Source organism: Osmerus mordax, chromosome 1 (assembly GCF_038355195.1).
Source record: "Osmerus mordax isolate fOsmMor3 chromosome 1, fOsmMor3.pri, whole genome shotgun sequence".
NCBI classification, from domain to species: Eukaryota; Metazoa; Chordata; class Actinopteri; order Osmeriformes; family Osmeridae; genus Osmerus; species Osmerus mordax.
Genome location: NC_090050.1, coordinates 16,662,864 through 16,730,764, shown reverse-complemented (window position 1 = coordinate 16,730,764; position 67,901 = coordinate 16,662,864). Strand labels below are relative to the sequence as shown.

The 67,901-nt window shown below is 42.3% G+C and overlaps 9 protein-coding genes and 1 long non-coding RNA gene across 12 annotated transcripts; 8 read left to right on the top strand and 2 right to left on the bottom strand.

Moving 5' to 3' along the window:
- The first annotated feature begins 2,050 nt into the window (after positions 1 to 2,050).
- On the top strand, positions 2,051 to 17,012 carry erbb3a (erb-b2 receptor tyrosine kinase 3a). 2 transcript variants are annotated; one of them, XM_067255085.1, is made up of 29 exons: positions 2,051 to 2,350; positions 6,270 to 6,427; positions 6,823 to 7,009; positions 7,741 to 7,866; positions 8,042 to 8,104; positions 8,222 to 8,340; positions 8,611 to 8,752; positions 8,911 to 9,024; positions 9,142 to 9,259; positions 9,388 to 9,461; positions 9,572 to 9,662; positions 10,437 to 10,454; positions 10,925 to 11,142; positions 11,298 to 11,430; positions 11,686 to 11,779; positions 12,143 to 12,297; positions 12,388 to 12,441; positions 12,564 to 12,705; positions 12,794 to 12,913; positions 13,109 to 13,207; positions 13,306 to 13,491; positions 13,606 to 13,761; positions 14,052 to 14,127; positions 14,212 to 14,358; positions 14,518 to 14,615; positions 14,729 to 14,914; positions 15,050 to 15,109; positions 15,218 to 15,488; positions 15,738 to 17,012. In XM_067255085.1, exons 1-29 carry the CDS (start codon positions 2,269 to 2,271, stop codon positions 16,598 to 16,600), a joined length of 4,350 nt encoding a protein of 1,449 aa, XP_067111186.1. In that variant the 5' UTR covers positions 2,051 to 2,268; the 3' UTR covers positions 16,601 to 17,012. The 2 variants fall into 2 exon arrangements, with proteins under 2 accessions (XP_067111186.1, XP_067111193.1); XM_067255092.1 differs by lacking the exon at positions 10,437 to 10,454.
- A 358-nt stretch (positions 17,013 to 17,370) lies between these two features.
- pa2g4a (proliferation-associated 2G4, a) lies at positions 17,371 to 22,226 on the top strand. Its single transcript, XM_067242699.1, has 13 exons — positions 17,371 to 17,543; positions 18,504 to 18,632; positions 18,926 to 19,031; positions 19,796 to 19,865; positions 19,984 to 20,076; positions 20,214 to 20,277; positions 20,402 to 20,480; positions 20,590 to 20,668; positions 20,784 to 20,917; positions 21,026 to 21,120; positions 21,214 to 21,341; positions 21,506 to 21,559; positions 21,680 to 22,226. The coding sequence occupies exons 1-13, from the start codon at positions 17,462 to 17,464 to the stop codon at positions 21,740 to 21,742; spliced, it is 1,176 nt and encodes a 391-aa protein (XP_067098800.1). The 5' UTR covers positions 17,371 to 17,461; the 3' UTR covers positions 21,743 to 22,226.
- An 860-nt stretch (positions 22,227 to 23,086) lies between these two features.
- On the top strand, positions 23,087 to 24,120 carry LOC136946235 (uncharacterized). Its single transcript, XR_010876875.1, has 4 exons — positions 23,087 to 23,142; positions 23,245 to 23,271; positions 23,755 to 23,777; positions 23,864 to 24,120. It is a non-coding gene; the product is annotated as an uncharacterized lncRNA (long non-coding RNA).
- Positions 24,121 to 24,646: 526 nt separating this feature from the next.
- crbn (cereblon) lies at positions 24,647 to 34,534 on the top strand. Its single transcript, XM_067236997.1, has 11 exons — positions 24,647 to 24,716; positions 25,288 to 25,394; positions 25,516 to 25,718; positions 25,886 to 26,035; positions 26,912 to 27,074; positions 28,008 to 28,070; positions 28,232 to 28,316; positions 28,469 to 28,584; positions 30,398 to 30,462; positions 31,640 to 31,771; positions 32,810 to 34,534. Exons 1-11 carry the CDS (start codon positions 24,650 to 24,652, stop codon positions 32,991 to 32,993), a joined length of 1,335 nt encoding a protein of 444 aa, XP_067093098.1. The 5' UTR covers positions 24,647 to 24,649; the 3' UTR covers positions 32,994 to 34,534.
- Positions 34,535 to 41,176: 6,642 nt separating this feature from the next.
- LOC136940743 (vasopressin V2 receptor-like) lies at positions 41,177 to 42,420 on the bottom strand. Its single transcript, XM_067233027.1, has 2 exons — positions 41,565 to 42,420; positions 41,177 to 41,385 (listed from the first exon to the last, which is right to left on the bottom strand). The coding sequence occupies exons 1-2, from the start codon at positions 42,418 to 42,420 to the stop codon at positions 41,177 to 41,179; spliced, it is 1,065 nt and encodes a 354-aa protein (XP_067089128.1).
- Positions 42,421 to 43,516: 1,096 nt separating this feature from the next.
- vhl (von Hippel-Lindau tumor suppressor) lies at positions 43,517 to 45,067 on the top strand. The gene is made up of 3 exons (XM_067233039.1): positions 43,517 to 43,901; positions 44,144 to 44,269; positions 44,496 to 45,067. The coding sequence occupies exons 1-3, from the start codon at positions 43,706 to 43,708 to the stop codon at positions 44,714 to 44,716; spliced, it is 543 nt and encodes a 180-aa protein (XP_067089140.1). The 5' UTR covers positions 43,517 to 43,705; the 3' UTR covers positions 44,717 to 45,067.
- A 3,191-nt stretch (positions 45,068 to 48,258) lies between these two features.
- tatdn2 (TatD DNase domain containing 2) lies at positions 48,259 to 52,556 on the top strand. The gene is given in 8 exon segments (XM_067233016.1): positions 48,259 to 48,332; positions 49,023 to 49,130; positions 49,213 to 49,531; positions 49,612 to 50,019; positions 50,160 to 51,212; positions 51,375 to 51,502; positions 51,831 to 52,014; positions 52,359 to 52,556. Coding segments are annotated over 8 exon segments (2,415 nt in total). The 3' UTR covers positions 52,500 to 52,556.
- Positions 52,557 to 53,574: 1,018 nt separating this feature from the next.
- Positions 53,575 to 54,208, bottom strand: ghrl (ghrelin/obestatin prepropeptide). The gene is made up of 3 exons (XM_067240962.1): positions 54,095 to 54,208; positions 53,879 to 53,971; positions 53,575 to 53,783 (listed from the first exon to the last, which is right to left on the bottom strand). The coding sequence occupies exons 1-3, from the start codon at positions 54,206 to 54,208 to the stop codon at positions 53,661 to 53,663; spliced, it is 330 nt and encodes a 109-aa protein (XP_067097063.1). The 3' UTR covers positions 53,575 to 53,660.
- An 851-nt stretch (positions 54,209 to 55,059) lies between these two features.
- ccdc174 (coiled-coil domain containing 174) lies at positions 55,060 to 59,006 on the top strand. Of its 2 annotated transcripts, none has more exons than XM_067240310.1 (11): positions 55,060 to 55,152; positions 55,541 to 55,642; positions 55,737 to 55,837; positions 55,939 to 55,997; positions 56,156 to 56,309; positions 56,412 to 56,507; positions 56,619 to 56,755; positions 56,894 to 56,988; positions 57,133 to 57,280; positions 57,491 to 57,634; positions 57,889 to 59,006. In XM_067240310.1, the coding sequence occupies exons 1-11, from the start codon at positions 55,111 to 55,113 to the stop codon at positions 58,770 to 58,772; spliced, it is 1,962 nt and encodes a 653-aa protein (XP_067096411.1). In that variant the 5' UTR covers positions 55,060 to 55,110; the 3' UTR covers positions 58,773 to 59,006. The 2 variants fall into 2 exon arrangements, with proteins under 2 accessions (XP_067096411.1, XP_067096403.1); XM_067240302.1 differs by having other exon boundaries at positions 57,488 to 57,634.
- Positions 59,007 to 60,039: 1,033 nt separating this feature from the next.
- On the top strand, positions 60,040 to 63,677 carry LOC136963172 (uncharacterized protein C3orf20 homolog). Its single transcript, XM_067257610.1, has 11 exons — positions 60,040 to 60,406; positions 60,656 to 60,742; positions 60,883 to 60,964; positions 61,167 to 61,379; positions 61,587 to 61,764; positions 61,974 to 62,078; positions 62,257 to 62,392; positions 62,477 to 62,690; positions 62,780 to 63,107; positions 63,286 to 63,402; positions 63,648 to 63,677. Exons 1-11 carry the CDS (start codon positions 60,040 to 60,042, stop codon positions 63,675 to 63,677), a joined length of 1,857 nt encoding a protein of 618 aa, XP_067113711.1.
- The last annotated feature ends 4,224 nt before the right edge of the window (positions 63,678 to 67,901 follow it).

The following is a 67,901-nucleotide window of genomic DNA, read 5'->3' as shown; positions in this document are numbered from 1 at the left end:
AGGTCAGCCAAGTTTATGAAAATTCAAGTTTTTTGTAAATGTTTCTTCTCTATCTTGTCTTTCTCTATGCCCTTCTTTAGAAAATTGTATTTTTGCTCCACAGTGAAAAATACTTATTTTGGGTCCTGGGTTTGATGAGCGTTATTGCTAAGTTTTCATCCAGTATACGTATTGGGGTCAAAGTCTTTAATGGTTTAGACTGTGTATGCGAACTAAAACGATAATCAATGCAAGACAACATACCATTAATGAATCATATATGAACTTATCTGTACCAGTGTGTTGTCTAACTAAAAAGGGTGATGACCTCACTCAGTGGTCCATGCTGTCATTGGCAACACATTAAGTCTGTGTGACATAAGGAAATGAAACAGGATGAACCTGCTGTGTTGACAATAAAACCACTTTTCAGTATGGCCTGTTCATTTGGCTTTGTGTGAATATTATTATAAAATGACCGAAATTAATGTTTAGTTTCTTATCAACTGTGTAAACTTACTCAGAATTTTTCTGTTCTGATGGCAGTATTTGCTGACCAGAAGAGGTCAGTCTTCACCTTCTCAAAACATATGCTCCCTCTCTCAGGAGATCCAGGAGATAGATACTTCCTTGTTTAACCTTTAGTTATTATATTTTATTGGTATTGATACTTTTTTTATGATATATATAAGGTATATAAAGGATGTATAATCATATATATTATAATGCTATGTATTAGTCAGTGTCAAGGTTCAAGTTTTTTTTGCCAGGAAATGCATTTTGTGTAGGTGAATCAGTCAGGGCAAGCTGTTTGTCAAATCTGAAATAACTTTTACTCTGTTTTATCAGCACCTGTCTGTTCCTCTATCACACACATTCACACACAGGTTTACACACACATACTGAAAAAGACACACTTATGCACAAACACACATACACAGACAGGAAGTACAGGAAGAGCAAGTTCCAAGGAAGCCTTCTGGTTGGCTTACTCACCCATAAAGACTGTTTGCATAAGCTCAAGGTACAAGACAACAAGGGGAGATGTTGTTCTTTGTCTTGCCAAACTACAAATTAGTCTCAACTCAAACAATGTACTTCTTGTCCTGCTTCCATGCTCTACCACAGTTAATTTCTCTTTTTGATTTTTCTGGACTGTAGAACTATAAGTAAACAAGGAAAATCAAGTGTCAAAATATGATTCTCATTGGATTGTGAATTTTGTAATATATATATAACTTTTTTTCAAAGGATAGTTTATTACACTTCTGTTCATCACAAGAGATTTATTTTGACGTGGATTAAATAATGATCCATTATATTATCATTGCGTATTCATACAACAATAACATGTTATATGAAATTTGAGTATAGCTTTCAGTGACGCAAATTAGAGAATGCTTTTTTGTTTGCCCCCTCTGTACGCGCGTTTGTAGGGGTTGAAAAGTCAAATTGACCAGTGGACAATGTGGCCATTGTGATTTCTCTGGTCCAGCACCCTTCAAAGAAAGAGTGATTAAAACCAGTTGCTGATACCGGGGTACAATACGGCCCTTCATGGTGAACTGCGGCGCTTGTCAGCTATGTAGGCTCAAACCGGCAGATTGTCAATGGTGGTCCGACAGCTTTCTCCTCCAGACAAGGACTCTGCACGGAGTTAGGAAGCCAAAACCATGTCGAAGCTGTTGATTACATAGACAGTTAGCCTATACAGCTTATTGATTGTAGCATGTTGAAACAAATATCCAGTAATTAAGCTATTCAGATGAACATTACAAAGATCTAATGATTTTAGTGTTGTCTACCATGTAACATGCACGATATATTACAGAATGGTTAATTGTCACATTGACAAATCAACTTGCTCCTATTATTTAATATCTACATCCATCTGATCAAATCTGTTATTTAAATGTAATTCATGCAACTCAAGGAAACCAGTCGCTTCTGCCTCTGATTGGTTACACATCTCGCCAATCAGTGACTATGGTTTTACTCATCGAAGAAGTTGTGAGATTCCATAGCTTGTGACAAGCCTACTCGTAACCATTTACATTTGCGTAGAAGCATATGCTCGTTACACTCAAGAGACTGCACTTTCGTAAAAAAATTTTTGTTGCGAATAGTTGAAACGCCTCTGTTGTTGAGATATGAGGACATATACTTAGTGATAGTTCAATTGATTTATTTTAATAAATGAACTAACTGAACAAACAAGAAGAAAAAGGTCCTCCGGTATTTTCTTCAGTTCGTTATGTTTGCTAAACAGGACCAGTGTTTGGAATAAGGATGCTTGTACTCCGGCAGGTGCTCACCCTATGCGTCGCGCTACCATTGTTTCTCCGGTCTTCCGGTGCTCAGACCCAGGAAGGTAGGTCCAGAAGTGTTTAGATAATTGATTTATTTCAATGTATATGACCAGTGTACTTATGCTGAAAACTGGGCAATATGTATAGGTCAACCTGAGAAACGAGATAATTTCCGATAAAACAACAACCCCCCACCTCATATCAAAGAAATAAATTACCCCCTGGATCCAGATTTAACTAAACTCAGATCTAACAGTCCTTAAAGTGTTCCATTTTGAAGAATAGTATGGACAAATGGACTTAAACCCCAAATGAATGACTAGCATTGAAGTTGCGGATAAAATAAATGTGTAAACGGTTACTGTCACTGTTTAATTCATAATTAATGTGTTAGTTAAGTGGCATCTGTTTTGTAAAGTGGAAAACAACTTCAAAAGGCTTTTACATTCTCTCTCACAATGAAATCAGGGGTGCTGTCATTCAGACCCTAGAGACAGAACCAGTTTGATTGGTGGAAAACCTGTTTTCAGTGACTCAACTGCCTCTCTCAGTACTCTGCCTGCTTCTTGGCTATGTTTGTCTCAATTGTCTGTGATTCTATTGTGTCCACACTTACTATGCTCACTGCTATAACTAGCAAACAAAAAAGGAGTTCCTTCCTAGAACATGCTGAGACATAGTTTGAGGGTTTTTGTGCCTTTTTTGCTCTTAATGCACTTGAATTGGTCTCCAGTCTATTGGCAGTTGCAATCTCTGCAGCAAATCCCAAATGAATCAGTGTGTGTGTATTTATGTGTGTAGAGGGATTGAGATGTTGTGCTTGGAATCTGTCTGGGTGGTGAACACAAGCTGAACTTTGGCTCCATGAAGGCTGCATTGTCTGGCAGTAGGTAAATAAGGTGGTGCATTTCACTACAGGTAAACAATGTCAGAAACCGGTCAGGGAGGGGGCAGACCTTAGGCGACAGAGCCCTTGGCATCAGTTCAGGGAAATACACTGAGGTAAATAGATTCAGCGTCCGAACCTATGAACTCATAGCAGAACAATGATTTGGGATTTTGATCCATCACATATACTGCACAATTTTAATGCCCCCTGGTTCAGAACTATTCAGCATTTACGTTTTAGGTATTTACAAAATAATACCTAAAACATGCTCAGAAATAGTTGTCACAAGGTGTTATGGTTTATTATTACATTTACGTTTTAGGTATTTACAAAATAATACCTAAAACATGCTCAGAAATAGTTGTCACAAGGTGTTATAGTTTATTTCAATGATGGGTTTCTGACCTAATTTCTTTTATAAGTAATACTCTTTACTCCTGCCCTCTGTACTCATGTAGTCATCTCTGTTGGTGGCCTTGCAGTCTGTTTAGAATTAGGGACAGGGCACAGGGTTGGTTGTATCTAGATTGCAAGACCAGTGTTATTACACCATGAGGTTGAGAGATAAGGACAATTGGTACGACATAAAAGATTACCTTATCTCACACTTGGCTTAGTTACACTATATCTCCGTCTCCTTAAAATGTTATATCTTCTTAAACTCTTTCTCTCTTTCTCTCTTTCTCTCATTTCAATTATTCACTGTGAAGGGTATGTCCTATTCAACCAGATTTTCTTACGTAGAAAATATAATTCAGACCTTAGGCATGCTCTGATTTGAGGACCCTTCAAACTAGTCCCTATACATCTGGATGATGATTGAACATGAAGGACTTTGATTGGGTTGTTTTTCACTTCTACAAAGAACTAATGTACAATGCGGTCATTTCCAGAGACAATTTTGTGGTGTTTACTATTTGTTCTTTACTACTTTACAACTCTTGTGTAACTCCTGTTTCCCATTGTTGAAATACCTTGTCTTTCCATTTGGTGAAGCAGGTATTGTAGCGTTGTAAACATCCAAACATTTCTGTGCAACAAGATTAAACTTTTATGTTGTAATGTATAGATGTTATACAGAGGTGTCAGTGTGCATATATCTCTGCATATCTCTGTGTGTTTGTTTGTGTTTGTGTGTGTGTGTGTGTGTGTGTGTGTGTGTGTGTGTGTGTGTGTGTGTGTGTGTGTGTGTGTGTGTGTGAAAGAGAGTTAGAGAGGTATGCAGTAATCTCTTGGTGTACTGTGCCAAGTTTCAGTTTACCTCACTCTCCACTGCTATGGCTTTATTGAGCTTGTTTATATCCTCCCTCTTTTCTTCTTTTACCCTCTCTTTTCTTATCCCTTCTCTTTTTTGAGTCTGGAAACCTTGGAAACAGCTGAATAAAATGACAGCTAAACCTGACCTTGGTCCTCTGGCACTGCTAAATGTTTTAATGTGTTTTAGGTTACGCCCTATTGCATTTGAAGCTGTGACTTCATATACACGACACAAAACGAGACACTCAGATGGAGAAAGAACAAAGAGTGATGATGAGTCAGATTGAAACAAATCTGAGATTTAAACAAATGAGAATTAAGTCAGTCTGTGTACAGTATCGGTTTGAGATTTTGAGAGAGAAATAAATGAGAGAGAAAAGAAGAGAGGGCGGGCTTGGACAGGAATCTTGATGTACTACAAGACTTGTTTTAGCGCCCCTTTCAAAATGGGGCCATTGTGCGTGTGTGTATGTGTGTGACTTTGTATGTGAGAGTGCATTATATGAACTCCACCCCTTTCTCTCCCCCTGTGTTATCCATCTGCAAACACTGAAAGTACCTCTTTGAGAGGGGGAACCCACTCATCCTATTGAGATTCTTAACTTCTGCAGCTGCAGTGTTGTATGTTACTCATGTATTTAGCTGTGTCTCTGTGTGTCGGGTATGTGTGTGTGTGTGTGTGTGTGGGGGGGGGGGGGGTTGGGGGGTTGGGGTGTCTTCTTCATAATGCAGAATGTGCCCATTCCTTTGGGGATGTTTTGAAAATGTAACATTGCCTTGGATCTTGTCTGTGCAACCATTGTGTTTGCAACACATTTTCATCTATTGGAGTATACCTTATACAGGTACAAATGTCCAGGACTAAGGGCACCTCAAGACATTTACTGTCAACAGCTTCAGCCATCCACTGATAGCTGGCTGCGCCCAGTACTTAGCCTAGGTTGGGCTGTGATAAAAAACGTATTGGTCAATGTACAGTACACTTCAGAGCACAATTGCTTTGTAACATGCCTGATCATGGATAAGAGCACCAATATCTTCTCATGCAAGCCAGTGGAAGCCAACAAGTGCTCAGGAATGTACCATGAGCTCTGACACATAGCCAAAGCCCTGAGATGTGGGTGAGGATCAATGTCGAGGTTCACATTCTTCAGTGTGGAGCTAACAACACCTGTGACCCTATCTCCTGCCTCACAAATACAATAAAGTGGCTGCTATCTGGACTTTATGGCATTTTCACCTGCTCATTGAACTGTTATCATGCACAGCCATGCTCTCTGGAGAATCACCTGCTCCGGTTTCACTGATTGTTTTTCCTGACCAACTGACTTCCTTGTGACAAACACACACTTAACATTTAAAATGGATTATAAAACAGATTCTCCTTCTTCCTCTCCATCTCTCTCTCTCTCTCTCTCTCTCTCTCTCTCTCTCTCTCTCTCTCTCTCTCTCTCTCTCTCTCTCTCTCTCTCTCTCTCTCTCTCTCTTTCTCTGTCTCCCTGTTGACATCTGGTTGAGATTTGAATAGCAAAGCAGTCTCTGTTTAAGTGACATTGAATGACTGAACTCTGTAAATGTCTGTAAACAAGGCCTAGTATGTTCGCAGCAGAGAAAGGCCTACCCTGTACTCTATCACTGGATATAACATAAATCACATAATTTGCCTCAGTACTGACTAGTAGTCCAAGCAATTAAGAACAAGACACAACGATTAGCAATGAAACTGGCAGCAATGTTAGTTTTGTTCAGAAATGCCACAGGGAATTTAACATTGACATTGGTCTTGGAATTATAGATTAATTTGATAACAAAATCACTGTATTTTTTCTCCTTAGTGGTGATATGTACTGGCACCAAAAATTCCCTGAGTGTGACAGGAGATTCTGAAACGCAATACAAACTAATGAAGGAGATGTACACTGGTTGCGAGATTGTCATGGGTAACCTGGAGATCACCATGATGGAACACTGGCGAGATATCTCTTTTCTGAAGGTGAGTTGCGTGTGTGCAAGAAATAGCTGTGCAGTAATGGCTACCTATGCAGTACCAACCTCTCTCAGACCAACTGTTTCAGGCCCAAGTTGGTGGACCAAAACAGGCCTGTTATTACTGTTTCTAGAGAGTGATGTCACTGACTAGTGTGCACAAGTCCCTCATCCCACCACATTGTTGCACTGCCATAGTGCACTGCCATGACTAAACCAAGGTGTAAACCAACTGTGGCTGAGTAGCTAGCTTATCATACACAATACTGGTAACAAGCGTTTCGATACATTATTTAAAATTATTGAGCTCTGCTGACATACAAAAATAACAGACTTGTCTTAGTGTAATCTTCTATATCTCTATATACTCACTCTTAATTATTCCTCCCAACTCCCCCACAGTCTATCAGGGAAGTGACAGGCTACATTCTGATAGGTATTAACCAATTCCGCCGGCTGCCCTTGGACCAGCTGAGAGTCATCAGAGGTACCACTCTGTATGAGGGGCGCTTTGCCCTCGCAGTCCTTGTCAATTACCAGAAGGACGGCCAGTACGGGCTTCAGGAACTGGGGCTCACACACCTCACAGGTAAACACACTTTAAAGGAACATAAAAACACACACACATTAAAACAACAAGCAATTGTTGTTATGACATGATCAACAGTATGTTACTAAAGGCTTCCCACTCTGACTTGACTGGCAGTATGTTAGTCATAGTGTGTACGTGCTTGCAACTTATATTTTATTTTATTGTATATTTTATTGAATTCTAATTCCACTTAGCACTGCTAGTTTATGTAACCTTAGTATAGATAGTCCACATATTTAAATTTTAGGTCCCTATATGTTTATTGTATGCACCTTCCTGCCAAAGCAAATTCATTGTCTGTGCAAACTTTCATGGCGAATAAATCCCATTCTGATTCTGATTCTTGTGTGTGGGAGGCTGGACAGAATGAGAGCCTGCCAGGCCAGTTGGATGTTAACTGTTGGCACTCCCACACCCACATAGCTAAACACACCCTCTAAGAAGCTGTTAGTTTGTAGAAGAGCACATACATGAGTGCGTCAGGTGTGAGCAAATTCCTAATGGGAAGTCCTTGCAATGTTCCATAACATGTATCAACTGTCAGTTAAAATATAAGCAGAAGGCCTTTATTCACACCAGATTTTGATCTGTTATCCATACACATGTTCTGCCATGTTTTAGTGATTATCACTATCACTTTTAACTGTAGTACATATGTATGTCTTGTGTCTGTGTGTGTGTGTGTTGGTGTTTGTGGTTGTGATTGTATGTGTTTGTTACCTCCACAGAAATACTGGAGGGAGGCGTCCAGATCATCCATAATAAATTCCTTAGCTACTCCCCTCAGGTGAACTGGCTGGACATAGTGAAGGATGGAGCTTCAGAGGTCATAATTAATGATAATGGACCCATAGGTGAGGACAGTAGTTAATGCTGGCTAGACCTGGGACTCAATGTTTTTTAATGAACATCTAGAGTAAAGTTTCTTTTGAAGAATTTTTACCTTTATTGAAACTTTAGTGAAGGAGACCAGCTTAATTAGTACAAATTATTTCTAACTTGGTTTTGGTAATGTGTCTTCTATTTCAGCATCTTGTGATGAGGAGTGTGGGGGCACTTGCTGGGGGTCCAGCAATGAAACCTGCCAAATATGTAAGTCTCTCATAATGCTCTCAGAACAACACCTTCCTGATGTGAGTTAAAGTACTGTACTTACACTTTATCGTGAGTTTTAAGTGCAACTGTTTTAACTGGCATCTTTTTTTTCAGTGACCAAGACAGTGTGTGCCCCCCAATGTAACGGCCGCTGTTTTGGTAAAAGCCCCAGTGAGTGCTGTCATATGGAGTGTGCAGGAGGATGCACTGGACCCCTTGATACAGATTGCTTTGTGAGTCTGCTATGGTGCATTATACAAACACACACACACACATACAGATACACGCACACACACACACAAACACATCTAAATATGTGAGCTACTGTATGTTATCAATACAATTCACAATGTATGCTTCATGTTTTGGCTACCCGCAATGTTTGGGGCTATCTCGTTGTTATGATCAGTGACCTATGCACTTTTGTTAAGCTCTCTCTTGGAAGTCGCTTTGGATAAAAGCGTCTGCTAATTGAATAAATGTAAATGTAAATTCTCTCCCAGGCTTGTAGAAACTTCAACAACTCCGGCTCCTGTGTACCCCAGTGTCCCCAGACCCTTATCTACAACAAGCACACCTTTAAAGTGGAGGACAACCCTAATGCCAAGTATCAATACGGCTCCATATGTGTGGCCCAGTGTCCCCGTAAGTTCTCAGACAAACTACTTCACCCACTACACACCATCACAACTCGTATCTCAAACATCAAGTTTATAAGCCTTTTGTTCTCTATTTCACTGTAGCTTTAATTTGTTATCTAAAGAGTTCTTATTCTTTTCACTCATTCTCTGTTTTCCTCACAGCCAACTTTGTGGTAGATGGGAGCTCTTGTGTCAGCAGCTGCCCCCTTAATAAGATGGAGGTGGAGAAGAAAGGAGTGAAGAGATGTGAGCCTTGTGGAGGCCTCTGTCCTAAAGGTATCTTACACATACTCCTATGTAACAATTCCTCACTCATTGGCCCCAATAGCAATCCTATTGACAGATATATTGTTCTCTCCTCTCCTCCCCCTGCCCTCTCCACTTTTCCTTTAGCTTGTATTGGTACAGGCACAGACAAAAGACAGACAGTGGACTCTAGGAATATTGACAGCTTCATTAACTGCACCAAGATTCAGGGAAGCCTACATTTCCTGGTTACCGGAATAAAAGGGTAAGAAACTGTAGTGACAGAATCAAAGTTGTAAATTGGCTACCTCCAAAGGTACTATATTACTGTATATTACTGTTCTTGTCATTCAAATATTACTCCCTGTCCAAAATATCTTTTTTTTTGTAAAGTGATCCTTACGAAAACATCGCAGCTCTGGATCCAGAGAAACTGAAAATATTTAAAACAGTGAGAGAGATCACAGGTATGTGTGAGTCTGTTTGCATGTGTGGCTCGTTGGAAAGTCTTTATTCCAGTAAGTTCCAAGATGTTTATGCCCTTCTTTGAATCTTATATCATATCTCCAATTCCCAGATATTTTGAGTATTCAGTCATGGCCTGAAAGTATGTCTGATCTGTCTGTGTTCTCCAACCTGTCAACCATACAAGGAAGAAAGCTCTACAGGTAACCAATCATTTGACTTCTATCCTTATTATTTAGAACTGAAGTTTTTCCTATTGCACAATGTCACCTGGACCAATAACGTAGCCTTTTGTTTTGCGTTGCATTTTGCGTTGCATTGTAGACTAAACCTTGACATGTATGTCCTGTGCCTTATTGTCATGTTGTATCACTCCATACATATCACATCTCCATGAAATGCATGTCCTGTGTCTTATTGTCATGTTGTATCACTCCATACATATCACATCTCCATGAAATGCATGTCCTGTGTCTTATTGTCATGTTGTATCACTCCATACTTATCACATCTCCATGAAATGCATGTCCTGTGTCTTATTGGCATGTTGTATGACTCCATACATATCACATCTCCTTGACATGCATGTCCTGTGCCTTATTGTCATGTTGTATCACTCCATACATATCACATCTCCATGAAATGCATGTCCTGTGTCTTATTGTCATGTTGTATCACTCCATACATATCACATCTCCATGAAATGCATGTCCTGTGTCTTATTGTCATGTTGTATCACTCCATACTTATCACATCTCCATGAAATGCATGTCCTGTGTCTTATTGGCATGTTGTATGACTCCATACATATCACATCTCCTTGACATGCATGTCCTGTGTCTTATTGTCGATGTTGTATGACTCCATACATATCACATCTCCATGACATGCATGTCCTGTGTCTTATTGTCATGTTGTGTCATCTCCTGTACCCCCTCTCATGGCTCCCTATGTCTTCCCCCTGTTGGCTACATTAGAGGAGTGAGCTCTAAAAGGTACAGTAGTGTGTCATGTGTTGCACTGGGCTTCCTGGTTCCTCTTATTGATAATCACAAGACCTTTTAACCAAAACAAGCTATTGCTGACCTTTTACTAATATAACATATTCCTTTAAAGAAACATCCAAGACACGACAAATCAATTGGTGGTGGTGGGATATTTACTCATTTCTTTTTATATGTCTATTGCTCTTAATATGGTCATTATATAGGCCAATGAGGGAGTATGGGATGGTTGTGAAGCAGCTGGACTGTGTGTACACTCTCATCGCATTATGAATGAACAAATCCAATGATTTCATTTTGGTGACTGATTCTGTCAATTGTTTTCTTTTCCATCATAATTGTGCGTGTCTGAATCCTTTGACCTTTGTTTGATTTGGCTGTTTCCTGACCCCTCTGGCCCCTCTTTATTCCTGCCGTCACGTTGCCATGGTAACCCCTACCCTACTCCTCTTCGTGCTCAGGGGTTACTCACTGCTGGTGATGAGGATCCCTACCCTGACCTCCCTGGGTCTGCGCTCGCTACACAGGATCAACGACGGCGGTGTCTACATCACAGGAAACAGCCAGCTGTGTTACCATGACACAGTCAACTGGACACGCCTCTTCAACAGTAGCTCTCGGCCCATGCGCCGCCACAAGAACATCGACATCAAGGAAAACCAACCACAGATCCACTGTGGTAATGAAAGGGGAAGGGACAGTGTGTGTGTGTGTGTCATGTATAAAACGTATGAAATGTGTCATGCAGTATGTATTATTGTTTTTATTGATACATTAAATGTTTACATAATGTTCACAGCCTGTCATCATGTTTTCTGTATTCCATGTGTGTAGTTGCAGAGGGCCACGTGTGTGACGCCTTGTGTTCTTCTGAGGGATGTTGGGGTCCTGGGCCCAACCAGTGTCTCTCCTGTAAGAACTACAGCCGAGGAGGCACATGCGTCCCAATGTGCAAATTTCTATCAGGGTCAGTAGTGTACTCATCCCTTCATCAAGCAGAATGTACATAATATATACATTAAATGTGTCCAAATATATACAGCAAATGTGTCCAGGGAAGTCAGGTGGCTGAGCGGTTAGGGAGTCGGGCTAGTAATTTGAAGGTTACCGGTTCGATTCCCAGCTGTGCCAATGATGTTGTGTCCTTAGGCAAGGCACTTCACCCCACCCAATGACTAAATGTGTGTGTTTTTGTGTTGTAAACTTTTCTCTGTCTTCCCAGAGATGGACGTGAGTTTGCTAGTCAAGAAGGCGAGTGCATATCCTGTCACTCTGAGTGTGAGGTCCAGACAGGACAACCCACCTGTACAGGCCCGGTATGTCCTCCACCACCAACCTTGTCTTTTCAAAATGTCTACAAGACAAGGACATAGGTTTCATGAAACATGTTATGTATGTACACTTTTTGAAAATGGCAAATCTGCACCCTACTTTTTATGAAGACAATTTTATTTCACACCCGCATCCGCAGTTATAAAAAAAAGCTGTCCCACCCACATTTGAAAACAAACCTATGCCCTTGTTATAAGACAAGTCACACTTCCACGACTTCCGTCCATTCAGCTCTTTGTACACTACTGCCACCAAGTGGTGTCACCAAATTGTGACTTACATTTTAAAATATGTTGTAGACATTCTGTGCATTACTGTATGTTTTTTTCTCCCCCCTCTTTCTTCAGGGTGCAGATGAGTGTGTTGTGTGTGCCAGTCTGAAGGACGGTCCTCACTGTGTGTCCATGTGTCCTGAGGGGGTGATGTCAGAGAAGGGGCTCATCTTTAAGTACCCAAACTATCAACGCCAATGTGAACCCTGCCACCTCAACTGTACCCTGGGGTGAGAGATTATGTCATTATGCTTGTGTGTGTGTGTGTTTGTCTTTCTGACTGTGTGTGTGTTAAACTATTCTGCGCTCTGTACATCTAGGTGCTTAGGCCCAGGCATTGAGGACTGTCTGGAGCCTGACAGATCCACCTCTAGGTGAGGGTTTGTGCAAGATTATCAATATCTCTTCCTTTGTAATAAAAGGAGAACCCAGGAACCAAAACCTTTCATGTTAAAAACTCATAGACTGACATTTCTCCCATTGTGTCTCCATCCAGCCGAGCCACGACAGGAATCGTTTTGGGGGTGATATTAGCGTGCTTTGTTGGCACCTCAATCTTCATCATGAGTGTTTTGTACCGCCGCAGCCTTGCTATCCGCCGCAAGAGGGCTATGAGGAGATACATGGCAAGTGGAGAGGTGAGTCAGAGAAAAGAGTGGGTGTGAGCTTAGTACTGTAACAGTGCACATGCGCTAACATGTTTTCTGGGTGTGTGTGTGTGTTCAGAGTTTCGAGCCATTAGATCCCAGTGATAAAGGAGTCAAAGTTCATGCTCGTATCCTGAAGATCACAGAGCTCCGTAAAATCAAGCTGCTGGGAACTGGAGTGTTTGGCTCTGTCCACAAGGTAGGACATAAGCAAACTGGGACTATGTTAGTGATCTGTCTCCCGATTTTTTATGCAAACCTATTCAATATCCTCACTACTATTAATCTCCAGTGTTGAATGTAGAGGTATGAGACCTTTGGCTCACTCCTTTGTCACTACAGTATATGCTTATCCCTCTCTCTTCTTCTCTGTCGGTTTCTCCACCTCTCTCAGGGGGTATGGATGCCAGAGGGAGACTCAGTGAAGCTCCCAGTTGCCATCAAGACTATTCATGATCGCACGGGCCGACAGGCCTTCCATGAAATCACTGATGTGAGAGAACCAACACATTATACCAGATATATTTTCACACATATTGTGTACACACATCAGTAAATGTGTTTACTGATGATCCCTTGTAACACCTGCAGCATATGTTGGCAATGGGCAGTCTAGACCATGCTCATGTGGTCCGGCTCCTGGGCATCTGTCCAGGTGCCAGTATGCAGCTTGTCACCCAGCTCAGCACACAGGGATCCTTATTGGAGCACATCAGGCATCAAAAAGACAGCCTTAACCCTCAGAGATTACTCAATTGGTGTGTGCAGATTGCCAAGGTGAGACATGTTCTGTGTGTATCTGTATGTCTTTGAATTCATGTGTGTATATGAATGGTATTTGTGTGTATATGAATGGTATTTGTGACGTGTCATCTATCTCTCCCCCTACAGGGTATGTATTACCTGGAAGAACACAGGATGGTCCATAGGAACCTGGCAGCCAGGAACGTGCTTCTGAAGAATGACTTCATCGTCCAGATCTCTGACTACGGCATCGCAGACTTGCTCTACCCTGACGACAAGAAGTACTTTTACAATGAGTCCAAGGTTTGTATTGAAATGGCTACTCCCTGTAGGGAAACATACTGTTACCAGAGAGTCCTCATTGATGTTAGCCGTGCTCAAATGACACCGTTGATGATTCTGGTCCTGAGTGGTACCTTCCACAAGGAAAACCTTATTGTCCTATCAGTAACTTTATCAGTTACGTTTATATAATATGTGGTGATCGGTTCTCATCAGTGGTTCAAAATGCCCCCCTTTTTTCTCAAAAAACATGGACTTTTCTGTCTTCTCTAAAAGAGAGCATACTTACATACTTTCTTCTCTGACCACAGGCACCTATCAAGTGGATGGCTCTGGAAAGCATCTTATTCCGCAGATACACACATCAGAGTGATGTCTGGAGCTATGGTGAGTCTAAATGCATGACAGTTGAACTATCATGATTACAACTTAAAAAAGAACACACTTCATGTCAACATTTCTTCCTTGCAGGTGTGACCGTGTGGGAGATGATGTCCTATGGGGCTGAGCCCTACACGACAATGCGTCCACAGGAAGTACCGGATCTGCTGGAGAAGGGCGAACGTCTGTCCCAGCCCCAAATCTGCACCATAGACGTCTATATGGTCATGGTCAAGTGTAAGCAACCATACTCCCTCATCCTCAATTCCTCTGTCCAGCACTCAGACTAGCATTCTAGCATTCGAGAATTATAGAATACATCTACACTCATTAATGTTCAATAACTGGTATTTATACATTCTCACGTTGTCCTTGGTCTCTTTTTCTTCTTCTTAGGTTGGATGATTGATGAGAATGTCCGTCCAACCTTTAAGGAGTTGGCCAATGAATTCACCAGAATGGCAAGAGACCCACCCCGTTACCTGGTAATCAAGGTAGGTTTAAGAATGAGGAGAAATAAAACTAAATTGGGGATTGTCTCATTTACCTGGTAATGGATGTGTTACTTCTACATGAGCCATTTGTGGTTGCTATTTATCACCACCAGGGGGACTGCAGCTTGTCAGACTCAGGTCTGGATGAGGCACAGCAGCGGGGACCAGAGCTGGGCGACCTACATGGAGAGCTACAAGGATTGGATGAGGAGGGGCTGGAATCTGGCATGGCCACGCCTCCTCACTACATGTCACAGTCCAAGAGTCTCCCTCGCCTCTCCAGAATGGATAGCCACAGGGTGGGTGAAGGGCCATTATATCACTTCATCACATTCTATCTATACAATATGTATATAGATACATATGGGGTATGTTATAGACAGATTACCAGATATTCATGTCCCTAATCCATCCCATTCTGTTTTATTCTTAAGGGGATTTCCAGCATGGCAGGGTACCTGCCCATGACCCCAGGTGTTGAAAATCCAGGACAGGTTGGTCTCTCATCTTCATCTGTTATCCACCCTGTATCCTATTGATGTATTACTGACAAATGTCTATCATTACATACACATAAGTATCTTTTCTATTCTTGTATACAGTACATGTGGCCATCGCGTTCTCGCCTTAACTCTGCTCGCACCGTGTCTGAGAGCTCTGAGGGCCGGGGCACCGTGGTGGAGCTCGAGATGAGCGAGGACGTCTCATTAGCTGGCAGCCTCAGGAGGAAGCGACATCGAGAAGACAGTGCCTACATGTCTCAGAGAGACAGCATGTCAGGGGGGCCGCCAGAGACATTCTCCCCAGATACAGGGGGGGAGGAGGACCACAATGGATATGTGCTCCCTGGTCTAGGAGACAGCCTCGAGAGAGGTACTTACAGAGCCCACACATGGTTTTCCTAAAGATAAATGGGTGTATAATATATGTATTGTAAATAATAATACAAATATATATATTTTATATATATATATATACAGTATGTCTCAATTATTCTGAGCCAGTGTAACTAACTTGCTTACAAGTACACCAATATAATATGAGTGTAGATGGCAAGTATGTGAAAAAATGTAATGTTCCTTTTCATATAACTCATCCAAATCTCTGTAATTATTATTCCAGAAAGCCTACTACTCTCCACCTCTCAAGTCACCCTGCCTCACGAGAGAACATTGTCCAAGTTACCCCAGCGCTCCTCAGGACTATTAGAGGACCCAGACAGTGCCAGTGAAGAATATGAGTATATGAACAAACAGGCATGCATGATATCTCTCCAGACAACCAGACAACATCCTAGTCACCCTAAAGATGGCGCACAGTGGTTAAAGATGAATAAGAGATCAGGCTCCTCATTAACACCACTAGGCACAGAGTGCACAGGTAACCGTACATCTGGTTGTCAGGGCAGTGATGGCCAAACCAAAAATTATGACAACCAGAATACAGAAGACAGTTATGATTCAGACAACATCGAAGAGCAGGGTTCTGGTGAGGTTGAATATGAGTACATGGACATTAGAAGTGTTGAAACAGAAACCAACGACCCCCCAAGTCCAGATGTCCCTAAACCCAGTGAAACTGCAGAGGTGCGTCTGAAAGTTAGACGTAAAGTTAAGAAAGAGGCTGTAGAAAATGAATATGTAGAGAATGACTATCAGTACACTAACAGCCAGCCCAGACTGCATCAGGCTCTTCGTGGCAGGGATGGATTGAGGCTGCAAGGAGAGGATGAGGAGGAGGAGTATGCGTATGAGGAGATGGACTCCATGGCGGTCCTTGGAGCTGGGAACTCAGTCGAGTACCAAAACATGCAGGGAGAAGATGAGGGTGCCTTTGGTAGGCAGGGGACTCAGCACCCTGGGGTTGGGACCTACGTGAAAGTGCGTGCTGGGGTTGGGGAGCCTGGTGGCGGAGATCAGTCTTTTGACAATCCAGACTACTGGCACAGCAGATTGTTCTTAAAGCCCAATGCATTGCGGACGTGAGGCTAAAGTAAGAGATAAGAAGCATGTAGCTGTGGCATTTCCATGAAAATAATGAAGGAACAAGACAAATGCAAGCAATCCAAATATAGTGAATGAAAGTAATGTTGGATCTGTGTGTAACTTTTTTTTTTTTTTATTATGTGTCTGTTACAAGTTTACATTTCCATTGTGTGTTTTTTGTGCTAACTCTGGTATTAAAACCGTACAACCAATAAAGGGACTGAGTGCAGATTAGCCTACACTACTATAAATGGCCAGATTACAAGCTTTGTTGTATTTGTAGTGCATTATGTAAGAACAAAATTTATTTGAACAACTGTCTTTTTTCATACATTTTATTCATGACTTACAGAATCATTCATCTTACATTATATTGTTTTTGTTTCAGAATAAATAAATTATTTCAATATGTTTGAAATTGAGCGTTTGATCCTACATCCTCATCTTTTCCATGCTGGAAAGAGTAGGCCACTATTAGATAAGCTTTTAGCTGGCTAGTATTTGAATAGTCTAGGTAGGCCTATGGGTGGACTAATCTCGAAGAACATGAGTACATTTATCCATTCTGTCTCAATACTAACGTTTGGGGTTTAGAACAATCTTAATTGTGCGACTATGTGAAGACAAACTTACGGGAAATGGTAAAGAATGAAACTATTACTGATTCACTAGAGCAACTGCATTTTGGCGGTTTGTAATTTTTGTGACGCAACTTTTACGTAGCATTGAAGTGGGTGGATGTGCGGAGAAGGGGCTGGCTTAGTGGGTTTAGACCTGACCAGAGATCGGAGAGTTAGGAGCTTGGGAGTGTGTCTGTTGGGTTACTTAACACATTGAGTTGTAAAGAAATCCGCCGTTAAAATGTCTGATGACGAACAAGAGCAAACTATCGCCGAGGATTTGGTAGTCACCAAGTATAAAATGGGAGGTGACATCGCCAACCGTAAGTTATCGTAGCAATGTGTGTGACAAGAATGAGGTGACATGCTTGGCCTGTCGCGCCGTGCACCACCACCAGCTTGTAGTTAGCTTGCTAGCTTGCTAGCTAGCTAGATAACTGGTAGATTGCTAGCTAGCTACGCTAAGTTATCTGTCACCTCAATCGAGCAGCCATGTGCTTTGCTTTGACATGCCAGTCTCAATTCAGTAACGTGCTAAGAGTAAATGGAAATTGATAAAAAAAAATAAAAAAAAAATGAAGCCCACTTAGCGCTTGGTATCTAATAATGAAGCAGTCCTCTAATTTGATCCAGATCATAGCAAGCTTGTACTGTACTATTCCGGTAGTATCCGTAGCTATTCCCGCTGTATGTGGCCCTGAGCTGCTAGCTAGCCAGCTAGTTAGCTGGCTAGCTAGGTAGCAAACTTCCTCTGTTTAAATGAGCTGGTTTACACCAAGACTAGCACCTTCCATAGAAACTTACGCTAACTCACAACTGCAAAAACTCCAAGGAGCGACTTGCAACGTTTTTTATGTTTTCATTCAAACTTTTCGTGAACTGTAACAGTTATTAGACCCGCTGCGATAACCGCAAAAAAATAAGTTTATCCAATGACATTGCCTCCTGATTTATAAAGACCCAGGACTCGGGTCTGGGGCAATTAAGCTTGCTAACTAAAGGTATTAGCTACTTCAGTAATAGTTGACAATGACAAATAAAGGCAAAATTGACTAAACACATCTTTCCACATTCCAACGTTGTTTTAACTTGCAGTTAACTAAATAGGCAGGTAGTAACTTTCAAAGGTAGCCCTAACATGTTTTATACATGCCGACACTACCAAAAACATAGACGTAAGCCTACCTCATCATGCAGTCATTTTTGTGGATAAAATATGCTATTTTCCGTCTTTTCTTATTGTTCAATCTCACACATTACCCCATCTCCTGTCTGTTACTTAGAGGCCCTACGAATGGTGATGGAGGCAGCCACAGCAGGGGTTTCCGTCCTCAGCCTGTGTGTGAAGGGGGATGCTCATATCATGGCAGAGACTGGGAAGGTCTTCAAGAAGGAGAAAGACATAAAGAAAGGTGAGGGGCATGGGTCAGGACAAGGAGAGAAGTACATGGAGCTCATAACATAAGAGAGAGAGAGATAAGACTGTTTGCAAGGACTCTTGTAGGTCACATCAGGGCTTCACTCATGAAAGAGTTCAGTTATCATCTGGATGTAGAATTTTCACAGATTCAGAGGGGGCATGAACTTTGCTTAGGTGTCTGAAAGTACTAGTAGGACATTTTGATAGATCTCTTTCACACACACATGCACACGAAGTGGCTGATTTCCAAATGAAGATTTGGTGGTTCTTTCTTCCCTCTTCCAGGCATTGCCTTCCCCACCAGCGTCTCAGTCAATAACTGTGTTTGCCACTTCTCTCCCCTGAAGAGTGATCCTGACTACACACTTAAAGATGGGGATCTGGTAAAAATGTAGGCACCTCCATCCATAGTAACATTCCTCCCCCTATGTCCTTTGTGTCTCCAGTCTCCCAAGTGTGTGTTGTCTTGCTCGTCTCTCTCTTGTGGCGTTATCAGGGGTCTGAAGGGTTTTCTTTCTGATGTCTAAAGCATTAGCTCCTGTCTCCCTGTGTATGGTGGCAAACGACAATTAAGGTTTGACATGTTAAAATGTATTCGCATTCCAAGTCTACTTGTATCAGTCCTATTGACTTGGCATAATTGTAATGATGGTTTCACTATAGCCTCTGAACATAACATGCATGTAGATAGATAGCTGTTTCATCTTACTTGTTGGATTGCCACTGTGTCTTTGTCTCTATGTTGACCATCCCAGTCATGTCTTGAATCAAATAAATCTAATGTCTAAAGAAATATTGTTAAATAAGTTCTACCTCTGAACAGTAGTGGAATTATCTGTGGTACTGCCAAGAGAATACCTTATAGTATAGTAAGTATGTGTTGGTTATCATGACTCATCAACAACTTTCACCCTTTGGTATATCCCTTTGGCATGTTCCTACTACTAGGTAAATGCATTTTCTGTCTAGACCTGTATGCAGATGACTTTTTGAATGCTTAATGTGATTGATATTTATAAATTCAATGAACCAATATTGTCCTTAAGCACAAAGATGTTCCCAACTGTGATGGTCTGAGAAAGTGTTACCCACTTTAGCTTTTATTCATCCCGATGATCAAGTTTCTGTGTCTACCTGTTTCTTCTTTTTTATTAGTGACCTTGGCGTCCATATTGACGGCTTCATTGCCAATGTTGCTCATAGCTTTGTTATTGGAGCCACTAAGGTATGTTCTTGTGAGGGAAGAAAATTCTCTGTAGAAATTGTCACTTTGAAGTCCCTCTGTGTGTAACAAGTCTTCCCCAACCTGTCTTCTGCCCCCCCCCCCCCCCTCTCCACTTTAGGAGACTCCAGTTACAGGCCGTAAAGCAGATGTGATCAAAGCAGCTCACCTTTGTGCAGAAGCTGCTCTGCGCCTGGTCAAACCTGGCAACCAGGTAGCAACCCCCTTTGCTAGTGTTTCACACCTAACCAAAACTGTACACACAACTGAGTATGTCCAGTTTTTCAAGTTTGGTTGATGAATACATTTGGTTTTCATTCATTGTCAGTTTTATTCTTATCGTTTTCTCAGAACTCTCAGGTGACAGAGGCTTGGAACAAGATTGCCCAATCATTCAAATGTTCACCAATTGAGGGTGAGGCTCAGATGTTGTAATAGAAAGTTGGTTTGCCAGATAGAGGAAATTGAGTCAAACTTTCCTTTATGAGTCCAAGCAAATTAATTGTAAGATTATGATTTATCTTAAATTTCTGTTGAAGGTATGCTGTCTCATCAGCTAAAACAACATGTCATCGATGGAGAAAAAACTATCATTCAGAACCCCACAGACCAGCAAAGGTAAGGTGTTACTTTTTTATGTAGACCATAGGCTGACTAGTTTAGAAGAATAGGTTTTTTGTCTTTAAAATCTTGGTGTCAATGACTATCAATTACCGTCTATTGACAGAAAGGACCACGAGAAGGCAGAGTTTGAGGTGCATGAGGTATATGCTGTTGATGTGCTGATCAGTACTGGAGAAGGAAAAGTGAGTGTTCAGATCAGTTTACCGTCTTTTCTTAGAAATTCCTGACCCGAAATGTACAAAAAAACGGAATTTCTACTAGAAAATCTTACTTTTTCCCCCCTCCTTATCTTTCCAGGCCAGGGATGGAGGACAGAGGACAACTATATATAAGAGGGACCCCAGCAAGCAGTATGGATTGAAGATGAAGACCTCCCGCATGTTCTTTAGTGAGGTGGAACGACGTTTTGACACCATGCCTTTCACCCTAAGGTATAGTATGACATCACTCTGTTTTCTCCTTTGCAGTCAGACACCATGCAAATGTTTTTTTTTGTTTGAAAGTTTCATGTTTAAGCTCTCCTGTTCTCCTGACCTCAGGGCATTTGAGGATGAAGCTAAGGCCCGTCTGGGTGTGGTGGAGTGTGCCAAACACGAGCTCCTACAGCCTTTCAGCGTGCTCAATGACAAGGAAGGTATGTCTCGCTCTCTCTCCCCTCCTGCACAGTGTCTGGATGCATGGCCTTTCCCACTTTCTTGTTCTGACAGTCTTGTTCTTTCTCTCTCAGGAGAGTGTGTGGCTCAGTTTAAGTTCACAGTGCTGCTGATGGCCAATGGCCCACATAGAATCACCAATGGACCCTTTGAGCCTGAGCTCTACAAGTCAGAGCACGAGGTGCAGGATGCTGAACTCATGGTAAGACCCGCCTGCCTACACACATTCAACATTCAGGACTGCTGGAATGCACAGGGGGCGCAATCCATTTTATTAAATAAACTGTTGCGCTACATAAATAACACAAATATTACCCCATGACTTGTAGTACCTTGAGGCATGACAAGTTATTTTTTCCACTCTAGACTCTACTACAGAGCTCAGCAAGTCGCAAAACACAGAAGAAGAAGAAAAAGAAGGTTATTTTTGTTTTTCCTGAATACTATTATTATCTACACTATACTATTATTAAATAAGAAACAATTCTCTTTTTTGTTGTTCTGTATGTTCTCATCTACTTCCTCCTCTATCTCCGCCAGGCCTCCAAGACAGTTGAGACAGCTACTGGGCAGCCGACTGAGGAGACTGAGGCTGCAGAGTAGATTCTACCTGTCTTTGGGAAACACGCAAACTCATACCAACACCCCAAATAACAGAACATTTAAAATTAGGAAAGGAAATTACATATTTGCCAATTGTAATGTTTTTTTTGTCCCCATATGTTTTTCTGGTTTTGAGCCCACAAAATAAATCTGATGGATCTAATTATGATCTTTTATTGGATGCACCAAACTTGTGGAATACACATTTGTTGGTGTTCTATGCCATTCTGGGGATTCTCAAGTCCAAACACAAACATTCACAAAGGTAAAGCCTCACATCTAAGTGAACAACTTAACTTTTCCACTGAGTTTATCTGCTCTGACCATTGATACTGTAACTGGAATGAAAAATGGGAAAACACACTTTGGATTATTTTTTAGAAATGTGTTTTTACACCTTACTGTTGGGTGATGCACCTGACTGAAAATCTTGCTACATGGGTAATATGTTATGAACTTTCTAAATTAAAATGGTAAAAACAAACTGTTAACAAAAATATTGTTTTGGCTAAATTGTTCACAATGTCTTGACAGTTATACATGGGTTCAAAAAGTATTACACACGCTTGATATGGCAGTGTTGTTGATGGAAGATGATTGCTTGTTATTAATGATTGCATATAATTCACTATAATTAACGTTATATGTATTTATATGGAGTATCATTTAGTCTACAGAATTACAGTACCAACACCCGGCCTCACTTTTGGGAACACTGCTACACCTACTTCCATCAGATATTAGCCAAATTGTATTTGAAATCCCTTTAAAATACTTCTACAGTTTATTTGTAAAGATAAAATTACATTATGGATTTGGGGGGAAACCTTTAATCTACTATATTTAAATGATGCTGCGTGTTCTAATCTGATGAGTCAGTGTTGGTAACATCAAGAAGGCAGCTGAAGGAAACAAAAAGTAAAATTAAAGTCAGTATGTGCTTCACAATATGACAAGATCTGAATCAGATGAGTCCAGATCATCTGTGTCCCCTGACCCTGAACTTCTTGATTTATATCTGTTTTGCTGTTGGGCTTTTATAAAATGAAATAAATCAATTACATTTATATTCATAAGGGCTTTCTCTCGTTTGTGTCAGCTCATGCTCATATATTAGGCCTACATTGCATGATCAATGATAAAAAACAACTAACACCAGGTAATATGTATTACCTGGTGTTGGTAAGTATTATCTAAAATCTCTTTTTATTCTAGAACATTAATCGGTAGTTCAAGTATTACAATGATGACAGCGCTGCACTCTTAGCCTATAGTCCACAGTTGGCCTACATATCCCGATGAGCTTAGTGTTGGGCGATTGAATATGACGTCCACTTCTGTATAAAGCGCCACTGTTTTTGTCGTCACATCCTCTTTCAGTTGGTGTCCTCGCTTTAGCGGTAAGAATTAAGACAAATACACCTCTTTTGAATCGAATTGTATCTTAGATTATTTGTACCCATCCATTCATTTTACTAACTTGACTTCATTCTTTATTGCAGACACATCTCCACAAGATGAGAGCCAAGGTGAGATGACCCATATCAGAAATGTTATAACAACGTCGCCCCTGTCTCAATAACGTCAACGACTTAGAGCTAGCTCTAGCTAGCCAGGAAACAAACGTGTGGGAATGCCCTTAACCAATGTTTTCTGATTTAGACTTGTTCTTGAGTGAACCTTTTAATGTCGTCCTCAATTGGAATGCAGTCGGTTATAAGCTCTGAACCAAGTTCTGAATAGTTGTTTAGCTCGCTAAATTGGGGCCCTCTATTTTAGCGCCGTAAATGCATGCTTGTTTTAGTTCAGTATTTTAATTTACTAATACGTGCGAAACTTGCTTTAGTTTGGGGTCAAAGCAGAACATGCAAGGCTTAATTCCTTGCAAGTTAATATTTGCACCTTAAGTTGCTAAAAATAACAATCTTGATTTAATGCTAGATTGTGTATTGTTGCTGAAACTAATGGAGGCTAGGTAGGCAAACGTGCTAAACATATTCTTTGTTTTGCAGTGGAGGAAGAAGCGTATGCGCAGGTGAGTCCTGTAGCAACTGCATGTTTTGTAAAATTTTCTGTTAAGCTATTATGATCAAAGGCTCATCTTGATTCTTTTCTTTCAAGGCTGAAGCGTAAAAGGCGAAAGATGAGGCAGAGGTCCAAGTAGATCGGCAATTTCCCTGTGATTGTGAGCCGCTCCACGTGCCGGACCCACGCTTGTCATGAAGTGAGGACCAGATCCTGCCCAACTTACCATGAAGGCTGGCTGACTGCTTGAGGAGGGCACAAGACTTGTCTCCTGCTCCTCATATCTGGACTTTGCCACCAGCCCAGCACTGACTGTTGTTAAATGCCAGAATAAAAACATGGTTTATAAACGACTTTGTGTCTAGCCTCTGGTTTTGCTCAGATGTTCTAAATGATTGCGCTCAGTACTTGCACCATTGGCCGTTTAAGCTTAAGAAACTTGAGTACTGATTCTGTACCATAATACAGTTTTTGTGTATATGGTTGACCTGCTCTGGATAAGAGCGTCTGCTAAATGACGTAATGTATGCCTTGAGTGCTGTGCAGAGGGGAGTATAAGCTTTGGTTGATTTGGAAACGACGACATTTACAGGACGTTGAGATGGGGGGGGGGGGGGGAGGGAGGGAGAAACATGTCCACGGTCTCAAGCGTGGCTGCAAATGTATTCGATTTGCGAGCATAAGGGTGTACAATTTTTTACTGACTTATTGATGGTTATGCGACAAGAATCTGAGCCAGAATGGGACGGTGTGCGTCATGTGGCGATCCTTGAAATGGAAATTCACCATCTCGGCCAGTTAGTGGCAGCAATGAGCCCGCTTGGTTAGCAAACTAGAATAAATACGTCAGCGAAGAAGTGTTTAGTTTGTAAACAGAGGGATATGGCTGACGATAGGGGTGGAGGCGACAACAACGAGAACATGGGCAACCAATTGCAACTGATACCCGGTACTTACAGAGCTTCAATATATCACTGACCAGCTGAATGATGCATGACAGCATTTTGTTAATTGCACTTTATTGTCTTGCAACCAAGCAAACACTGACGTTAGCTAACTAGTGCTAGCTAGTATGTAGCCTACTTGGTTTCGGTCTTGGTCAGACAGCAAGGCCACGGTTTTTACTCATTAATTCACGCAACACACTTGAATTATGTGAATCTACCTCTTCAAAGCCTGTATAGTGAGGGCCTACATGTATTTAGTTTGAATGTATATTGTACCTGTGTGCCCTGGAAGTGAAACAGAAAGTAAATCTAATGCCAATCACAAATGTGCATAGTTTGTGTCCAATTATCCAAGCGTTTCATGGAATGTACATTATAGGCCTATACAGATTAGGAAGTGCATTATGTCAGAAGCGTAGTCCTAGTCTATGTACTGTCAGTTTCATTTTATGGTAAGTCAACGTAGATGAGAGCACATAGCAGGGATGTATCTTAAGCAGCAGGCATGGGATGGATTATTCAGATGCAAAACATATCATTTGTGTCCTTTGATATGATTCATGTGAAACAAAGGCAATGAGGAAGAAGAGGAGGACGAAATGGAGACCGAAGACCGGGACAGTGAGGATACTGAAAAGCCCAGCATTAACTTTGACCCAAGTCTTCCCACTTCACACTCAGTGAGTAGTTCATGGAAACGTCGTACCTAACACAATTTGATCTTAATTTAATAAATCACCTGATGTAACTTCCTGTTGGACTGTAAGAATATCTGTTCCTCACCCCCCCTGGGTCTTCCAGTACTTGGGCGCGGACATGGAGGAGTTCCACGGTCGTACAGTGCATGATGATGATAGTTGCCAGACCATCCCAGTGCTGCCGCACACATCAGTCATGTTGATCCCTGGGCAGACACTGCCGTTGCAGCTCTTCAGGCCACAGGAAGTCAGCATGATGCGCACTGTAATCCAGAGAGACCGTACCTTCGCCGTGCTCGCTCACAGGTACTGAAATAAGAATGAGAGGGAGATCCAGTTTGAGCATGTGGGGTTAAATGTTGTAGGGGAGTGACAGGGACAATGTTCAGACAGAGCCCGAAAGGGCAAGACCTCAATGAGGCAAGTATCTAAAATGAATCTTCTTGCCATTGCATGTTCTGTATTCTTTCCAGTGACACAGGTGATCCACAAGCTGAGTTTGGGACCACAGCTGAGATCTATGCGTACCGAGAGGAGCAGGAGTATGGCATCGAGACTGTGAAGGTGAAGGCCATTGGCAGGCAGAGATTCAAGGTCCACGAGATCAGAACTCAGGCTGACGGGTAAAAAGAGTGCTTTTAATCACCCTCACATCAACAAGCAGAATCAGAAACTATCTGTTTTTTTCGACCAGAGATGGACACACACAGATCCTTGTATATAAAATAATTATTGATATTTACATGAAGAATGTGTATTTGAAGGGCCACAGCTACAATTAAGAATGGGATATCAAAGTAACCACTAGAGGACACACTCCCATCATGTTCCTTACAGTCTCATTAAAATCAAAAGAACCCCCCCCCCCTACTTTTTCTCTATCTGTCTCTCGCTGTTCCCTGTCACCACCACTAACAAGTATTCAATGGATCTGACAACAGTTATCACCTTAAGATGGCTTTTATACGATTTGTGGTTGTGGTTTAAAAACAAAATATATACTGCCTCCTATCACTAGAAGCAACCTGCTGTAGACCCCTTTCAACATCGACAAGCTCTTTATGTCATGGTGTGCCTGCAGAAAATGAATGGATCTCACTTTGAGAACTCACTGTCTATAAGTGTGGAGGGCTGAACATTTAGTTGAGCATCAATTTGACATGATTTAAAGAAAAAAGTATGCTGCTTTTTGTTGGAGCGATTGTTCCGTTAAAGTGGCGTCACTATGTCGAGTGAAGGTGGACATCTGTGCTAAAGGAAGTTATGTTTTACATTATGTAGATGTTTTAATGCTGTGTCTCTATGTGCGCGGTACCAAGAAGGACACTTCCTCATTAATGAGGCTGTGTAGACAGTATAATTCTTACAAAAATAAATACTTTCAGGTAGGTTTGTAGTTCATGGATCTTTTAGTTCATAAGTATTCAGAGCACATCTCTCATTATACTGTTGTCTTTTGATGCAACTCTCTCAAACCCTTTTTTCCTCTCCCTTCCCAGGATCAGACAGGCTAAGGTGCAAATCCTACCAGAGTGTATCCTGCCAGACCCCCTTACAGCAGTGCAGCTGACTCCCCTGTCCCGCCTCCACATGCATCCCTCCTCCAGACCTCCCACACAGAACTGCAAGCAGGCCCAGTGCTGGTGGAACACTTATCGCCAGGTCAGACACACATGCACATACATAGATATGTGTATTGTTCAACTTTAACCCTACCACACACAGGTTTTGGATTGCTACTTGTATGGGTCTTATTTAAAAATAATAAGCCACAGAAGCTAAGGTGACATTTCCTGCAAAATATGAACTCACATAATTATCACTTTCTTCACTCCCTGTTATTCAATGTCAGAAATTCATCCCATGTCTATTTCTTTATTAATGGTGAAATTATGAACTGTGCTATTGGTAGGAGTGAATGTCAGTGTATAAGATGTTTGGTGTGTGGGTGAGAGAGAGAGAAGTGTGTAAGATCTACTGCTGTGGCCACTGGTGTCACTTTTTCTTCAAAAAAGGTTTAGTTGATGATGACTCACTTACCCTAGAGAAACATACCTATTGTGTAGGTCGCTTTGGATCAAAGCTTCTGCTGTATGGCTAAATTGGCTGTGTCCGTGTCACAGTACATAGTTGCCATGTCATCTCAACTCTCATTAGCATTTTTATTGCTTTCATTTGTTGATGATGAAAGAGTGTGATGAGAGTGGGAGTGACAGGGTGTGGAGAGCTACATGATGGGGAGGCAAACTGTTTGTTGAGAATGTTGGAAGAGATTTTCAGTTATATGTGCTCTTCATGCCGGTGAAATCAAGAGGGAGATAAATATGGAACATGTGAAGGGTGTTAAATAAACCTGGCAACATTGATGCAATGTCAGCTGCGTTTCTGTGTTCGTTACAACAATACCTCTTAAAAGCCATTTAAGGTAAGGATCGTCCCTTACCTTAAATGTTGCCTGCAAAAACAACAAGATAAGAAGAAGAGCAATAATGGACACAACACTTTTGTCAGTTTAATTTGAACATCTCTAATAACCTGTTGACACGTATATTTTTCTGGCTTCCTGGAAAAGCAACTCTTTTCTTTTCTCCTCAGAGGAAGTTCCAGTGTGCAAATATGACCTCATGGCCACCCTGGGTCTATGCCCTCTATGACTCTGTGAGTACTGCAGGCTATCAGTTGTTCTCCTAATGGCACACAGAGACATTGCAGAACATTGTAACATATTTTGACTGTACACTTTTATATGGGTTCTAATGTATGAAGACAAGCATCTCATTCACTCATCAATCTTATGTCCTGGGGTTGTGTTTCCCCAGGAGACTCTGATGAACAGAGTAAAGAAACAGCTTCACGAGTGGGATGAGAACTTGAAGGATGATTCCCTCCCTACAAATGCCATTGGTCAGTAATTTGATGAGTTGAATTCTATATCTACCCTTATATCTGGATAATACATGTACCTGCGTCTTTCTCTTTTGTCTTATTTCTTTAACTTGACACAGCTTCTCACCCTTTCTTTCTTTCTTTGCCCCTTCCAATCTCTCTCTGCCTAGACTTCTCCTACCGAGTAGCAGCCTGTCTGCCCATAGACGATGCCCTGAGGCTTCAGCTGCTGAAGATCGGCAGTGCCATCCAGAGGCTGCGCTGTGAGCTGGACATAATGGACCGGGTGAGAAGGAGACACGCACACGCGCTTTACATGCCTAACCCGCCTGACACTCTACCTCGTACAAACAAACCTGTTCTCTCCTTGCTGTGACCTGTTTGAAGCCCTCCCCTCCCTAATGTGCTGTGGTATATTTAGCTGTTGCCTATATATAGAGATGATCATTACCCCCCTATCTCCGGTTCTCAGATGCTCTTAGTGAGATGCTCCCCAGGCCAGGGACCAGGGGCCTCTTTCAGTGATGAAGCACATCTCCCTAACCCTAAGCCCCTGTCCCTCAGCACCATTGCAACAGAACTTCCCTTGCACAGCAGTAAGACCATTCTACTCCAACACTAATTTAGCAAGGTCCTCTGGCATACACAGTTGAGTGCCTTCACTCTGCATCAACAGCCCAAGGGAAACCCTGTCAGTGTGACAATGGCGTAAACACGGCACACATGTCTGGAACATAGTTATTAAACTGTTAAGTTCTGGAATACCTCTAGGTCTGTCTCTGTCTCTGTCTCTGTCTCTCTCTCTCTCTCTCTCTCTCTCTCTCTCTCTCTCTCTCTCTCTCTCTCTCTCTCTCTCTCTCTCTATTTCTCTGTGAGAGACTGTCTGAGTGCATTAAATAGAAAACATTTTGCGTAACAACATACTCAAGTTGTCATTCTTCCCCCAACGTTGACCTTGGCTCTCTGTCACTGTATCTTAAGGACTGTGTCACTAATCTGGGGGTCAAGTTTGATACAGATTTTAAATTTGAGAAACAGATCAGTGGTGTAGTACAAAAAAGCTTTTATCAACTACGTCAAATAGCCAAGGTGAAACCTATTTTATCAAGACCTGACTTGGAGAAATTAATCCATGCTTTTATTACGACTCGTCTTGATTATTGTAACTCCTTGTACATAGGGATCAGTCAGACTTCCCTTGCCCGTCTGCAGCTTGTGCAGAACTCTGCTGCACGCCTGCAAACCCAGACCCGCAGGCGTGAGCACATCACTCCAATCCTGCCATCCCTACACTGGCTTCCTGTGTACCACAGAATACATTTTAAACTTTTGTTATTTGTTTTTAAATGCCTGAACAACCTTGCTCCACCATATTTATCCGATCTGCTTCAGCCTTACTGTCCATCTCGATCCCTAAGATCAGCCGACCAGCTGTTGCTGACAGTCCCTAAAATAAGGCTGAAGCTCAGAGGTGACAGAGCATTTGCCGCTGCTGCACCCAAGCTTTGGAATGAGCGGCCTTTAAAGGCCAGACAGGCCTCCTCGCTTCCTGTTTTTAAATCTCTTCTAAAAACGCACTTTTACTCCCTTGCCTTTAACTTACCTTAAATTTTCCGTCATTCCCTAAAAAGTTTTTGTTTGTTTTTTATATTTATTTATTTTATGTCTCAATGTTAAGCACTTTGGCTTCCCCTGTGGTTTTTTAAATGTGCTATATAAATAAAGTTGATTGATTGATTGATAGAACATCAACCCATATCCTACATCTTATAAATTATTAAACAGATAGATCCACAACATTCCGTCATATCGCAATATGTTGGGAACCTGTATGTTAGTGATTAGCTGGTGTTAAACTCTTATAATCTGAAGAGGGCAGTCTGAAGATGTCACACATTTACAAAGAGGCTTCACAGAGGCCGACTTTTGACCATACCCATCTGTTGGGCCAATTACAGTGCCTGTTACATAACCATGTAGAAGGGGAGGCAGCTGGTACGATTATAAGAACTTATTTTGCTGCTGCATGCCTGGTGTACTGAACATGAAGTCCTCATGGCAATACAACTGTTAAACTGTGGGTATTCTCTCTTCCACAGTGCACTTCTTTGTGCTGTAAGAACTGCCACGACACAGAGATCACCACTAAGAATGAGATCTTCAGGTGAGCTGGAGGTTGGGTCCGTGTCTCACTTTGGTCTCACTCCCGGGATGGATGTGTCTGGAGGCTGGATTGACACACTGTCTTCACATTATTGATTGTGTTTTGTGCGAGTGTGTTTTCCCCAGTCCATTCTCCATGGCGGCCAACTGAGCAGCGGGGGTTATGTTAATAGAGCTTTAGATGAGACTGGCGTTGATACTAATGGAATCAGGCTGTCTCTCATCTGTCAATTCAATCATGTCCCGCACCCTCCCTGTTTCATGTGTCGCCTCGCCACCTCTCAGTCCACCGTCTGGCTAGAGGCCAGGATCTTGTAATTGCAGGAAATAAACATTCTGACCTTTTTGGTTCAATTGTGGACACACAAGTATGGCATTTGACGAACCTCCAAGGGCATATACATTCACTGGCTTGGTGCATATTCACACACACACACACACACACACACACACAGATTCCAATAAACTATGAAGCCTGCATTCGATTGAACAATTACGTGTTTCTTTGAGGCCAGACAGTGTAGTGATCAGAATAAAGCTGAAGTGAAGAAGATTCTTAAACACCTCCACTCACCCATCCTTTCTGTTAATGGCTGTCTAGTCATGGGGATAGTTGGCCTGTTCAATTGAAATAGTTGATTTGACTGAAAGATCCAGCATCAATCACAAGGAACGGAAACGTGCGTGTTTGGGATTTTCAATCTCATTTTAAGGCAAGCATGCAACCAAGAGGAGAGCCAGTGAGATTATCCAGGTTCCTGTGTGTACGTGTGCTCTGTGTTTGTGATGCCCTGCTAGAGAACAACCAGACCCTCCATCTGACAACTTAACTTGAGGTGTCTCACCCATTTTTCACCTTCACATGATGGAGGGAGAAGTACACTTCATAGACTCTGTACTTGTCATAGATCTTAAATTATAGATTTAACCGGATACATTTCATTTGGAATTGTGTTCTGATTTGTACAATAACAAATTGACGGCAAGATGAGTTTTCAGTTTAAATCTTGTAGTGTAGTACACTGTAACTGAATATGGTTTTATTTTCAGCTCTGTCGAGCCCTTCTAGGATGCTAACTGCTAATGCTAAACCATTAGAGCTTGTCTAACAGTATTTCTCTGTCTGTGTGTGTGTCTCTCTCTCTATGCCTCTTCTCTCCCTCCCTCTCCTCATTTAGTCTCTCTCTGTATGGCCCCATGGCAGCCTATGTTAACCCTCATGGCTATGTCCACGAGACCCTCACCGTCTACAAAGCAAGCAACCTCAACCTGGTCGGCAGGCCATCCACACTGCACAGCTGGTTTCCAGGGTAACCCATATTACCCCCACCCACTTCACTTCTGTCTCATTCCCAATTCAGTGGCTCATGTTACGTGAATACTGACTCTCACACAAACAGATGGACATAGGATTGTGTGCAAAAGATTCTCTGCTTACACTTTTGTGTTATTGTAAATGAAAGCTTAACTTCAATAGGGAGGTTTTTATGAGAACCGATCATATTACTGTTAAAATGATGAATTGGCTTTGTGTTTGCAGTTCATGGACATGCTTCCTTACTATATTTGGACTGGAAGTAATCCCACGCTGCCATAGATAGGCAGTTGCAAGTCTATGGCTCCAGGGTGGACAGTCTTTTTTGGCATTGCATCAGTACAATATGTGGTGCCTTGTTAGAATTCCTCCATTTCTCTATTTCCCCTCATCTTTCCTAGGCTGCTAAGTGTTCCAGTGGGTACTAGACCAGTCATTATGTATCATTGTTACCTGAGGTGGTTACACAGCCTGACTTATCTGGAGAGGGTTGAGGAAGAGGCTAGTTCTGTGTCAGCAGCTCAATCACTCCTGTAAAGTCTAACACCCCAGCCTTTAAACAGCGCCTAGTCAAGAAGTACATTTGTTATTTTACTGCCATTCTTTGTAACTGCCTCTACTTATGCTCACAGTGTGTATGGTGGGGATGGAAGAAAGAGAAAAATAATTTAAGCATAGTTGCTTGACCACAGCTCCAGAATGCAGTTTTAGCCCCAAGGTTTAGAATAGTCTCAGCTGGACAGGTGTCAGATGTAAGCTGCAGTTTCTCATCAGTGTGCCTGGCCTTGGTTGTGACCACATCAAAGTGCTGCCAGGACTTACATCGGTGAAGGAAATGAGCTGGTAGCTGAGAAAATGGAGATAAGAGAAGGGATTGCATTGATTAACCACAGTCTGGGTAATTTCAATATTTGAGAGAAAGGGAGAGGAGAGCTGTCTTTGTAGCGACAAATCAGCCACCAGTTAGCCTCATTCCTCACCCAATCCTGCTGGGTTGTGAAAGACAGACCACAATCCGTATTTCCTCCCCCAGGTACGCCTGGACCATTGCTCAGTGCCAGACCTGTGGCTCTCACATGGGCTGGAAGTTCACAGCCACAAAGAAGGACTTGTCGCCGGCCCGCTTCTGGGGCTTGACCCGCTCTGCCATGCTGCCAAGGATCCCTCAGAGTGAGGGGGATGAAGGGGACGAAGGCTCTCGCCTGCTCTGCCTGTGACCAGGATCTACACACACCCCTCTGCACCCAGGTCTTCTACCAGACAACCTTTGACAAAGTTCTCCCCCTCGCTTTCTTCCTGTCTCACTCTTGCTCTCCCCCCCCCCCAACTAATCATTGCCTCCAACCCACCCTTGACGAAAACCCGGACAGAAAATCTATCATGTTAGTGTAAAGGTCGTATAGCCTCTCAGTGACACTTAACAACACAGAAAAGGAAGGAAAGAAAAAACTAGAGAGGGGGCTGTTTTGTCCTAAAACAAAATAATGGGGGGAGGGATAAGGTATTCAGATATACAGGAGAGGGTGAAACCATTAGTGATGTGGGCAGGCATATCATCCTAATTGCATGCTACTCTTACATCTACTGCTACTTCTGCTAAAGACCAACACATGCTCGGTACTATATGCATCACCCTGCCTCCACTCCACCGTACGGTGATGTGTGTGTGTGTGTGTGTGACCCTGCATGCAGTCAAGCTGGGAGAGACAATGAGGGTTCTACACTTGTCAGGAGAAATTCCTAGCCCCTTATTAGTGTTTCACAAAAACTAATCAATAGAGATTCACTTTGGATTCAGGTCCAGAGTTAGACCTACGTCATTCTTTGAGACTGTACTTTAGCAGAGAGATAAACTATTCAAGATTAAAGATAGAACTTGTTTATTTCGGGAGATCTTCTGCTTTTACTTGGGGACACAAGGCTGTGTATTGATATTTGAGAGTTTAGTCTGGTGGCCAGGCACAGACGTGCCTGCATTTTGTGCAAGGTGGAATGACAACATGTCTGGCTATTATGTCATGCATTTGGGACATGTTATTCGTTTTCTTTGTATTATAACATTGATTTGTCAAAAGAGAATATGTAAAATACATGTAGAGAAATTGTACTTATATTGATATTTTGTAAAGAATGATGGGCCACAGGACACTGGGCCTATGAAGACGAGCATCACTTTTGAGTTTCTTCATATTTGTGAGTGAAGGCTTAAGCATGTTCGATGCCTGGTGTAAAAATGACTGGGTTAGGGCAGAAAGCACTGAAGCTACAGAGACCTTTTTTGAGAACACCAGTTGATCCTTTCCCTGATTATTTGTGTTTGGGATGTTTGTGATTAACGACAAGGTGTGTTGGTGTACTACTGGACTACTGTTTGTTCTCTACCAGTGTCTTATAGGTTTGTTATTGCTGAGTTATAGAATAACCTGGAACGTTAAGTGGTAAATGGCAATGTCATATGAAGAGTTGAACTTTTTCTTTTATCAGTGGCTTTTAAATTGTACTTCTAGTACTTCAAAATTGCACTTCCAAGGTTATTTTGGCTCATGTTTGTAAAAATATAACTGTAACCAAGCCATGATTGCAACTCTGGTTTGATATAACAACATTGTATCTTTGCTGGTCCCTTTCATAGCATACAGGTATTTCCAATGTTGGAACAAGTACTTCTTTGTTTTGAAGTGTCACAAAGCAAAGTAATTGGATGCAATAAATGTTTTACATTACAACATGTTGTGGTTGTTTCATAAAGCTGAACGGATCTTGGACACGATTTTCTTTCCCAAAAATGCTCAGTGGAGGATTGATTTCAGATGAGTCTAGAAAATATGTGGTGCAATGAACTCTCGGTCCAGTTCACATTGACACTAATGGATATTTAGCTGGTCTTTGAACAATATGAACAAAATTGCTTTCATCTGTCTTTTGAGGTTGTGCTCCCCTCAGTTGGTAATAAACCTTGCAATGCCACCAGGTTCCATCCATTGTGATTAAGAAAAACTTTCCAATAACTCCTTTATAAGTATGTCTCCCTTGTTTTAAATTATTTATTTTCAGAAGGTAAGATCATTTCAAAAGATGTTGACTTGTGAATAGAAAATTGCTGAATATTCACTGGTTTTAAAGGAACTATCACGCTAGTAAACACAAGTGACTCTAAATGAACTCAGTCTTGCTGGTATCTAATAGGATGTACTCTACAGTATACAGTGATCACTGAGCAGTAATACGTTGATATAAGAAAACACAATAGACAAACATCCAGGCTTTTAGCAGCTAGGCAACCAGACCGGGCCACTCTAATGAGCAGCATGTCTTTCTGAATCCCAGGCTTGCTAGTGGACAGTGGATGGTCTTCATCTTGCCATGGTGTGCCCCACCCACACTTACTTTGGCAATATGATCACTTGGAATATTTTAGAACAGACAGCAGAGTCCTTGTTTTTATTATGGAATGACTTGTTTAGGGCAACTTAAAACAGGAAGCTCCTCAAGAAACTTCCTGAAAGCTTTTCTGTCACGTGTGGTGTGCCATGCTCTGCTCAGACAACTGGAGGGTTTAAACACAGGCGTCTTGCTCACATCACCTCTCCGACAAAGAAATGTGACACACTCCTTAGGTGTGTGAAAAGAAAAAAGAAAAGAAAAAAACACAGCATTGTGATATGTGTGCACATTGTGAGTGCTGAGATGCTAAGATGTGAGGGGGATGAGCTCATGAAAAGAACCAAGATGTGAGAATGCATGAAAGAAAGGTGGTTGTGAGTGAGAAAGGTGAGGTTTCACCCAACACATGGGTGGCAAGCTAAGACGGCCTAGTGCCCTCAGGATTCTGAACAGACCACTACCAGCTACGCCAACATAAAGCTAGTGATTTGCTGGCGCTCTTGGTCTGTTTAAATATCTGAGAAGTGAGTTTAACCGATCTACACCAGCTACACTAGCACCAGTTTTACAAAAATTAGAATTTTTTGTTTGTGTGTGTACTTGTGTATAATGTGTGTTTACTGGTGCTCTGTACCATAAAAAGGAGCTTGTAGTTACACCAGCAGTCGGTAGTCTACATTCCTCACAGTCTTGCTCTGCCGAGGGAGTGTGGACAAGAGGCAAGTGGCACACACCTGGCCTTGGTTCTCCAGGTAGATGTGAGAATCCCGCAGGAAAGAGGAACTATGGAAGTGTGCCCATACTTACAGGAATTTACAAAATGTAACATTTTGATTCTGCTTTTGTCTCTCATTCTTGTCTAATTCTCACTCTGATCACTCAAGTCCTTTAGGATTGCTTAAAAAGTTCTTCCTGAAACTATAATGAAATGTTAGATAATGATCCTTAAAACAATTCAGTTGATGTCCTTTTTCATCCTCTACATTTGTCTGCTGTCTATTTCTCTTTCTGTATTTTCCTCTTTGTCTCTCGCAGTCTTTCCCTCTTCCTCCACTGTCCAGGAAGTATTTACACTGTACAGCACGAAGCTCTGCTTAGGTTGACAGCTTTATTCATCACACCTCCTTTAGCTTTGGATGCACTGCACTACATCCGATGCAGTGTCAGGAATTGGTGAACTGAAAGTCACACAGACATTCTCAACTAATGATGTTCGAAAAGGAAGGCGATGGAAGGCCTGCTGCTTATTTGTAACTAGACTTGAGAAGGGGTGTCATGCACTAACCAAGCCCTTTTTGCACAATGACAGACACCAATGTCTTTCATGTATGTGAGTTAATGTGCAGTGTGGAAAAAATCCTTTAATATTTGAAACAGAGAGGGATAAAGCATGAATAGAAAAGAGCAATTATGAGTAATTTGATGCTATGTGAATTCTAGGAAATATGCCACCTAAGCAGGAGGAAGTAGTTAGTTATTTTTTTTGTGTGTTTGTACTTTGCACCCTGTAATGAGACAGATTATTCTGTTGGCACTTGTCTTTATGTACAAATGTGGCTTTGACATACAGATGCACGTACACACATATGCCCAATCACATGTACACCTTCATATAAGAATAGAAGGATTCCATTCAGCATAGTTATCCCCTCCCCTTTGGCAAGAGTGTGATTTGGGGAAAAGGATCTATCCTAGAATTAATAACTACATCTTCAATTTCTGGGTGTGATTTACACCCTGACCACTGTGCTTGCCAGAGGACTCTGAGAGCATGTATGAGGTATCCAAGGACCTGGTGCGGATTTCCAAGTTTACGCAACAATAACTTTGGTGTCTGATGTCAGATTATCAGTGTAACACACTGCAGGGTTTCTCAACAGGAAATTAGATTGTTTTACCGCTATGTGCCTTAAACCCCAGTACCCAGCGTGTGTTATTCCGATAAAAGTGCATGGAATGCTGTGGCTGGGCTGTGCTGTGTTTGATCAGAAACATACTGTGATGAGAACTGACCCCAGTGTCATCTGATTGTGTCCATTTCTGCAGCTCGTTGTTTGTTTCACATCCCACATTGATGTTCCTGCTAGTTAATCCTGTTTCAAAGGTGCTCATGGGAAAGAAGGTTGTTGAATGTCATGTAATGTCTGGCCTCTGAAGGCTTTTGAGCACATTTGTCTTTGTGTACTGTCAGCATGTATACTGGGTGAAGTGTGTCCTTGTGAGAGAATTGTTCATGTTGTTGCACTGACCGCCAGAACACGGCTCCACCAGAGACTTTAGTCCTGGTCCCACTTATCATCTGTATCTACAGCATATCTGCTTTCATCCTGTCCAATTAAACTGCCCTCTCTCCTACAAGAAAGTGCAGTCCTATTTGCAATATTTAAATTCCAGAAACATTCATCTCTGTGATGTAATATACCTACCAAAACTGAATAAACACTTTACAGACAATGAGTTAAAACTCATAGCAAAATGATCTGGGCTACATTCAGAGATTGGTGGAAGGAAGTGGCTCTAGGTGTTCCCACTCTGCCTAAAGGACGAATTACACAAGTTTGCTTTCCTGGGTGAGCTATTTCCTTTCAGCTCGACATGCCATTAAGTGGCCAGTAGAGAGTAGACGAGCACAGCAAAAAAAGTTGATGTAACAGTACCTTGTTGTTACCCTGACAAAGCCTTGCAGGGAATGGGCCTTCTAATAGCTCCAAAGATTCATTCATTCACGCAGTCTGTGTGACCTGATGTCAATTCATCCACTTTAGCTGTAGCTAAGTACATCAGCGGTGGCTACGCCCACAGGCGCTCTCTCCTTTTCCTCACCTGCTGGCACTGTGTGGGTATAAATAGGGCTCTGATTGGACTTGATTGTGCAATAGGACAGTCAGAGAATGGATGCTGATGAACCATCAAATGCTTGATGTTTGTAAATAAACAAGAACTGTTCTCTAAGGTGACATTATGTACTTTCACTGCCAGACTCAAAAGGGACTGTTCTAATATATTAAAAGGTTTAGCTGCTGAATCTTTAAAACGTAACAATTGCTATTTAGCAATGGTAAACAACAGTACCCCTATTCCTCCAATCAGTCCTGTTTTGAATGATGTCGAGCCAAATGACAGCTCATGCAATAGCAGCTCCCCCTCAGTATCAGTGATGGTATATTACCAGCAACCTCTTCTCTTTACATTTAAAATATTGAAAGGAATTAAGTCTGTATAAAGTCCCTCACATCTTCTAAACACAAACAGTAATGCAGTGCTATAAGGACAATTTATTTATGGAAAATGCCATGAATCATTCCACAGATGTGGGAAGAGAGGGTTCAATTCCCCCTTCCATTTCCTCTTGAGATAATCAACTGTACTAATCATCTGCATAGACAGACACATATCTAAAACTGACCATACCCTCTTGAGGTAGTTGTGACAACTAGTACATAAACATTCTCTGTGAAAATACAATTCCTTGTGACTGCCTTTGCAATTTGGACTTGGCACTGTGTCTCTATAGTGACAGCAATAATGGTCTATCAAAGACATTAATAATGCCAGTAGCTAGGCATCAGAGTTGCTAATGGTCCAGTGAGGGTTAGTGTCTGCTCTCTTTGCTGTCAACACAGTTGGTCATAACATCTAACTGCTTTACCTCTTATCCTCGCTGATTATTTTGTGCAAGGTAAGACCAGACAAAGGTGTTTGTTTTGGAAAAGGCTGCACCCCCTTGCCCACCTCCACACGTGTAAAACACACATAAAACATGCTGGTAGAGGACACATCAATTATCCATAGGTTTGTCCCATGTTTTGTGAGTGTATGTCTATACATCAGACCTAAATCAATAATACAGATATTAGAATGATGCATTATTGACCTGGAGAGGCTTTTATTATGATGTAGCATTTAACCCTTGTGTTATCTTCGGGTCATTCTGACCCATCAGTCGTTGTGACCCACCGTCGTATTGCGACAACTTTACCGCATACAAAAACAAAGTAAAGCAATTTATTTTAACCGTTGGGCTGTCTCAGACCCCCAACATTGCGAAGGTTAAAAGAAAAAAATATATATTTGTTTTTGTATTGGGTAAAATTGGGTAAACACAACGATGGTTCGTTATGAACCTTTGGGTCATGTGACCCGAAGGCAGCACAAGGGTTAAGTGGACCTGAGAGCATAACAGGAAAAAGATGGAAGGATGGATAGATGGATGCTCTGTTACACTGTACACTATATCCGTAATTATAGCTACCAAATACATTGTTCATCCTGATACATGAGTAGTAGGATATTTTATTAGTGTTTGTCGGACGATTAATATATTGTACGTATCTTACTTTATAACTGTTGTTTTAATCTATTCACTTTCATTTCATTCAACCATGTGAACATTTCACGTCCTTCATAAGATTGTTTTGGAAAGTGTCGTATAAAAGTTTAAATACTGGCCGATGTAATAAAAAATAGATTTGAGTCCTAGACTAAAAGCGTTTTCAATGGAGATCTTCATTTAAATTTTCTCTTACTTTAGGACTATAGGCTTAATCCATATCTGGGAAACTGATCTTGTTTCCTCCACCCAATTAAGATCATGGAGATGATTTGTTGTAACGTGTAAAGGAGCAGAAAGAAACAACCATTGTCATATGTCCAGTATGAAACTGGTGTAATATTGTCCCTTCACAATAAATGACAAGACATATGACAGTTTTGAAGAGCAGCATACTTCTTCAGGAATGTAACACTTTATTATTCATTCAGAGAGTTGTCTTTCTTTATAAAATACAATACAGAGAGTAAGATTAAACTTTACAGTATAATATGCACCTAGATTTACACAATGTAACACATAAATACACAGACACTTTAAGACGCCATTAATGCAGACAAAACATTGCACGAAACAGTTCCACTTCTCATGAACTTTTATTTCTCTAGCTTTTCTATTCAGCATCTGAATGAGATGTAGTTCATGTGTTTCACAGTTGAATGATTGTAGGCTGTGAAATGAATTAAGGAATTTAATATGCGTTACAAACTGTGAGTCAACGTCTGTGTGCATATTGGCATTGTGTTTGGTCTCTTGGTCTTACTAAACAGGGATTGGTGTTGAAAAACAAATGTTAGGATTGCACAACAGACTTATCAAACAGGAAGTAAATTGTTTAAGAGTTTCTGGAATTTTCCTACATTCTCACGAAGATAAAGCCTATGAATCCTGGTCGTAAAATAGACAAAGAAAGTTTTTTTTTGTCTTTTCTTTTTTTTACTTATAGGCCTATGCCTATAGCCTGAGATTCCTGATTCAGCTGTGCCAATACACTGTAGCTTGTTATTTTGTGTGTAGGCCTATGTCAGTGTGTATGGGGAGTCAGGTGGCTGAGCGGTGAGGGAATCGGGCTAGTAATCCGAAGGTTGCCAGTTCGATTCCCGGTCATGCCAACTGATGTTGTGTCCTTGGGCAAGGCACTTCACCCTACTTGCCTCGGGGGAATGTCCCTGTACTTACTGTAAGTCGCTCTGGATAAGAGCGTCTGCTAAATGACTAAATGTAAATGTAAATGTGGGATATACACGAAATAAATGGGATATTTGGCATAACAGAAGACTTTCAATGATGGTATCATAGTCTTTTTAAATAATATAATATTCACAACTAAACTGAAGTTTCGACAACAATTTTTGACACAATTGTCTGTCGTCTCTGCTTCACGATCGCCGCGATCCTAAGGCTTTATTTTATCCATCAGCTGCGGCTTCGGCAACACCAGGTTTTACAGCGTATTTCTGTTTAGCTCCCTCCTTTTTTCGGGCTCATCCAACCTATTTCTGGTTTCTATTTCTGGTGCTTACGCAGCTCGATGGTTCACTTGGCATACCTTGACCATGATATCAAGGGGTCAGATTAGAAAGGAAAAGGTCGGTCATCTGCACTGCTTCGACACAGTGGCTGAATGGACCTTTGTCCTGATTTTCCATGCTGTCCCACACCATTATCGATCATTTACTACGTGAATTATTTTGAGTCGGAGAGGCTTTTAAAGCTCATGTAAAGCGAGCTCACAGCTGTAGTCTCATCGTGCATGGAGTCCTTACTGTCGGAGTGCCTCTGGCAAAGAGCTGTCACCAGTTTCTTAGGTAGCTGACCGCTGAAGAACAGGTAGATGCAAGGATTCGCGCAGCTGTTTAGACTGGCCAAAAGCATCAGGATGGTGAAGGTCGCTGCTGTATTAAAAAAGGAGATGGTTAGCAATGATGTGGGTAAAAGAGCGACTTTTTTATACAGACTTACTCAGACCCAAACAGCCAGACAATGTATTAATAAAGTAGGCCTATTTAAACAAAATAGTTCAATTGTAGGCTTGCAAATGACAATCGCATTTTGTATCAAAAGTATGTCTTACTTTCTGTTGGTGCATCAGTGTCCCAAACGGACCAAAGCTGGACCGTGAAGAACGGAGCCCAACAAATGATGTAGGCAAGCACAATAACCACCGTCATTTTCACAGTCTTGATCCTAGCTTTGGACACACCGGCCACGCTGCTGGCTCTTGAAGGTAGAGGGAAGGCTATCCCTGCGTTGTCCTGGTGCGTCTTTAAATACAGGTTGATCTGGATGGCTCGGCAGATTCGCACCTGACACACCACCACGGTGAATATGGGAAGGACAAAAATTACAAGGGTAGTCCACGTGATGTACGTCTTTAGACCCCACGGTTGAATGAAATCTGCCCAGCAGTCATAGACACCCGGCGCCAACTGGACGCGCGAGAAGATAAATATCTGCGGCAGACTTCCCAGAAGAGAGATCGTCCAGGCGACGCACACAGGGATGTTCCAACGCGCACGCCTCCTCTGGAATGTGACCATTGGGTTGCAGATTGCCTGATATCGGTCGATGGTCATTGCCACGATCATGTAGGTAGAGGCAAACATGCCCACCACCTGCAGATATTTCACTAAGCGGCAAACAAGGTCCGGCCCGATGAACCGGTCGGTTATGTCCCACATGAGCTGTGGGCACACCTGGAAGAATGCAACCACCAGGTCTGCCAAGCAGAGGTGAAACACGAAGACGCGCATCCTGGACACTTGTTTGCGTCTTCTCCAGAGGATCAGCAGAACCCCGGTGTTGAGGATGGCTGCGCTGAAGAATATCACACTAAGAAGCGCGATCTCTGCCTTAGCCAGATTTTCGTCTCTGGGAAGGTCCTCCAACTCCATAGGTTGGCTGTAGTTACTTCCATTGAACAGGTTCATACTTATGGAAAACTTTGACAAGGCCTTCCAAAGACTATGCACACCAGTAGTTTAGGTGGCTGCCTTTGCTAAAATAAAAAGTAAATATTTATATTAGAAATATTTATACATTGACCCAATGTCCTGCATGCTCAGATGAAAACATGGGCCAAATTAAAACAAAACACATTCATTTGTTTTAGCCACGCAGTTTACAATGTTTCATTCTAAAGCTTTTTGAAAAGAGACCTTATATGCATTCAGCTGTGGAATTCCAATTATTACCAGAATTCCAAATTGATTGTTTGTTTCTTTTTTGTGTGAGTAGTCAATCCGAATTCATTACCAGTGTTTGAATAGGATACAAGAAAAGTTAAAATTAAAATAAACTCACTGATAGCTGTTATTTTAGAAGAAGTTAGGTTCGCAGAAGTCTGTGTTTGTTGGAAAAGAATTGAAGCTGTCGCTCGGTGTTTTATAGGAGCCGCGTATCGAAGCGGGGTGGAGCTATCCATCAGCACCACCGACTGACACAATCAAGTTCTTCGGTCTACATGTTTCATGATCGGAGTTGCACGTTTGACAGTGTATCGTAAGACAAATAGATAGGTGTATAGAATAGAATCAGTGTTAGGCCTATTGAAATATGAACGTTTACTTAACTTTGTGTTCTTGAATTAAGTTAAATTATCCAGATGACATTAAATGTTTAGTCTATTGTAGGGTAAGATAATTACCCTTAAAATAACCAAGTTAAACGTTTTTGCTCCTTTATTGGTAGGTCTAATGTCAACCTCAATAGAAACAGACTGTAGGCCGAAAACATGTTAAATAAGAACCACAGGACACCTAAAATATTCTTTGGTGTCCTATGCATGAACATCACACTGAATTACTTCTTATGTTAAATGTGACATTCATAGGATAGTGATCCGAATTTTGACAGTGGCTTTGAACCCAAGTGTAATGGCCTTCGCTTCTACCAAGTAGTCCTCTAGCTTCACGGTGAGTTGACTCTGCCTGATTGACACTAGATACGACCAATAAAATCTCTCAGTTGCTTGACGCACCACGTCTGTTCCAGAAAAGGAAGACTAGCTACAGAACGTAAACAACGCCTGTGAAAAAGGATATGTGCGACAAACGTTTATGTCAAACTGTTTTTCTTTTATGTTTGATAATTGTAGAAATACTCCACTTTAACGTATTTTATTCTTCTGGTAGGGTACATTTTAAAACGTAATTTACTTCGGTACGAACTTAAGTGTAAGAGAGAGGGACTAGCGACGGCAAGCTACAATACAGTATGCCTCAAGAAGTTCAAGATGAGCACGAACAGCTCCAATATGTCAGGTCCGTGAACACCGGAATACCTTCGTATGCTGTGTTTTGTAATCGAAGTCCCCGAACAGCACGGATGTATTGGATTAATTTCAGCGGACAGCCTCAGGCCTATGCTGATTTACATCCAGGAACAGGTCGAAAAATGAACACGTATGTAGGTAAGTCGTGAAAGAATAAGCTAGCCTGGTAGATCTTTATACGACAAGGTACCTAGAGCTAGCTAGCTCTAGCTCTACAGTGTTAGCGCAGGTAGCTGATTGAGTTGTCATTGTTATATTAAGAGTAGACCAACAATGGCATGTCGCCGTCAAACCAAACCATGTACAGTACACATGTCCATTGTTCTTGGTGTAAACAGTGTTAAGATAGATATATCGCGCTTTCTGCTATTTTTGCCTAGGCCATCCCTGGATGTTCAGAGACGCAGAGACAGACGAGCCACTCAAGGTTAATAACACAAGAGAACTGTTCCTGCCTAAAGCGACAGGAACTGGAGAGGCGGATTTCATCAACATCACCTTACCAGGTAAACATTTAAGTATTTATTGAGGTGGGAAAATCCTTCGAACTACCTACTGACAAAATCATTAGACATCAATAACTGTTAGAAGATCACTATCAGATGTTTCGAAGCATCAATAAACAAGTCTTTGGTAGCTGAAAGCTTTCTCGCAGGTGTGTTCACACCGTTTCAGTTGACTTGTGTATCCCAGTGTTATAATGCTCAATGAACACCTTCTTATCATTTTCAGTTTTCAGTCTGAAGGAGCGTGCCCTCCAAGTTGTCCGGCAGCTTGTGCGGTCAGAGGACTACAGGAGACTTGAAATAGCCCGTTGCCTACACGAGGAGTTGGAGGATCAACCTAGTATGCTGAAAGACCTAAAACGCATTGGCCAGCGTGTGAGACAGCACCTGGAGGAGAAAAGGCCAAACCAGGAGAAGCAGGCTGAGGGAGGAGGCCAGCTGCATTGAGAAGTTAGGCCATCTGGTGAAGATATTGATTGAGTTGATAAAACATCCTACAAATAGAAAAACTGTAAAAAGTATACACACACACACACTATCTGCTCTACATCATATTCAACAAAATATTTAACAGTATGCCCTGTAGCATGGACCTGTGTGGGATAACACTGACCTCAATCCTGTGAAGCGTAAATGTGAGAAGTATAATATGAACAAGATACAAGGATTAGTAATCACAACATTATGCTCAGTAGTTCTGAAAATATTATTTTCTTACTGAAAATATTAACTTACTTTTTCTACTTTTGTAAATTAACCATATATTTTAATTTGTATATACATATTTATACCTGTATATTAAACCTATTTTGAAATCTGTGGTTTAGTCATTTTTTGGGATACATTTCCCATTTTACTATACAGGTAATATGGTGCATAAAATAGTATTTTTATCACTTCACCCATTAGTGAAAGTGTGACGTCCTGAAAGTAAGCCAGATGAGAAGCTTTTAGGACTTCATGGGTGGTATTATATGGGGCAGTTTGACATGTCAGGGATAATCACTAGTATTGTTGCATAAGGTGAATATTGGACACTCATAATTAGACTAACCAAGATGAATTGTTACAATAGACTGGTTCAACTCTGAACTGGTATGTGTGTGTGTTCTTTCTAACTTCTACATTTACAGATGTGCTTAGATGTGTAACATAAGTAACTGAAATGATATCCAGTACTGACGGAGAAAGAATACTGTTGCAGAACTGTTGCTAGGTGACATAGAAACACAATCTATCCCTGGCTTTGTGAGACAAGTGGCAGAAGTATGCAGGCCATGGAAATGAAGAAAACTTGGGACCCGAGTCCTTTCAGACAACAGCAGTAAGTTTAGTCTTTCTTTATCCCCTTTTTAAAATACTATAACTATGTATTTGATAACAATTAGTGCCAGTGAATATACATGTCACTGTTCCAAAATAATATAATATATTGAAATGTAATGTTTTATTTGTATTTTCCAAACCATATCAGTACGTGTGTATTTCCACATAAAATATTTTTCTTGAATTGTAGGAAGTGTTTACGCTCAAAAAAGGTTTTAACCAGTTGAATTATAAGGTTTCATGTTGGTTCCCACTTGACATTCTGTGGTCAGAGTTACATAATGTTAACCTAATCATGTTTGAGTACTGATTGAAACCAACTGATTTGTACTGTTAATGTACAACCAGTCGGTATTAGGTAGATTATATATACAGTACATTTTAATTGAGTTGCTCTTCTACAGTATGACATGGTGGCCCAGGAGTCACCCTGTGAGGTTTCCGCCTGTCCACACAGACCATTGGACCAAAATGAAGACCAGGGTAAATACATATTCAGTGAGTCTTACTAAATATACTGACATTACACAATAGCTGTGAATGTGATTGATTGGGTAGAACAAGTGTACTCATTTGAATGATGTTTCTAATCACATTCGTATCTAGGTGCCAACCTATCTTTCATCAATGCCTGCTACCATGATAGAGAGAGGTACATATGATCTTTCACACAAATTTGAATAATTGCAAGGTTATTTTGTTCTGTGATCAAACCTGATGAAGAGACATGGTATTAAGTCAACACATTATATTGAAAGAAAATGTAAAAATGGCTCCTATTCTTTTAGATGTTTTGTTTTTTAAACAAACCAATATTTGCATAGTATAATGCTCTTATTTGCTGAATTCAAGTTTCTAGAGCTCAAGTTCAACAGTAATCAGTCCTGTGAGTACCTTTTAAAAAAAAGAAAACAAGTCTTCTCAAACTGCTTAGGCTACCTAGCATAACCTTTAGCTTATAATACCTATTTCTGTGCTTGTCAGTCCTCTAAGGGTATAGAGATGAACTCTCTGTGTATCTGGGTAGTATGCCTTGGTAGGCTGGGGATACCAGTATGGTGCACTAGATTATATTTGCTTGTGGTGTTACAACTGCATTAGCTGGTGTAAGGGGCTTTTGGACATTTGGTGCAATCTCCTCTTCTTGCTCATCAGAATCCCAAAATGGTATTGCACCCATACACAGCAGCCAGCTTCTACTACCTGTGACACAAAACATGTCTGGTACCACACCTAATAATCCAACCCTTCCTTGGGCACAAGGTAGGTCCTCCTCTATGAGTTTGGGTAATTCTTATTAAAGCTTTTATTCAGCAGTAAGATCAAACTAAACATGTTCAGATTTCAAGTCATGGATGTTTGTAGCAAATACCATTTTCCTTTTTCAGGTATGAGTCTTAGTTCTCGAAGAGGAACTAGGGCTGGTCTTTCTCTACAAAACCTGTCCCACTACAGGAATCAGTACAATGACAATGCCAGAAGGGGTTTCCGCTACTGGCTCATCGAGAAGAAAGCCCCAAATTGTGAGGTTCTGATAAGCAAGCACTGCTCTATCCTACTATCCTATCCTATCTCCTTAGTAACATGTGTCTCATGGTATGGGTCTGTGTGACATTCACATACACATTTGAGTGAAGGTCTGTAGAATCTCTCCCCTAGGTATTGGAATGAACCCTATCCCTTTCTGTGCTCTAGCCCTCAAAATCCCCTCTCAGTTATGTTCCTCCATGTCTATTCTCATGTAAGGGTTATTGATGGTTACTGAATATACCAGATATCTGGGATCCCCTTAATGTAAACCAATGCCGACAATGAGGTGACAGTATTTGCTCTAGGATGTTCTGGAAAGTGGCACAGTGTACTATAGTACTTCTAAATGTAATCTATGGGCCTTGCCAATTCTGTATTTGACATAAGCATGTTTGTGTGTTCTATCCTGACTGTTCTTCCTTCAGGTAATGGCTGCAGTTTTGGAGCATACAAGACCTCACTGGGATTACCCAGAGTCTAAGGAGAATCTGTAACTCTTTTTGATGTTAGAAGTGTAATGAAACTTTGTTGTAATTACTTTATTGGTTGTTTTGTTGTATTTTTAATTTATTAAAATTTATTAAATGTATTTTTAAAGTATTAATATACCCTCTATGGATAGCTATATACTGACTTTGACATTATATTTTGTAGCTGGGCACATTGATCAGTATTTGTAATAAAGAATAAATTCTTATTCTGTGACTATGACTACAGAAATGTGTAGTATTGTGTGTATACTTAAATATAGTAAACTCCGTGCACTCTACTGACCATTTCAAAATGTAAATTATATTACATTTTCTGAAATAATATAGCCTCGTGTGTACTCAAACTGACCGTCACCGGCGGAAGAAAATCTGAAGAAGAATACGTTTGGGGCTCGGTAATTGCACCGGAAAACCGTTTTATTGTGACAGCTGTTTAACTGGATTATTCTAGTTTAAAAGGTCAACAACAATGTACGTTTGATGGTAATCTTGTTATTGCACTATTCTGACGGGATAACAAAAAAAAGTGGCACTGGTAGCCTATCTCTGGGGTCCGGACTACTGAACTCTGTTGGATAATGTATTTTCTGTTCAAAAAGCTTTGTCTTGGTTAAATTGTCTAGGCTTTTTCAATATATACCCATGCTTAACATAGGCTGAGGACAACCACTTGTGTCAAAAGTGGCAGACTTGGATAGTGGAATCACGAAAAGCAGGTGTTAGTAAAACCACGCTACACATTCACAAGCCTATGAAAACCGAAGGCTGTCATTCATGTTCAAAATGAGTTTATCAATAATTTACTTAATTGTGATTTTAAGTAGGCTACGTTAACTGTAATATTGTTATAAATATGTCAGTTTATAAAATAACATTGGATTTTTCCAATTGGTAACCAAGTGGAGTCGATCATAAGACAAGCGCACTTATTAATCAGAACACATGGTTTCCGTTTTACACGTGGCGGTGGCGGTAAATCTTTGCCATTCTCAAACGGAAGGTAAACAGCTGATGCCTTGCAAACGTATTTCTCAATATGGTTTTTCCGATTGTCAGAAATATTTTTGCAATCTTGAGAACTGGATAGGCCTGTTGGTCATGTTTTTGCAAATTAAGTTGATTGAATGTGAAGGGTGAACGGACAGTTGCCTCACTGTAACTCATTGTAATGCTTGCTAGCAAGTTTCTGCTGCTGTGCTATCATTAGCTTGCTAGCACAAACCTACCGAACAACTATGTGATGCCTATCCCGGCCAGCTAATTTGATACCGAGAGTTAACTTAACTAGGTAGCTAGCTGCCTTTTGAAAGTATAAAAAAAATATATATAATGGTTTGAATGTCAACATTTCTGATCAGGCTGTAACCAGTTTTCTCATGTTTTCCCCACGTGTTTGTTTAATTCAGGGAAATGCCCCTACTTTATCCAACGTGGAAAAAAAGATGGACAACTAAGTTTCAGGTGCCATTCTACAGAAAACAAAGGAAGGCACATTTAAATGGCAACATTGAATGGTAAAACACTATCTACTAGGCTTTGTAATCTAAACTTTTATAAAGCCATGGAGGCTAACCACGCAATTGTTTTTCTCTGTAGTGTCAATGACAAGATGGACAACAATAAGAAGTTCAAGTTTCAGTGGCTACGGTCAGCTGTATGCTCCCCTACTAAGTTCCATAAGAGCAATGTTGGAGAACATAGACCAACTCGTTGGAGTATATCCCCCAAAGAAGAACTGAGTCCGTCTTCGGCAGTTTTAAATGTGTCTTCAGAGTCTTCTGGTGTTGGAGAACTGGGCAATATCTGTTTGGACACACCCAAGAGGAAAGCAGAAACCCAGAATGGGAGTAACCCAGGTACAGACAAAGTCAAGAAGCTTTCCAGAAAACATCTTAAATCCATCACTCCCTCCAAGGTAAGTCAAGTTTTTTTTTTCTGTCCTAGCATCTGCGAAATGTAAATCATTCTCAGTCAAGCATTTTTGTGTTCATTCAGGTAATATTCATGGATGGTACCACATCTTCGCCTGTCTCTTGTGACTTGAAGAGGAAAAACTCGACTCCCGATGAAGGATCCAAGGCAATCTACCGGAAGGCCTTAACGGCAGCTTTTGGGCGAGGAAGAAAGACCTCATCCCCAGTCAAATGTTCTAGAGCCAAGAGCCCCTCTTTAGCCCGGAAGTTCCCAGGCAGGAAGTTGACACTCAACACAAGTGATGAGATGCCTAGTCAAGAGTTAGATCAAAGTATAGACTTTGACTTGAGCTGCTGCTCTGCACCGTCAGAAAGCGAGCCTGATGGTAGAGCTCCTGTTGAGGAAGAAGGCCACAATTGGATTCGTCCTCTGGTATTTGTCAACACAGACACTCTAGAAGACAGCGCTTTTCTCGAGCAAGATACAAGGGTGTGTTCCAGAGATTAAAGATAAACTGTTAGCTCTACAAATGTTGCTTAATACAGAATAAGCAGAATTTTGTCCAGTTTTTGTATCAGTTGTCTTTCTGTATAATGTTGTAAATTGTCCTCAATGTTTTCCCTTGAAAGAGCGTGATCTTCAAATCAGGTGACTCTCCCGATTGGTCAGATGCTGAGGACCCTGTGGCAGTTAAGACGTTCTCCCAGGATAAAGATTTCTCAAGCCATAAAGATGAAAGCAGTGAGTCGACACCTTCTGCCCTGGAGTACATGTACAATCGTGACTCCCACTTCATGAAACCACAAAACTACTCTATAGGCACCAAGAAACCCAGCAGTCCTGCTTTGCCTACCCAGGGTCAAGTGATCCCCTCTCTCTCCTCACCTGGTCCTTACCTCCCCAAGAAGTGTCTAGACCTCACCTCCCCCCAGTCATGGAGTGCAAGCTTTCCGTCTTCTGAGCAAGCCCTCCCAGGGACGCAAAGAAGGAATCACATATCCCCTAGCACAACTCCAGAGACTCCCAGGACGGGTGTGGTTAACCAGTGGGACCAGCGACCTACCAGAGGTGCCCTCATGTCCCCAGACCCTTTTGCACTGCCCATACGCTCAAGGAAAGACCCAGCGTCCACTTCGGAGATCCTGCCTCTAGGACACAGCTTGTTCTCCCCCTATCCCCCCTGTCACCCTGCCCCCCGTAGGTACTCCGATGCCTTTCTGGACAGCCACGCCTCCACAGCCTTTGACAACGTCACTAGGAGGATGTCAGTCGGGGCAGAGCCTATCTGGACATGTGACCCCTCACAACGGGTAGAGGCCAAGCTGGGGTTTGTGGACACCCACTGCCACCTGGACATGCTGTATGGCAAGCTGGGTTTTGTTGGCACCTTTGCACGGTTCCGAAGCATGCACCGCAGCAGCTTCCCATCCGAGTTCCATGGCTGCATCGCTGACTTCTGCAACCCTCGCATCATGGTGAGGGAGGCTCTGTGGGAGGGGCTGCTAGGAGAAGAGTTGGTGTGGGGTGCGTTTGGGTGCCACCCTCACTTTGCTAAGGAGTACTCGGATGTGCAGGAGCGCAACATCCTGATGGCAATGCGGCACCCCAAGGCTGTGGCCTTTGGAGAGATCGGCCTAGACTACTCCCACAAAAACTCCACCAGCGCGGTCAAGCAGAAGCAGGTGGGCTTGGACTCCTTGGGTGTAGAGGCTATTCATCCCTGTTCATTGATTAAGGGTTGTGAGGATTGAGTTACTGGCCAAGAGTCTTTCAATTCATTTAATTTCTATGCTTAAAACCTGGGTATGACAGTGATGGTGGTGTTGGTTTGGCGCCCCCCGCAGGTATTTGAGCGTCAACTGCGCCTGGCAGTGGCCATGAAAAAACCTCTTGTGATCCACTGTAGAGATGCAGACGAAGACTTGCTTGAGATCATGAAGAAGTGTGTGCCCCGCGATTACAAGATTCACAGGTTTGAAGGCGTGTGTTCATTGTTAAATGACTGTATACAAACAACTAATAATTTAAATATGTAATTGTGTTAACCCTGTCACTAGGCTAATGTATGCTACATTGGTGCAGACACACTGGAATGCCTTTTGTTTTTTCTGTTAAGAAACAAACCCCAACAGTGGCTCTTTGAAAAAGTTACAACAGAAAGAATGAGAACAACTGTAAAGATGTCTTGAAACAAGGCTGACAGCTTGGCATGAAAACGGACCTATAGCTATTTAAAAAGTGTATTCAATAGACAGATATGTTACACATTTGCTGCAGTTTATTGTAATCTTGTGTTTCAGGCACTGTTTCACCAACAGTTACTCAGTCATCGAGCCCTTATTGGATGCGTTTCCTAACCTGTATGTAGGCTTCACTGCCCTCATCACCTACCCCAAAGCCACTGAGGCTCGAGAATCCGTGCGCAGGATTCCCCTTGAACGGATCGTCCTGGAGACGGATGCACCATACTTTCTACCGCATAAGGTAGACACACATTCAAAATGGAGTTTCACTGAGACACTTAGCATTTTGAGTCAATAGTTGGAATGGTGTAGAACAGTGGTTCTCAACCCTGGTCCTCAAGTACCCCCTGTCCTGCATGTTTTAGATGTTTCCCTGCTCCAACACACCTGATTCAAATGAATGGGTCGTTATCTAGTTATGCAGAAGCCTGCTAACGACCATTCATTTGAATCAGGTGTGTTGGAGCAGTGAAATATCTAAAACATGCAGGACAAGGGGGTACTTGAGGACCAGGGTTGAGAACCACTGGTGTAGAAGACAATGCCTTGCTCATGTACGTTCATTGATTTTCTTTGTCTCGCCAGGTTAGTAGAGATGTGTGCAGGTTTGCCCACCCTGGCATGGGCATTCACACACTCCGTGAGATTAGCGTCCTAAAGAGAGAGCCCATCACCACAGTATTTACCACTGTTAGAAGCAACACCACTCAACTCTATGGTCTGTAAACCTGATGACTGTAAAGCTAACCATGGTTATCAGATGTAACCATGGTTATCAGATGTAACCATGGTTATCAGATGTAACCATGGTTATCAGATGTAACCATGGTTATCAGATGTAACCATACATGCATAAAAAAGTTAAAGAAATGGGGGCTCTGAAATAGTTTGGTTGTTTTTTTTGCAATAGGTCTGCTTTTCAGAAGAAAAAAAAAAAAGATGAAAGATAAATCTCTGAAATATATCAAATGTATATTTGATTACATCCTTTGTGTAAGGCCTTTCATGTCAATAGTATTTTTCTTGTTAAATGTAATAGGATCAAGAGTTAACTTTTGCTGGCACAAGTCTATTCCTGTGTTTTGTGTGCTCTGTTTGAGCTCCTGTTATAAAGCTCTAAACTAAAGGGTTCTCAGTCTGACCCAAACTTCTGTTGGTGTGGCACACGTGATGAGGATGCTGTTGGTTGCTGTGTATTTAGTATTCATATGATTTGTCATTGGTTTGATTTTGATATGTTATGGTCATTTGACATTCCTGTTCTGCGTTTTTATAATTCTTCTGCATTCTTAACTGACTGTTGTCAGATGGGTTGATTTTGGTGTAGTTTGTTGCTGTGGAACTCCAGCCCTCAATATGTTATGTAATTTAATGCTGTCATTAAATACGTTTTTTCCAATATTGATTTCATTATTGTATGATGAGGAATACAATGATAATTATTCAGGCATTTCTTCCGAATTAAAGATTTGTATAGATGTGTGGGTGTCAAGCCATAGGTACTTCTATTGATTTTTTTGGTAATTTACAGAGAAACAACTTACATTCTCCCTGGGAGTTAATTAAATAAGAGGAAGAGGCTGCCAAGCTGGTCCATTAGCCTATTTCTGTAATCTGTAGTGGCTTTAGATACAAAGGTACAAGTTGTACCTTTTTAAGTGTTTATTTGTGTTCAGAAATGCGATGTGGTTTAGGGAAGAAGAACATTTTGTTGAAAGCATAGAAATATGTCACTTGTTTATACTGGTTTACTCTGCCACAAACACATGATGTAATCATAGGACATGTTATTATTCCACATTTAACATTCAGACACGCTACAACATTCAATAACGCTAAAGTTGTACCCAGTAGTTGTCTTTGCAATGTTTTGACAGAAACATAAGGTCAGATGAGGTTTCCTGCTGGGTCATCTCCCAGGACCTCCTGCAGGATCTTCTGCAGCACCATGCCATACTCCTCGTATTCCGCCTGACTCAGGTGGACACCCATCTCAAATGGGACTGTCACCTGTTGGCAGCACAGGCCGAACAGGTCGGTCATACCTAGAGTCGACGTGTTTTTAAAATGGTTCAGGTTTATTTTCGAAAGTGTCTATGACTCACTGTTTTGTGTCCATCCTTTTGAGGTTGGTGGTCCTCAAACAGCTCAGAAAACTCCACAGCCCTCCGACCAACTCTGGGAGGCTTTCCTTTACCCTGCAAACAAAACCAGACTAATCTAACCAGAACACCCACCCTATTCTCTGTCTCTGTCACTCAAACACATCAACACACACCATCACCCATCTCCTTACTATACACCTATAAACACCTACTTACTGGAGGTTTCTGCGATGGGCTGAGGAAGCTGGTGCCAGCACTGGCTGACTTGCACCACAGAGACAGACAACATAGCAACAGGAGCATCACACCAGTACTTCTCTTCATAATCATGGTGAATGGCTTCTTTAGGAAGATCTACTGACAAATAAAATACAAATACAGAATGTACAGCCAGATTTAAACAGCACTTAAAATGGTTTTTTCCAAACATCAAACCCCATAACTTGTGCCAGAAGAATTAAATTTGACTTACCTGACACAGATGTCGATTTGTTCAGATTGGTTTTTCTCCACGTTATATATACCCGTTCTAGTTCCCTTTCTCATTGTTTGTGTTACTATAGTACACAATACTATAGATAACTCATCTGGGTAAGCATGGATTGTTCAAATGTTTGACTAGATAAGGGGCCAAGCATAGCTGTGTTGAAGACTTAATTCTTATATTGTGACCTTTAGTCATCAATTGAGCCTACTAGCTGACAGCAATTGAGTGTTTCAGCTCAGTGCCTCTCTTGGCAAGACAAAGCAGCCCCAGTTGGTATGACAATGGTTTTACGTGGACATATCTGTATCAGGTGTAAGTGGACATTCACTTCTACACAACCGTGCCATTTATGTATTTGTGTATTTGTGTGGCTCAGAATGTGTGCCCAATTTGCACATCCATTTTCTTTTCAGTATTGGCAGATAAAAACAGTTATGTTGCTAATGTGTCTGCATATATAACCGGACACATTTTCCAAACAAATACACTTTCAACGACACAGCGACGGTCAGTCAGTAGCCTATCAATAAGTGAAGAACTTTGTATTTCTATTGAAGTCGACAGGTGAGTTGTTTGATAAAACGTGAAATGTTCCATTTGTTTCCACACCAGTAGGTGGCAGTAATGATCACTTAGCCATGGAAGTCGCGTTGGGTTGAATCCCACAAAGAAGGTATTATGCTAGTACCGGACAGAGGACGGATAGTTTATTTGCATTAGTAGACGAGATTGATCAGAAACAGTAATGGATAAGAAGAAAAAGCTATACGATGTTACGGCCTCTTCTGTGAGTACCTCAACTATTTAAATGAAGTTTGCTAACTAGCACTAAAGGCCAAACGTTCTTTTCTGTATAATTACAACGGGGAGTTCCAACCCTCACCAATGTAAAATACATTTTTTAGAGTACGACACAGACTGGTGCATTTACTTTTGGAGTCAACCTGTTTAGTTCTCTGAGTTAGCATATAGTTAGCCTCTATTGGACTGCATGTAGAACACCGATCTGTTGCATTGATCAGTTTTAAATAGTTTAAAATATGTCTCTGTTAATTTAGGGCATTTACTGTGATAATATTTTATAAATCCTGTCAGTGAATTGTCGTTATATACCTGTGTATGATACACACACCCACAAACGGTCACACACACGCAAACCCGTTAATTCTCTGTAGTTGGTGGACCTCAAAGCTGAACTCTACAGAAAGCAGGAGAAATTCAAACATCAGAAGCTAGGACAAGATGCTGGAGCTGGCTCTTCTAATTTCAAAATTAAGGTATGTTGTAAGGGACTTCTTACAGTGTATGATCACAAATGATCTTAGTTTGTATCCAGCTTAAATGTAACGTTCTGTCTGTTTTGGTTTGTAGAAGCCCACAGTGTGGAATAAGCAGAATGAGGGGGTCTCTGCACGAGCACAGAAAGATGTGGAGCAGCTGACAGAGGAGGAAAACAACCTTGATAAGTCGAGGTCAGTAGCCTAGTTAGCAGTTGTTAGGGTCAAATCAATCTAAGACATCCTTTATGTATTGAACCCGACCTTTGGTAATAACCTGTATTCCTTTACTGCAGACGGAAGCTGGAGGAGAAGGCCAAACTCTATGAGCAGATGACCAAAGGAGACTTTCCTGGTTTGTGTCAATTATTTCACTTGAATACTAAGTAGAAGTGTGGTGTAAGAGTAATGGTGAACAGAAGTGATCTCGTACTGTGCTTCTAAATAACAACGGATTCTACTTTCTACGTGATTCTACTTCATTGTTCTATCATCTTTTTGATGATATAACAGATGAGGAGACAGAGGGTTTGTTCCTGGTGGATTTCACTCAGAAGATCATTGACAAGAAGAGAGAGACTCATGCCCAGCAAGACAGGGAGATCGAGGACAGGGATATGGGCAGCTCGTCCCCAATCCCACCCCCCGAGAACCCGGAAGAGGAGTGGTAATGTTCCCACACCAATACAAGCTCCAAAGCTCTGAATCATTATGAAGCCACATGACCTCATGGTTTAGAGGTCAACAACTTCCTGTTGTCTGTCTGCAGGGTGGATTATGTGGATGCTCTGGGCAGATCAAGGAAGTGCATGAAGAAAGACCTGCCAGGGTTCAAGAAAATGGACCAAGACTTTCAAGGGAAAAGGTACAGGAATAGCGTTGTGGTCTAAACAAACGCTGACGCTAGGTTTAAACTGTAGATCCGGCTCATTAATAGAATAACTATATGTGTTTGTGTGTGTGTTTGCCCATGCAGACATGCAGTAACGGAGAAGACCTTGCTGTCAGAGGACATGCGTCGTGAGCTTCAGAGACAAGAGTGGGAGAGGGAGGAAGAGGAGGCCCTGAAGAGGCCTGTGGGACCAATCCACTATGAGGACATTAGGGAGCAAGGTTAGCATGTTGCACCATTACTGAACTATGGATCTGAGATGATTGCCAAACTCGATACTTAATAGTGTACAAAAAATGTTAGGATTATTGATCTAATCTGTTAGTCTCCCTCCCCCCTCCTTTCTCTGTCTATTTCAGAGGCCCGTGAGTTGGGTGTGGGCTACTTTGCGTTCTCTCAGGACCAGGAGCAGCGCAGGAAACAGAGAGACACCCTGGACATGCTCAGAGACCAGGTGAGGAGCTCTATTTTCTCGGTCCTTGTCAAGCTCACATTTTTGTACCCCATCAGTTTATGTATGAGTGTTGACACTGTATCTCCTTTCCAATATCTCTCTTCCTCCTTGCTTGCCTTCTCCCCCCCCTTCTTTCCCTGTCAGACGACAGACCAGCGTAGTAAGAGAGAGATGCTGAAGGAGAAGAGAAAGGCTCTGCTTAAGGCTCGACTGGCTAAGGTGAGGCAGAGAAAGAACAAAAATACCAAGATGGATGGCACAGAGGAGGATCAGGAAGAGCCACTGAAAGAAGGTTAGAACAAATAGCTACAGCGCATCACTGTAGAAAGTAATGAGATGACACAATGACCAGGATAACCTGTTGTGTTAAATTGTACTGATATGGTTTCCCAGTTGTTTCATCCATGATTGTCCATAACGTCTACCATGTTAACTTCCTATTATTTCCTTTCAAGTTATTGCTTTGAAAGTGTTGAATGCATTGTCTTGCTTCATTTAGAAGACGAGGATGAGATTGGTCCCCTGCCTCCATCAGAGCATGCCCCTGAGGCCAGTGGGAAGGCTGGGAAGGTGGAGGTGGAGATCCAGGAGAGAAAGGACACCAGGCCGGGGGTTCCCCACGTCAGAGAGTGGGACAGAGGCAAAGGTACACTTCAATGTTGTGATATTTGATCCTAAAATCTTTAACTGAAAATATATTTGATATTTACAATATGTCCATGTAGTAGTTTTTAAATTAACAGTTTATTTTGCAGTCAATAATAAAATGAGACTCGTGCAAGGGTTAGGGTTAGACATTAGATATTAGGTCAGACATTAGATCAGTTGTAACCAAAGCCTGCCTTAACTCTGTAGGATGCTGTGATATAACCAGCCTCTTCCCTCCAATTTCTCCCTCAGAATTCTCTCTGGGCCTGTGGACTAACCGGAGACGAGAAGAACGTGATGCAGACTTTGCCCCTCCCTCTGCATATTTTAAAGAGGATAGGAAACCAAGTTATGGAAGAACTGTTGGACGAGAACAGGACAAACCCAAAATGACTTTCAAGTGGTCTGATGCACAAAGTGAAAAGAGCAAGGAGCCACCCAAGCCTCATCCTGAACCCCTGGCCCACCCTGAACCCCTGGCCCACCCTGAACCCCAAGCCCATCCGCAGCCTAATAGTGCTGCTGGCCACTCTAAACCCCAACACACATCTCCTCCCCCTCTGATTAAAATGCCGATACAACCCCAAACCACAGATCAAGACCAACCTCAACCCGTACCCTCTGCACCTGCTGTGCCGAGCTCCCCCCAACTTCAGTACACAGCACCGCCAATGCACAGTCCTCCGTCTGCCCCACCCCTTTTCTCCCAGTGTTCTCTTCCACCGTTGCATCCTAACTGTCCTCCATCTCACCTGCAGTATACATCCACACCCCACTACCCACCCCAGTATCCCCCCCACTACCCACCCCAATATCCCCCTAGCCAATATCCATATGGCCAGTATCCCCCTAGCCAGTATCCCTATGGCCAGTATCCCCCTAGCCAGTATCCCTATGGCCAGTATCCCCCTAGCCAGTATCCCCCTAGCCAGTATCCCCCTAGCCAGTATCCCCCCCAGTATCTGGCCCAACCCCTGGTCCAGCAACAGGCCCAACCCCTGGTCCAGCAACAGGCCCAACCCCTGGTCCAGCAACAGGCCCAGCCTCATCAGCCCATGCAGGAAGCTCAGTCCCAGCCCCTGGAAACCTCCCAGAGTCTGGAGGACATGCTGTCCTTTTACAAGAGCTCTACTTGATCTTTACTGAAAGACTAAATGGAGAAAAATATGGATCACTCCAGCCACTCACAACTGGGATGTACAGTCACCCAGCCAGACACCAATGTTTGATGTAACTTTAAACCAAAAATACAGATTAAAAAACAGTAAAATAACCATGTTTATTTGGTTGAAATATCCCAACCAACAAAATGTTTTCACACAAGGGTTCTATATATTGGAAATGTGATTAAAGATAAGTAGATTGGTTTAATTTAGTGCTGTCTGGTTATGATTTCTCTTGAGGTGCTTTTCCTTTGAAGTACGATTATTTATGATTGCTGATATTAGTGTAGTTTTTGAATGTGTCAGCTTGCCATCTGTCATTTCAGTTCACAGGCAAACATTTGTGTAGCCTTCACATGGAAAAGAACAGTGATTGAAGGGGGTTGAAGTTATTATAATTAGCCCTTGTGTTATCTTCGGGTCGTTCTGACCCATCAGTCATTGTGACCCACCGTCGTATTGCGACAACTTTACAGCATACAAAAACTAAGTGAAGCATTTTCTTTTAATCGTTGGGCTGTCTCAGACCCCCCACATTGCAAAGGTTAAAATAAAATTATTTGTATTTGTTTTTGTATTGGGTAAAATTGGGTAAACACAACAATGGTTCGTTATGAACCTTTGGGTCATGTGACCCGAAGGCAGCACAAGGGTTAACTATAATTTATACATGTAACCATTAGCCTCTAGGTGGTGCTAGGACCATTCTTTTGACCCTATGTTTAATAGTGAAGCTTGCTTACTGCAATTCACTTGTTTTTGTGGATATTAGAGAGTTGCAAACTTGTTTGATACATTACAAATGTATGTTTGTGAGCTGTATAACTTTGATTTTAATAACTACAAATAACATTTTTATGCTTCAAGTACTGTCCTAGTTATCAAGTTAACTAATGGCCAATCTCATGATGGCAACAGTTTTGTTTTGTTGTGAGGGCACAGTGCATCACCTTTGTATTGAATCAAAGGTGGTAAACCATAGAATGTTCTTATTCTGCCCTTAGAGGCTCTGGAACCTTTAAAAGCTGGTCATAAGAGGCTGTGTGTTCCTAGGTTCCAGAATGCATGAATAACTAGTATGAATAGTAGTCATTTAAGGTGCTAAAATCAGTGACCTATGACATTTTGTTGTCATTTGAAGCCAATTCTGAGACGACATAGACTGCATACAATCTACAGTTGCCCAAGAACCCTCAAATGTCTGAAATGTCCCAGTGCGACTGTTTGAATTCCAGCTGATATGGACCTGAAGACTTTCCAGCGCTGCATGACTGAAGCTCCTTGCCTCCTGGATCAGATAGCACTGCTCCTCCAGGAATGCCAGGAGAAGGAGATCCTGCTCCCCAGAGGCATCTGTAACCTGTGTGACTTGTCCTGGGAGGAGCTATCTGACCTCCCCCAAGATGCCAAGCCCCTCCATCAGCCTAAGGTGTTCAGCAGACCACTACGAACCGGCCACTTGCCCCCAGACACCTGCTGCACAATGTCCATGGTGCCCAGTCATGTGCTGCTGCCCAATGAATCCAGCATGTCTGTTCGTCAGGCTACTACCCGCTGCAGTACTTTCAAGTTCAAGAAGAGGTTCCACACAGAACGAGAAAACAATGGTGAGCTTATTTTATTGGTCCCACCACTGTCATGACGAACACTGACCCTGAACTTGATAATGCGCACATCATGTGGTTGGTCTTCATCCTAGAACATTGCAAATGTGTTTTAAACAATGGGGTACGTGTTGCAAAGGAATTTGATTTAGTTTGATCTCCACAGTGAAACTGTGATAATCGGAATGTTAATTTATGTTGTGGTCAAGAATAAGTCAGTGGGTGGATCACAGTGATGTGGCATGTGTCCAGGAGCGACCTGCGTCCCTGTGACCTCCACCCTGCGTCTCTACCTGGAAGAACATCTGTCCCACCTCTCCTTCTCCCTCACCTACAGAGGTAACCCACCAATCACTGCAGCACATCTTCCTGTACAAATCAATGCCCTTAAAAGGTCACTTCAGTGATCTAAATGAGAACATTGTTTAATTAAGTATTCAGGGCGTAATTAACCCTAAACCCCAGTTTGCACTTCCCAGCCACCACTCCCTGCTTTAGCAGCCAGACTCTGGAGGTGTGTCACTGGGCTGTCGACAAGCTGCAACCCATCCTAGACCAGATGTAGGTGCATCTCCTCCCCCTTCAGTCTCCCATCTCAGAGGCCAAACAACGGCCCCACCAGTTTTCCTCTTTTCTACAATTCCTTACTAATCAATGCATCATGAAAACCAATTATAACCTGTCACAACCCGTATGAGTCCCATACTGAACGACTAGTCAGTTTAGACCAGGTGTTGACTGTGTACTCCTTCCTGCCTCACAGAAAAGAGGAAAAGGACATGCTGGTGGTAACAGGGAACACATTCCTGCTGTCAACCAAGCACTACCCGGAAGACAAATTCAACCAGCCCCTGCCCCCGTTTCAACGATTTGCAGGGGATGGTCTCTTCCCCATCATCCCTAACACCAAGTACATGGGTTCCGCTACATCCCTCAAGCTACACTACAGCCTGCCTGATGGCACCTCCTATGTCTAGTATCCTACTCAGTCATCTACAGTCCCTCCCTCCCTCCCTCCCTCCCTCCCTCCCTCCCTCCCTCCCTCCCTCCCTCCCTCCCTCCCTCCCTCCCTCCCTCCCTCCCTCCCTCCCTCCCTCCCTCCCTCCCTCCCTCCCTCCCTCCCTCCCTCCCTCCCTCCCTCCCTCCCTCCCTGCTGAGTGTGTTGTCTCTAACTGGGTCCCAGCTACCCTTCTGGATCCGTGGCAGTGTGCCAGATCCCAAGTACTAAGACCAGAGGGGGCATCTACACCAACATTTTTGGGGACAGCCCCAATGACAATCTACTGGCCTCCTTCATGCCCAGTGGGCATGGCTATGTGTACCATACAGGTAAACCCACAACCAGCTGGTTTGCCTTTCTGGTGGGAACCTCTGGATGCCAGCAATACACACGAGAAGGCAGCCTTGCCAAGGAATGGCATTTCAACCCACAGGCTCAGCTTGAGGACACATACACATATAAGGTGTATACAATGTATACGGTGTATCTGGGAAAGTGTATCTCTGTGATAAAGTGTGTGGTTGAATGTGTGTATTTATATCAAATATGTTTATTTTATCTTCGCCTCAGGTAAATGATGTAATTTCCCTGACCTTCAGTAAACACTTCTCCATGGATGTGACCTTCACAGCTCTGGGTGAGAGTGTCACCCTGAAAATAAAAGAGAAACCCTTGGTAAGAAACCCATCATTGTCTGTCTAGATTTGTCTCTTTATGCAGTTTAATTTATCATTGGGCATTAACTGTAACCATCCACTTGGATACATGAATCCTCCTGATTGTGAGGTTGGGTTATTACTCACCCTTTCACCCTACTTCCTTCCTTTTTTCTACCCCCCCTTCCCCCATACAGGCCTCCAGTAGCAGAGTTCAGGACCCTGGTGCCGAGGAGGAGAAGCTGGCTGTTTCCAGGGCAGAGCTGCAGGTGATCAGAAAGAGAGTCAGACACACGGCTTTGCACTGGCTCAACTTCTACATGGTGGCCGCAGGTAGGTCTCAGCAGAGGCAGACTTTAACACAGACATCTGGTCTGGGAGGTTGTTTGTCTCTCAATCTACCGGTCCAACATGCAGGTCTTATCAAAGAGCCCCTACTCCAAGACCCTAAACCCAGATCATTGAAACATAAGGAGCCTTGGACTTCACCTCCCAGAGTGCACCTCGGTAATGAGGAGAGCCCACCTGCTTTTGTACGGCCAGCACCTCTTAGAAGAAAGTTACCTCGACCGGCCACCTGTAGCCTGCCCATGTCCAGAACATCTCCCCTGTTCAGACGAGCCTCACACAGGTAAGGCATACAGACACAGGCGCACACCATAGAACAGACGCACACAGACAAGCTGCCTCTGTCAGCCTCTCTCTTACACTCTCCTGCAGGGCCAAGTCAGCAGGGTCATTGTGCATGTCCTCTCGGTCAGCCCTCCATCGCAGTGAGACCCCAGCCCCTCCCTGCCTCGTGGTTCTGCGGCACCTCCTCCTCAACACCTACAAGGGGCAGGGCTGCCACTGCTCCACTCGCTTGCCTGCCCTTTCGGACCTGGAGTTGGAGCTGTTCCTGGGAGGGCCCTGGGCCCGCCCGGGCCAGGTGATCGTGGTCTACGTCACCTCCTCCGTCTGCCCCCCACCTCGGGGTCAAAGTGCGGAGCAGGTCCTGCAGACGATCCACCATAAACAGGTGTCCACCTCTGCCATGCCCTGTGCTAAGGTGAGAAGACGGGGTGTACAGTCAGTGTAGATAGACGTCAGTCCCCTGCTGTTCCCAATCAAGAGCACCATGGAATTCTTGATTCTGTGATGATTATAGAAACTACAATATGTTCACATATTGATTGTCCAAGATGATATACGTGAATAGCAATATGTGTTCTGTTTGCCTGTGCCAGAGTTCTCGCAACCCCTTCAGACTGGTTAAGTACGATCTGGACACAGCAACCCATCTGACCCAGACTGCCGTTCCAGTACTGGTCCAGAGGCATCACGTGGGACCTGGAATACTACTGGTACGAGACACAAGGGAACAGGATCATGTCTGGAGAACTATTCAGTTCCCCTTACAATATACTAACCATGGGGAGGGTAAAATTAAATAATATTTCAGTACTATGTGTCTACTAAAAGCAGGAGGATGTGCGTGTGTGTATGTGTTGTGCATTGCCTGTGTGGAAAGGCGGATCTTGTCCTAGTTTAGTTGAGGGCTGACCTTGGCCCATGTGTTTTTTCCCTTCTTTGTTTCTGTGCACTTTAGTCCCAGGCAGGATGGGAAATACAGACTTAGACAGTCACACCACTGTCACCTTGTGTGTGTGTTTTTTCTCCCTCCTCTTTATGAAGGCCTGTTTATGCATTGCTGCCTTTGCACATTTATGTATATATAACCTGGAAGGAGAGACAAGGCAGTTGCAGTGACAGGAGCAAGTGACACAACAATAAGGAAACGTCATCTTGAAAGTTATGACTGTATAATACAGGTCTAACATACACTCTTAAGTGATGCACAATGACAACACAGGCACAAATGAAAAACAACAAATTAAGGGTGTGTGATTGGACAGATAACAACACAATAAGTTTGTCCTTTTCTCCCTAAAGTATTATTAACTGCTCTACACAAAGTTAAAAGCAATATGCAAAGTAAAAGGCATAAACCTTTTAGCTATGTTCTTATTTTGACCCACCATCAAAACCTGATGTGATCGTCTTGCCTTGTGTGTGTCTGTATGTTTGTGTATCTGTACGCGTTTTAAGATGTACGTTGGAGGCAAACTGATATTCGGAGGCACTGCTCTCAATGGCTATGACTTCAGCAAAACCAACCTCCTAAAGCAGATCACCAAAACACAGAATGACTATGCCAAGGGAAACTTTCTGCCCCAAGACTACAAACTGGGGTGAGTGTGTTTTCTAAAGGAGTCTACTGAATCTTAAATAAAGTATATTTTGTGTGTTTGTGAAAGTGTGTGTGTGTGTATACACGTCTTATGTGCATCTTGATATTAATGTCAGATCAGTGCTGAAATTAATCAGCAACAGATCCAGGCCTGTTTTTTGCGTGCTGTCATATTCTTTAAAGAATAGAGACAGTGTATGTAGTCATGTCATACACAGACTGACATCATATACATTTGTTTATGGTAATCCATATAAATAAAATCACCCTATTCCAGGAAGTTTCAATTCAGGATTCCCCCTCGAACTGAGGCAGCCGGACACAGCAGGGGAGATGGGCGTGTCCAGGTCAGACCCCCCAGATCCAAGTCCTCCTGCTCCCATCACAAAGAGGACCGCTTCCCTGACCAGCCTCCACACAGGTATTGTAGACATGCACTTACATGCAAACACACACACACTAAGGACCTGAGTTGTACTGTACTCATCTATCCTGTTTCATCAGCTTCCTGAATGGTACTGCGCTGGACTTTGTGGTGTCCAGTATGTCAGACAGAATGTCCATCCTAGCAATGACAAGCAGAACGTGCTGTGATTGGACCTCCACCCCGTAACGTCTTGGATTACTTCAGCTTTGTCCTAGGGAATTTATTTGTATTTTTTTTTAAATAGACAGTAACATTTTCCAATTCCTACGCTTCGAATATAAAATCCTGTTTTCTACTTTCTTGATTTTGGAAGCATAACTTCATCACAGCACAAACAAAACGCCCACACTTCTCTGCAGTGGAACCACTTTTGAGAGTTGTCCAGAGTGAATGCCTTCAGGAGATGCTGACGGAGCCTTTATGAGGGGGTTTATGGGGATGGGTAGTGTCTGACACAGCCTTTGGTAATCCCCTCTCTTACGTCCTTTACCGCTGATCAGGGACCACAATCAATGTCACCTTTATGGCTGTGTGAGGAAGAAGGGGTGGCCTGGTGGAATGATATGTCACCAGCATTGCTGCCCCTTGTGAAAGCATTTTACCGGTATGAGGAGCAATAAAAGTAGTATAAAATCCTATGGATCCACAATGGCTGAGGTAAGAGTGGAGATAAAGCTTGATGTATAGATTTTGGATTTGATACTATAGGTGCTCTGTCTCAAAAGAGAGTTATTCTAAAGCTAAATAGAGATCATAGTCTATCAATGTGCTAAATGAAATGTTCATGTGGAATAGTGATGACTGATGTAGCTACATTCAATACAAAACCTAAGAAAATGAAAATATTGTCCCAAAACTCCACATGAATCCATTTCAGAGTCAAGAAGACTTACATAAATCACGTTACATCAGTATGCTGGATAAGAACATTTGTCCTCTGCTGCACTGTGGGGCTCCAGCAGGGTGATGAGCTAGACTGCAGCCAGGATATCCATGACAGGACAGCCATGATCAGCGTTGGATGATGTCACTATGAATCCACCCCCAGAGGGGACTTTCTTTGGACTACTGGCTGTTTCCCTGCAATGTCTGAGCAAGTCACTGTCCAAGCCACTTCCTGGCATGGGGCGGGGCTGAGATGGCTCGAGTGGTGGCCTCAGTGTGACTTTGTGGTGGGCTCTACAGGGTCAGAGTCCAGACCCTGGACACGCTATCTGAAAACGGATCACGTTCTGAATTGACCTCAGCGATCATCACATTAATGATGTCTCTACACAACACAAACACACTAGAACGAGAGACTGTTCACATTTTTGTCATCATAGCGTCGGACTTAAGCTGGATCTACATGTCTCGTCATTAAGGTGTCCTGTTTGTCATAGTGGGGCAATCCCATTGTGCTCAATAAGAGAGGTCAATTCCTTTGCTCATGCTGCAGATTCTGTAATGGTTCATCCTTGATTGAGCAGTTCCCTGTGGTGTGTCTATCACAGCCTCCAGACTATGTAATGACTGACATGATGCGAATGATGTCTGCCTCTCCATCACCACCACAGTGATGATTCTGCAGCCGCCTCTGTGCCCTTCGCTTCGCTCCACTGTGAGGCAGCTGGAAGGCCACCCCTGCTGTGCCTGTGTGAAACAGCCACATGTAAGCCAGGCTGACACCAGTGGGCTGATGGCAGACCAGCTGTGTCTCTCACTAGCCGATGGAGCAGAGAAATGAGGAGAGTGAAGACCCTGTGGATTCTGGGATGATTCAATGTGGCTGTGATACAAGTCACAATGTGGGGGCTAAATTTATGTTGTAAATAACAGCCTTCTGCTTGATGAATACATTTCATTTGTGTTTGGAGTTCACCTTACTGAACCGTTGTCACCCGTGTATGTGAATGTCTGCATTATGTGTGTATGCCCCTTCAATACTATGTGCAGTATAATCAATAACTTCACGACACAAGCAGACTACTAAGTAGCTTAGCATCCTAAAGAGGGTGGTTAGCGTGGTTGGTGGTTGGGATGCATCAATCTTTCCAAAGAACTGTTATACGTATGTGTGTGTTCAGCCGATATGGGATCTGGATGCACTGTCTCGCAGGCATTCTGTCTCCTCCTTGGCCCCTTCCTCACGCCTGCAGATAAAGAGATTAGCTGAGTGCTGAGCGCTGTCCACACTGCTCACATGCTCCTAATGGGCTCATAAATTCTGCTGATGCAGACAGGAAAAAAAGAAAGAGAGGAGGTTGGTGAAGTAGAGAAAGAAGGAGGGAAGAGGTGGTGTTGACTGTTTTTCATGAGAAACTCCAGACCAACACATTGGCCTGCTTTATCTGAGAAGTTTCTAGACAATTAGGTAGGTCTGTGAGAAGAGACTGAGTCGGGAATTGTGAAATGGGAGTATTGATTACTTTAAACTTTACTTCGACAAACATACCTCTTGTTTGGAGTTTCTATCATACTTGTAGCTCTAGAATCGAGGGTTTAATGTCTTAATGTTTCAATGTTGATGAAAGATTAGTCTAAATGGTCATGGCCCTCCTTTTTTTAGCTGCCAGGCTGATTGATGGAATCACTGTTCTGTATGCCACTCTAAAGTAAACTAACAGCAAGAGAGATCAAAATGGCCAAGAGTCAGCTACCTAACAAAGACCCCAGATCTACTGCAGCTATTCTAATCGTCGAGTAACAATGTGCCATCTAGAGGAATGGAGGATAAATAAGTTCTATGTTTCATAAAGGGAGTGGGACAGCAGTTGATCAGAAAGATAAAAAATGTGAATATACACTGTCAGAGGCAGAAGTGATTCCCTGAAGATCAATCCTACCTTCCCTGCATTCAAGTGGCAGAGCACTACAGTCTTTATTGAGCAGTTGTGTTTCTGCATTTCAGCTTTGATTGGACATCTATAACATCGACATAAACACTCCTTGTCCTTCCAAATGTGTCTGTCCGTGTCCTGCAAAACACACACATACACACACGTGCACACCCACACACACGTGCACACCCACACACACGACAGGGGGGCACATTCAGGTTAATCCTGCCTGGTTTTATGGAGATAAATGATCAGTGCTCACATAAACATGGTCATTAAGCTTATTGCCTCAAAGGCATCATGCTCACGTCAGAGGCCATATAGATCAAATCAAATGAATAGCTGTCAGTGAAATCAACACTGATT

Excerpts from the sequence above, each read along its gene's own strand:
- erbb3a (XM_067255085.1), top strand. The coding sequence starts at position 2,269 with ATGCTTGTACTCCGGCAGGTGCTCACCCTATGCGTCGCGCTACCATTG. Across the intron at positions 9,025-9,141 it reads TGGAGGCCTCTGTCCTAAAG|CTTGTATTGGTACAGGCACA; the intron begins GTATCTTACACA and ends CTTTTCCTTTAG. Across the intron at positions 12,706-12,793 it reads GATACATGGCAAGTGGAGAG|AGTTTCGAGCCATTAGATCC; the intron begins GTGAGTCAGAGA and ends GTGTGTGTTCAG.
- pa2g4a (XM_067242699.1), top strand. The coding sequence starts at position 17,462 with ATGTCTGATGACGAACAAGAGCAAACTATCGCCGAGGATTTGGTAGTC. Across the intron at positions 18,633-18,925 it reads GGAGAAAGACATAAAGAAAG|GCATTGCCTTCCCCACCAGC; the intron begins GTGAGGGGCATG and ends TCCCTCTTCCAG. Across the intron at positions 21,121-21,213 it reads CGTGCTCAATGACAAGGAAG|GAGAGTGTGTGGCTCAGTTT; the intron begins GTATGTCTCGCT and ends TTTCTCTCTCAG.
- crbn (XM_067236997.1), top strand. The coding sequence starts at position 24,650 with ATGGCTGACGATAGGGGTGGAGGCGACAACAACGAGAACATGGGCAAC. Across the intron at positions 25,395-25,515 it reads GTCTTCCCACTTCACACTCA|TACTTGGGCGCGGACATGGA; the intron begins GTGAGTAGTTCA and ends TGGGTCTTCCAG. Across the intron at positions 30,463-31,639 it reads ACTAAGAATGAGATCTTCAG|TCTCTCTCTGTATGGCCCCA; the intron begins GTGAGCTGGAGG and ends CTCCTCATTTAG.
- LOC136940743 (XM_067233027.1), bottom strand. The coding sequence starts at position 42,420 with ATGAACCTGTTCAATGGAAGTAACTACAGCCAACCTATGGAGTTGGAG. Across the intron at positions 41,386-41,564 it reads CACTGATGCACCAACAGAAA|CAGCGACCTTCACCATCCTG; the intron begins GTAAGACATACT and ends TTTTTAATACAG.
- vhl (XM_067233039.1), top strand. The coding sequence starts at position 43,706 with ATGCCTCAAGAAGTTCAAGATGAGCACGAACAGCTCCAATATGTCAGG. Across the intron at positions 43,902-44,143 it reads AAAAATGAACACGTATGTAG|GCCATCCCTGGATGTTCAGA; the intron begins GTAAGTCGTGAA and ends ATTTTTGCCTAG. Across the intron at positions 44,270-44,495 it reads CATCAACATCACCTTACCAG|TTTTCAGTCTGAAGGAGCGT; the intron begins GTAAACATTTAA and ends TATCATTTTCAG.
- ghrl (XM_067240962.1), bottom strand. The coding sequence starts at position 54,208 with ATGATTATGAAGAGAAGTACTGGTGTGATGCTCCTGTTGCTATGTTGT. Across the intron at positions 53,972-54,094 it reads GCCCATCGCAGAAACCTCCA|GGTAAAGGAAAGCCTCCCAG; the intron begins GTAAGTAGGTGT and ends TTTTGTTTGCAG. Across the intron at positions 53,784-53,878 it reads AAAAGGATGGACACAAAACA|GTGACAGTCCCATTTGAGAT; the intron begins GTGAGTCATAGA and ends TGCTGCCAACAG.
- ccdc174 (XM_067240302.1), top strand. The coding sequence starts at position 55,111 with ATGGATAAGAAGAAAAAGCTATACGATGTTACGGCCTCTTCT. Across the intron at positions 55,998-56,155 it reads GACCAAAGGAGACTTTCCTG|ATGAGGAGACAGAGGGTTTG; the intron begins GTTTGTGTCAAT and ends ATGATATAACAG. Across the intron at positions 56,989-57,132 it reads TGGACATGCTCAGAGACCAG|ACGACAGACCAGCGTAGTAA; the intron begins GTGAGGAGCTCT and ends TTTCCCTGTCAG.
- LOC136963172 (XM_067257610.1), top strand. The coding sequence starts at position 60,040 with ATGGACCTGAAGACTTTCCAGCGCTGCATGACTGAAGCTCCTTGCCTC. Across the intron at positions 60,743-60,882 it reads CTTCTCCCTCACCTACAGAG|CCACCACTCCCTGCTTTAGC; the intron begins GTAACCCACCAA and ends TGCACTTCCCAG. Across the intron at positions 62,691-62,779 it reads TTCAGACGAGCCTCACACAG|GGCCAAGTCAGCAGGGTCAT; the intron begins GTAAGGCATACA and ends ACTCTCCTGCAG.